A 72,089-nucleotide genomic window follows, 5' to 3' on the forward strand; every position below is an offset into this window, starting at 1 on the left:
GTTTTATTTTTGTGTTTTTTTTTTGTTGGGCAAGTAAGTTTACTGTTTTACTTTTGGATTTATTTTTACGATAGACAACGGGACAAAAAGTGAAAGTTAATTACATGTTTTCATATCAGAGAGCGAAAAAATATATTATATATTTACCATTAGAGAGCCGTAACACGCAGATCCTGTTCAATGAACGGTCCCACATTCGAATTCGTTCTGGTGGAAGGAAAAGGTACGAAAGAAAGCCCTGGCAATCCGCTCCTTGGACATTTTACGTAACTATGGATGGAATCGACGTGATTACTTTGTTGTTCTTGCCTAGTCACTGTTGTTTCCTAGTGTGCTCGGTTAGTAACGATCGTGGTTGGCGCGTGTGTTACCATGACAACGACTGGTAGTGTGTAGAGAGCAATCGGATGATGTCGGTGGAGATTAACGATTTGCATATCCAGCTTTAGTTGTCATTCAGCAACACAGCATTTCGATGGGTGGATAACGGCCTGTCGTCATCTCATGGGCATGATAGTAAATATTATTGTAGAATCTGGAAACTGGTATATAATGTATACCGCGTGCAGTGGCGAATACTGTAAACACGTTGTTGTTGTGCCGTTGTTTACCGTTGTTTAAAATTTGGTTTCAACCTGTAAATTAGGTTAAATTACTTTTCGGCTATTTATAGAACGACGGACTAAAAATAGAACTGGGTAACCTTTGTTCTCTCTAGAAAACTCTTTTGAATAACTGCTGAACGACCATACCATCATGTTCTTTTAATGCTCGAGAATGTTCGTTTTCAAAATAATTAAGACTTCTGATTATTTAGCTCGCCGATGCGCAAACGTTTTCCCTATTCAGCAAAGCCTCGAAGTTTTCTCTCCACGGTCACTGGGCATGTCGAAAGGCAGCGCTGTTTTTCTCCGCACGGGATTGACAGTTTCATAAAATTTCTGCATATCATTTTGTTCCATACTGTTTTGCTTCTAGGTAATGGCATATACTCATACTGTTTCTTCTTTCGAAGAATGCCTTTCTTGGCAGCTCTTGCGTTCTCTTGGTTTTGCCGGCTTTTGGCAACGATATTCTGAAATTTCTCCATACTCCTCCTGTTTTGAGCACGCTACCAAGTACCAGCATACCATCCACGTAAAGAAGAATGAAAGCAGTCTTGCCTCTTCTGGTTCGGACATATAAACAGGGATCTGCATTTGACGACTTGAATCCCATCTTCTTCAGAGTGCTGTCAATCCGTTGATTCCATATCCTTGCCGATTGTTTCAATCTGTAGAAACTTCTTTTCAGCAGATATGCAATTTTCTTCCCAGCAGCTTCGACTCCAGGCGGTAGTCGCATGAATATCTGCTCGTCCAGCGTACCGTACAAATAGGCAGTCTTGATGTCGATGTGATTCATAGGGAGATTCTTTCTTGCAGGCTGCAAGTTGCAGCAATCGTCAAAAGAACGCGGAGCATTACTTGCTTAGCTACAGGCGTAAAAACTTCATCGAAATCCTGTCAATATGCTTGCGTGTAGCCCTGTGCTACAAGACGGGCCTCGGTGGCCCAACCTTTCCTGTTGCGTCCCGTTTCTTCTTGAAAATCCACCGGCATTCAACTGGCTTTACTGTCGGTGACAGGTCAACTAACTCCCAGGTCCCTTTTTTTGTGAGTCTAGTTCTTCTTTGATAGCAGCCTTCCATTGCGCACGTTCCTGACCGCTGACAGCATCTTGGTACGATCCAAGTTCTCCTGATTGCTCGAACGAAGAAGAATCTTTCAGCACTTCATCATGGAACCACTGCGGTGCAACTTCATTGGTGCTCTGTCCTGAACGTTTGACCTCAGGCTCTTCCTGAATGGAAACATTGGAGTCCTCGCTTGCATCGTCATCTTCGAACTCGTAAGCGTCTTCGAATTCAATGTAACATTTCCATCAACCTCTTGATCCTCATTATCGTCAACTGGATTTTCGAACGACTGTTTTATTACATCCTGTACATCGTTGTTTCGGAACTCATACTCAACCTATATTCCTCCGATGAAACAAACATTTCCGGCTCACCTTTCGATAGGAACCTCACATCCCGGCTTATCACAATCTTATTGGTCTTTAAATCAATTATTCGGTATCCTTTGTGTTGAGGAGAGATCCCGATGAACGTCATCTTCTTCGCTTTAGGCTTCAGCTTTGTACGTTGCTCCTTTGGAATGTGCACGTAAGCCACGACACCGAACACATGCATCTCCGACAAGTACGATTTGAGCCCGTATACGGTTTCGTGTGGTGTCTTCTGCATTATCTACAAACACCACAGTGCGGGCCAATACTTACCGTTCGTAGACCACTTGAACGTGTTGTGCCAATCCGGTCAAATCCGTGGTGAAGAACAAGACGGACAGTGGGCTGGGAAGTTACTAAGCCGAGTTCGGAAACCTCACATCCACAGAATTCACGAACTAGTGACGAATTGCACCCCGAACGGTTAAGTGTGTCGATAGGACGAAAACGGGAGAAGTGAAGCCCCAGGTTTCGGACGGGAACCTGGTTTGAGAAGCCACATCAAGGCCACGAGGACGTAGCGAATCGGTTCCGCAGCATCATCGCTAATCCGGCGGACGAGTAGTGCCAAATTGAGACCACTTCGGCCTGCGAAGCTAGGCCGCCCCAAGACCACGAGGACGGAGTGAAGGTGTTTCGGGTCCAGAGAGCTATCCCGGCGGACGAGTCGTGTCAGGCCGGCCACGGCAGAACACCCGTGTGCCCCACGTGAAACTCCTGCTGGTGAAGCCACTCCACGAGAGCCAGCGACGGCCAGGACGTTAGGAAAGCCGCGCAGTTCCAGGCAGCGTCATCAGGGCCCTACACTGACACCACACATACTCGATCGTAAGTACAGTGCTAGACAAGGTGCTAGGGCATAGATAGGGACGTAGGGACAATTCCAAATTAAGCCGTCAAAACACATAAATCCTCTGTTTTCATCTTCTCGCATAGCCTCGGCGGAAAGAGCTGTCCCTGAGTGGGTTGGGAGTCCTTGGGACTGAGCGGGCGTAACGAAGTTTAATTACACACTTGTGAATACACATCGGGTTATGGCTCTTCACTGCCGCAACAGCAGGGCTCTTTTGTAGCTTCAACTCGTACAATCCGCTTTTGTGCACAGTTTCCATCGCTATTACTCCACCGCTTGACATCTGCATATTCTGCATCCGGTCCTTCTGCTTCAAAGCTTGATCGGATTAACATTTGCGTCCACGCTTCAGAACTTCATCGATAACTTTTTGCTTCACAAGTTCATCACATAAGCGTAACTTCATCTTCTCTGCGACAGTCGACTGCGGTGGTCAGCGTGCTGAATAACTTCGGTAGGCACCTCGGACCTCTCGGGCTCTCCCGGGATCCGAGCGGTAAGGCCCCCCCAGCATACCACCAACCACAGCGACCCTCAAGGTCGGCATCAGTAGTGAAGAACCGTGGACCACCGGTGGGCACCTCGGACCTCTCGGGCTCCCGGGATCCGAGTGGTAAGCCCCACCCCACCCCCTCTCAACAAACCGCCAACAAACAACTCCGCCTACCTAGCGGTCCCAACGGATCCTCAATGGCCCCCCATGGGGAGGAGCCATCCAACGCACCAAGAAGCTCTTCGAGGCCAACCCCGGCCGTGAACGGCCCGAGGCGAGCTGTAAGCCGCCTGGAACCTCGTACCCTACCACACCCAACCCGGCTAACCAGTCGGAAACGGACTTCGGTCAACCCTGGCCGGAATGGCCCGTGGCGAGCCGCTGGCTCCCAGGACCCCACAGGATAGGACGGACAACCTGACCGGCATACAACCCCCTTCCCCCGGTGAGCGGCGGGCCTCTCGGGCCCACATCACCGGCACCATAAACCGAAGGAAAACGGACAGCAGCAAACAAAATCTTTGACAAAAATGAAATGTATTTTTTCTCCCCGGGGGCCCCCACATACCCGAATGATATGTAAACTGCCAGACTTTGTAGCTTTTTACCAGGTGAGCCCCTCTGGCTCACCTTTCTCAGGAAAGAGACGAACCAGCCAAGGGCTGAAAGTCTCTCTAATAAAGACAAATCAATCAATCAATCAATAACTTCGGTATTAACTCCGTAGAACAATCATTTCCTCCAAGTCACGGCCGTGATTCGTATCAGCCTTGGGTGCGTTTAATTTCATAAAAATGCTGCTCTATATCTCCGCACGAGCTCTTAGATCTGGTAGAATTTCAACGTACAATAACCATTTAGATATCGAGATTTGAAATAGAAAAAGGTACCCGGGTACCGTGCCGGCTACATAACGGATATCCTTCTTCGTGCATTAGCTTGCGCTCACCTCGCTGATCTAGTGCACGTTTAGGGCTCATAATGACACCAATACAGCACGACTAGTCGTATTGCAGCATTATTTCTGCACTCACCTATTTACTGCTCTATAACAACAGCTCAACTGCTTAACCGTCCTAAAATAGCAACTGAACTGATACTGAAAATGTGGCAGCTGCTGCGTAGCATTTCAAATGCACGATCTTTTGGACCGTCAAGCAAAAAAAAATGTCCACTACATCCAAAACTGCATAAATTATCTTTTTGAAGCGCAGAGTGAAGAAAAGAGAAAAGGGAAAGGAAGCGGGAGAAAAAAAAGTGGAATTCCAAATATATTTTCGTTACCATTGTCGATAGTCTTAGGGATAAGCTTTTAATCAGCCGTATATTGGGCCAAAAACCTGCATTAAAGCAGCACTTAAGTCGCATATACGGTTAATTTACATTTGATGTCCTGCTGTATAGGCGCATTTCAACTGCTTATTGGTTACCTGGGAATTGTCCAAAATAGATGTATTGCGCCACTCCTTAAGGTTCATTAGTTCTCTATTGGGACTAGGGCTGCAAAACGGCGAGTCGAAAAGGAGAGCGTCCAACATAGCTCTGGTCCTCACAAGTTCCCACCTCATGCTTCCACGAGTCAAACGATGACAAATGACTTCGGCTAGATTGAGGAGGTACGTCTCGAGCGTCTGTTCACCAAGGAGGTGTGGCTCAAGCAGCGTCTGTTCTGGCACCCAGCGGCTGAGTATGAAATGCTCCTCCACCGGAAGCTATCTAAGGTGGCAGCCCCACCAGGAATGTATTAACCCTAGCCCAACAGGGTAAATTGGCACAACTAGCCAATGAGGCATGCCGTATGAAGCTTGAGATCTTAGGACTGAGCGAAGTCCGTTGGCCAAACTTTGGAGAACACAGATTGGTGTCGGGTCCAATTCTGCTACCCAGACAACCAGTAATCGTATAAGATGTTGCATAAGATGATAAAGTGGAGGCCATATGCGTGCATGCCTCCATTTAGGCGCATGTAAAATGTACGCATATCGCCTCAACAGTGAAGTTGGTTTCATGCTCAGCGCTTACGCCCACGCAGCGCTCATGAAGTGGCAACCTATTAATGAGAGGATAATTGTAGCCAGATTCAGAACACGGGTTCGAAACCTTACCATGATCCAATGTTACGCGCCAACCGATGCTGCCGAATTGCAAGACAAGGAGAACTTTTACAGTCAACTGAATGCTGTCGTGGACAAGATTCCGAAAGGTGTTATTGTAGGAGTTTTAGTAGGCTATGATTAGCAGAATGGTCCACTGCACGAATTTATTCTGGCCTGCTTACTCTCACACGAAATTTGACGTTTGAGAGGTGCCGACACCGCTCAAACGTCAAATTTCGTGTGAGAGTGAGCAGGCCAGAATAAATTCGTGCAGTGGACCATAGGGTCATTCGATGTATGTCAAAGTATTATTCCTCGAGACGCCAAATAAACGAGACGTACCTATTGTTCAAGCTCTATGTGTTATCAATCCTTCAATATCAAGATCCTCATGGGCGACTTCAACGCGAAGGTTGGTTCCGACAACTCGGACTATGAGCACGTCATGGGACGCCATGGTCTCGAAGAAATGAGCGAAAACGGAGAGCTGTTTGCAGAGTTTTGTGACAACAATTACATGGTGATCAGAGGATCGCTCTTTCCTTAATCGACCAGTGCACAAAGTGACATGGGTTTCTCGTGATGGAGTCACGGAAAATCAAATCGACCACATCTGCGTCAGCCGAAAATGGAGACGGACTTCTTGATGTGCGGAACAAACGTAGCGCCGACATTGCATCCGACCATCAGCTTCTAATCGACGAGATCCGACTGCGCATTGCTAGGATCCATCGACAGGAGGAGATAATCGGGCGTCGGTTTAACACACGCCGACTGGAAGACGTTGCGGAGCAAAAGTCCTTCGTCGAGGAGCTAGAAACCGTGCTGTAGGTATTCCTGAAGGTGGAAACGTAGAAGATCAATGGAACGCCATCAAGAACGCCTTCATCGCCACCGGCGAGAATAATTTGGGTGAGCTACGCACCCGGAGAAAACAGTGGATCACAGATGATACCTGGAGGAAGATAGAGGAGCGAAGGAACGCCAAAGCCGCGAAAGAGCGAGCGAAAACACGAGGAGTCAAAGCCGTAGCCCGTCACCGCTATTCGGCCCTCGAGAAGGAAGTGAAACGCTCATTCAGACGGGACAAAAGAGCGTGAGCGGACTCCCTAGCCGACGAAGGCAAGAAAGCCGCAAACACCGGCGACATCTTTGAAACGCTGGTTCGAGCACTTTGTAAACCTTTTTCAAGTGTCGGTCACGCCATCAACACCTCAGCATGATCCGCCAAGGGTTCGACGCATTACCCGTGTCAATACCGAAGTGCCATCAGTGCAGGAGATAGAAACAGCATGAAATCGAACAGAGCCCCAGGAGTCGATCGCATATCAGCTGAGATGCTCAGAGATGACCCCGTAGTATCCGCATCAATTATTCTGCAACATATGGCAAACCGCGACATTTCCGGTCGACTGGATGCAAGGCGTCTTTGTAAAGGTACCCAAAAAGGGTTACCTGACTGTATGCGATAATTGGCGGGGCATCATGTTACTGTGTATCGTTCTCAAAGTCCTCTGCAAAGTGATCCTTAACCGGATACAGGAGAAGATTGACGCAACTCTCCGACGGCAGCAAGTAGGATTCCGTGCTGGACGATCCTGTGTGGACCATATTATCACGCTCCGTGTCATCCTGGAGCAAATCAATGAATTCCAAGAGTCTCTCTACCTGGTGTTCATGGATTGCGAAAAAGCTTTCGACCGTCTCAATGACGGAAACATGTGGGAAGCCCTCAGGGTGTCCCTGAGAAAATCATCGGCCTCATTGAAGCACAGTACAGAGCATTTTCGTGCAGAGTACTGTACAACGGTGTTTTGTCTGATCCCATCCGGGTCGTTGCTGGAGTGAGGCAAGGATGTATCCTATCACTGCTATTATTCCTCATCGTAATCGACGAGATCCTGGTTGGTGCGATTGGCCGTGAACCAAATCGAGGATTGCTGTGGCAGCCCATTACCATGGATCACCTAAATGACTTCGAACTGGCTGATGACGTTGCTCTTCTAGCTCAACGGCGCTCTGATATGCAGAGCAAGCTCGATGATCTCGCCAATCGCTCCTCAGCGGCAGGTCTTACCATCACCGCCAACAAGACCAAATCGTTGGATGTAAACACGGCCAATCCTTCCAGCTTTACGATAGCTGGGCAATCAGTGGAGAATGTTGAACTCTTCCAATATCTTGAACAAATGTATGGAAAAACAACCAGATCAGTCGACGCACCAAAATCCGAATTTTCAACTCGAACGTGAAATTTGTGCTGTTATACGCCAGTGAAAGTTGGTGTGTATCAGTGGAGAACACTCAACGGCTGCAGGTCTTCATCAATAGATGCCTGCGGTATATAATTCGTGCATGGTGGCCGCACAATTGGATCTTCAACGTGGAGCTCCATCGTCGATGTTATCGAAAGCCGATAGCGACAGAAATTCGGGAGCGAAAGTGGAGGTGGGTCGACCACACTCTACGCAGTGGTGGAAACGAAATCTGCAAGCAAGCGTTAGACTGGAACCCAGCAGGACATTGCAGCAGAGGCAGACCCAGAGGCTCATGGCGACGCAGCCTCAACAACGAAATCAAGCAAGTCGACATAAAATTGACCTGGCCACAGGTCAAGGCGATGGCTAGCAATCGTCCAGGATGAAAATCTTTCAATTCGGCCCTCTGCACCACCGTGGGTGCCCAAGACTGAAAGTTAGTAAATATTATTAGGACTTTTTCACAATTTTCAAACATTGCTCTCTTGAACAACAACAGAACCCTGATCACAGCACGAACACAAGTATTTTAAGCGTCAAAACAAAGCCATATTCCTTTGCTGGTAAGGTTACTTCGTATTTGAAATAGTTTACCTGATTCTGGGGGTAATGACCAATTCGTGCTGACTAATTATTTGTTTTTTTTTTACATACAGCTCACAAGCTGTAACAAATGTAACATGTAAACTAGTAACGACTGGATACACTGAACGAACATGTTGACTATTATGATGCGTCTTTATTGCATATTTTGATAAATTAGAACCGTCCTGAGATAAGACATTGTAATATCAACTACAGTCAATTCCCTTTAACTAGGAATCAGAAAGACCAACGGGTGTGGGAGCATATCAGGTTACACCAATGTAAATAGGAATATCATGCCATGGTAAACATCGAGTTGGATAATAACGAGAAAGGACGGCCCCACTTTATCACTGTTTTGGAAGAAGCTTCTTCTGGATGCTGTTTGTAAACTTTCCATTAGGTCGGTCCCAGTGTTTTTCAAGTTATCTTAAATGCATAACCTACCGAATTAACATTCCCAACCGGACACACCCCTCTGTATGTTTCCAAACTAAGCAAAAAAGTGCAATTTAAATTTTAAAGACGCAGTTCGAACCGGTATCGAACGTCATTCCACCAACCAACCGGAGGAAACCAGGTTTTCATCGGAACACACTAGCATCTCTTTTTGTGCCGAAATTCGACGCCGGATTGCGGCGCAGGCAATGAAAGCTTCCCAAATTGGCCGAGGGAGCTTTTCACCCGACCAAGCGACGACACTCTCCATACCACCCACCGATCGCGTTGTCGCCGTTGGACTCTCCTGACTGTTTCCCCACGGGTCCAGTGCCGTCCAGCAGCAAGCAGGTCCAGTCTTCGCTGCGTCGCTGAATGCGACGTTGTCACCGTCGTCGCCACCGCCGACGACGACGCGCGCGTAATCGCGAACCTTTATAAGCGCAGCTCGGCCGCGGCCGGAGGATTAGTTCAACAGTGGAAACCATTCAAGCGTGTTTGTTGGAAATTCGCACCGTGCGTGAAGAGCTTTTCACACACTCTCTCTCTCGCTCGCACTACTCTCACCCCCGAAGAAGGATATCATCGCATCAGCCGTTTTCCAGTGGCAGAACCACGTGGTGACCGTGAAGGATTACTCAACGTGGTAGCAGCTAGTCGTCGCTCTGAGTCCTTGACCAGAAGTAAAGTAAATCAATCAAAGAAGGATTATAAGATGCTAGAGGTCTTCCTGTGTAGCCGAGAATTGTCGGATTCCGCAGTGGCTGTCGTCGTCTGTCGTTGAAGTGTGAATTTAGCGAAAAACCGTGTTTTACATGAAATACTTTTAAGTGATGAATTTGTAACATAATAAGAGACAAGTGACTCTTGAGTTGGGAACAGTTGAATCGAACATCAGAAGTTTAAGAAACCTGTCCGGGAGGTAGTGTGCAAAGTGCAAACAGAGAGCTAACGCACAGCTGTAGTCAAAGCTAGCAGACCAGCGCCCAGAGGAACCGCTCCAAGCTAAACCTAGAACTTTCTCACGAACAAGAAGGTAGAAGGAAACCGGCCAGTCACAAAAACCAGTGTTGGTGACTATGAAAGATTTGAAAGACCGTTCGGCACTTCAGTTGAATACCCGCACCGCGCTCAAAGGCAGCAGTAGCAGCAGCAGCAGCACTAGCAAACGCACCAAATGGAATGTGCCCATCACTGACTTCGCTCGGCTCACCCACAATCCGATCCGAGCCATTGTCGAAGGTTTGAAGATCGTGCCGAATCCGGACAAACAACTGATTGCACTCTCGATCGGTAAGTAACGCCCTCCTGTGTCGCTTCTTACTTACTTGATGGACAGGTACTAGGTCGGTGCCCTGTCGGCTCCCTAAAATCTAAAAGTTGTTGTTGTGAGGTGTCCATTAGCTACCTACGCGCCAGATCGGGGCGCTAGAGATTCCAGAAGGCCCGAGCCCGATCGAGTCGACACCCTCGCGACATATGTATTTATTGACCGGTCCGGTCTGGTAGGGGAGAACAGTTCATAATGAACCTTACAGTGTAGTGTATCTGATAGAAGAGGGCGTTGGACCATTAATACAACGAATCTAATTTTGCTATACAAATCAGTCATTTGCGGGAATTTTGTTTGATAGTCCCTTTAAACGCACTCCTCGATCCAACCAAATCAAAAACAGTTTTTACTTTAGGATACATCACAATTAACCCCAATGAAATCACCCGGCGGTGAGGTTATCTCTCTGATTTGTTAAAAGTTGCTTTTCAGTAATCAATACATATAGGTAGCTCTTCTATCCCTTTCTTGACACAACAAAAATCTTATTGTTTAGAAAGCTTCTGTTAAATTTGAAAAAATCAGAAAATCATTCGTAGGATCTGAAATGTTATTGAAACTTCATTGATGTAGATTTACACTTTACATGTTATCACAGACAAACAGACATACTACTCAAATCGAAATCATCGCACGATTTAACGGTCATTTTGAAAATGGTTCGGACTGTGCTCGCAAGTGTCATGGTGGCGCTGCTGTGCCACCATCACCTCTCAATTTTGGAGAGAAATGAACACGACGCCGATCAATGTTTACATAAAATGACTCAATCATGAACCTTCATTCATGTTTTATGAATGGATGACGCCTCGGGGGAGTCGTCACCTGCAAAATTGTTACATCGAGCCGAGGGAAACAACACCTGCAAATGAATGCTTCGGATTGAGCATTATATAGGGTGCTAGTGAGATGCCAAACGATGTTTTTGAAGCCATTTTCTTCTAAGTAATATGTCTGTTTGTCTGTGATGTTATATCATGTAGATTTGTTTTACATGTGGGTAATTCTCGCTGCGACCGGCCCACTATTTACACCTTGTCTTCAAAAAAGTTTGAGGTGGCGATTTTCTGAAAGTCCTTGCTAAAAAAGTAAGGACAATGCATTTGGTTACTCAAATCGATGGATCCCCCGTTAGTTAGAGCCACAACAATTTTTGCAGACCCCTCGATTTTGGTCGAATGGTGGCTCATTTAAACCGTTATAACTCGAAAGTTTCTTCAAAAACCACCTCAAAACGAATTGTTGTTGAAAAGAGGAAAGATAGAGCTACTATTTATAATTATAAAAAGTTGGGTCGGCCATATTGATTTTAACCGCCATATTGGATTTTTATACCAAAACATTTTTTTCACCATTGCATCAATTGAAAGCTGATACATTTACACATAACATATCAAAAATTTAGAGATGTCTTTTTCTTCTTTCAAAAGTTATCTGCCGTTTTGTAAACCATGCTACTTTTGCGCACTGGGCCTGGTGCCGGTCGTTTACATAAATGCAGCGTATTATAAGCGTATTTTCAACGTAAGCCTTCAGAAAAGGGTCTGTTTGATCCAATAATCGATATTGAGAAGTATCTACACTGAGACGATTTTCCGTATATCTTTTATGTGTGAAACTACATATTTTTTACAATTAGTCGTTACTTAATTAATAAAGGAGACAAACATACTTTTTATGACCTTCATCAGTAATAAAATTTATGTTTGAAGTCTTATGATACGCAACACTCTGTAAATTCTCATCGCAAATTGATTTAACGGTCTATTAAAACATTCGATAGCTGGCCAACTGCCCACCCGTGGCGCTAACATCGTTTTTGTTCTAGTTTGACGTTTGTCCACTACCGCCACCTAGTCGATGGTGGGCAAAATTCAGTCCTTCTAGCATTGGGCGAATATGTTACCGTGACTATGATTTTAATCGAAAAATGATCGAAGTATAACGTCTGTTTGTCTATGTCGCTACCCTACCAAGCGTATAACTTTTTTCACAAGCGTCGGATCACCTTGCGGTCTTCGACAAAGCCTTTTGACATATCCTAGACTATATAGGCTAATTTGGATGACCCCCAATCATAGTAACGGAAACATGCTCGCCCAATGCTAAAAGGAATGAGTTTGGCCAACCATAAACTGGGTGGCGGTAGTGGGCAAACGTCAAACTCGATAAAAAAACGATTAATTCTGTTCGAATGAGTGTACCCTACTAACAAAAGTAGCTGTATAACAGCTTATGGAGCAAACGCTTTTGAAAGAAAGCTCCTTTAAACTCTTATGCAGCAAAAATGTTAGTTGGATACCCGGATAAAAACTAACCATAGGGTGAAAACCATTCATGCACCATACAGTGTACCAGCTACAATAATGTATATTGTAATGAAAAGGTTCACTAAAAGCTTCGCACATTGTAGCTACTATACATTTACATTCGATTTTTATGTAACAATATATTATACTGTTTTTCTTACGTTTGAACCATTCACTTTTCCGAAACATTATTTTTCCGTGCATTATTAATTATTTATTCAGTTTTAGATTTTTTCCGTGCTTTGTTTTGTTGATGTTTGTGACTTTTTTGATGCGCAAAGGAAAGGAAAGAAAAAAAGTGAATAAGTTGAAAAATCAATTTAAAAGTAAAAAGAAAATCGCGTTAAGTACTGTTCCTTTGAATTCCACTAAGAATCAAAGGAACAGTACCTAACACGATTTTTTTTTTACTTACGGATATTCCCCTAACAAGCCCAGGTTAATCATTATCATTAATTTAAAGTCAATAAAATGTTTAAATAAGTAGTAAACCAGATCTCTTAAGAACTGCAGATCCAAGAGATATGGTGGACTAGGTATGTAGAGTGCGATGAGAGGAATACGATTGACGTACTTTATCGTAGAGCCATCTTTAACATATGGACTGGACTGAATACTGAAAGAAATTCTAATATAGGTTCGTCTGTGGGTTCGCTTTTTAACCTAACTTATACTTGAATCGAACTTGACAGTTTTCTCATGAGTTTTTATGTATTTCCCCGTGTAGTTCAATCTTTGGTCAAACTGGAGCCTCAATATTGCAAAAACGGTTAAGCACGCTGTAATGATACTTATGTACCTCGTCACCCACTTCATGCAACTACATTAGTGGTCTAATAATACTTAGCGCGCTCGGCATAGTTCCATCATGCCGCTCAAAGTGTTGCCACAAATAATGCTTAGTTTGCGAAACCCAGTTATCTGGCTGGTGGGGCATGGGAGCCTAAGCTTCAACTGTTAATGCAATCAGAGACTACTCAGACCTCGACTCAGACTTAGACGTGGGCGATCCAATGTGAAGGGTTATCCAAAACGCTCTGGAGAATTCCCAAAGCGCATTCTCATAATGCTAGTAAGCCTAAGATGCCATTAACAGGAGGAAAATGACAAGATAATATAACATTATATGGTTTATGTAATGTAAACCAATACAACATAACAAAAGAAAACTATTCCAAAACCATTTAATTAAATGTATAACCAGTAGTGAAACTACAATTGAAAACAATATATTTACGGTACATTTTATTGTTTGAAACCATATTGTATACGGTTTATTAAAACCCACGTATCAGTATTTATAACAATTCATTTACAATATAATGTATGGTTTTGCAAAAAAATATATATGGAGAAAAATATTTTTTTATATTGTTACGATACTTAACCACCCGTATAGTATATTGTAAAAATCTTATTTACAATATACTGTATTGGGTTCTACATTATATTTTATTGTTATTGTATTTTTATTTTTACAGTGGTGTCTATTGTAAAAATATGGTTTTAAATAGTACTGTTACAATACAACGTTCGGTTTTTCTACTGTATTTTTTATTCGGGTAATCAGCGGTACGAAACTGATTACACTCATTCGAAGAGGGTATTCTGCTAAGAGGGTTCGAAAAGTCGAACTGGTACCAATAGCACTGACATCCATCTGAATAAGAGGCCGTACACAAATAACGTCACGTCACGGGGAGAGGGGAAGTTCTGAAGAACGTGACGACCCATACAAAACATTATAATTTCCCGAACAAAAAGTGTTATATAGGGGAGATGGGTGTTGAAAAAAATAGGTTTTTGCATGACATAATTTGTGTATCACCCCTAAGGAGCTGGGACACTCCACTTATTCTCAAAGAGCAATTTAAGCAGCTCATACATTTTTTGTGGATCAATAACGGCGCCGGCCAAGTCCTTATGGCCAGCTGGGAAGGGAAAGGAATGTTAGAGTGTATTGATTGTTGCCAGTGTCTTAATTTGTCAAATTACAGTCATCCTCTCCTACGCCTAGTAACTCCTGCTTCGTAGATTTGTTTTTGTTTTGATTATCGTCTCGATAACCCGTGTGCCACTCTCTGAAGTTCAAGCGATGAAAAATTCATTGTCTCGCTGTCTGCTGAATTTCAACCACCCACTGATATTCAAAGTCAGCATATTCATCTTTAATTGATTTTTTTTGGTTTAAGCACGATTTAAAAGCAAAAACTGCTGCTGCTGGATACCATTCACCTAAAGCAAGCATGATAAATATAATTAGGGCAACATATCGACATGTGTGTGCCTTAAATAGCCTAAAACCACAAAAAATCATTTCCAAATTAAAAATTTCCTATTCACATTCACCGAGCTCGGACTGAAGATCAAAACAGAACTTCAGCTACAGTTGATTACACTACGAGGCGTCGCTCTCATTGTCTTGCTTTCTCTTTGTCATGTTCATTCTCGGCGTCATGTTGGTGGGAGACTGCATTCGTTTATTTGTGTTCGTTTTCGCACTGATTGAACATCATTGGGCTGATTTTTTTAGACACTGGTTGTTGCTACTAGAGACCGAGAGCACTCTGCGTCCCCACAACCCGCACGGACTGAAATATTTGTTAGACGGAGAGAGAGAGGATGGGAGATCTGGGAATCACCGTTGCGATCCATGGATAGGGGTTATTCATAGTGTTCGTAAAGTGATAGATTGTTTGGTGAATACTATGAAAGCCAAGCGGCACAGTTCGCTTTGGTTGCATAACTTGTAGGCGTTATATACACTGTGCTGTGGAAGTTGGAAGGAAGTGAAACGACTTTTTCTATTCGTTTATGGTTCTAGCGATGGCTACGAACATATGAACACAGAGAAACAGACGTAACACATAGCACAAATTATATCAAAAATCATCGTCACGAAATCGTAATGTTAATTATGCCGTGTTTGAACAAGCCACCACCAGAGATGGGAACACTCACTTGCAAAGAGTTACACTCACTTGCTGTTTTCTCAGCTCAGAAGCTTGCAATCAAGAAATGATGTATGTACGACTTTTGCCTTGTTGTTTTGTCTAAAAGTTTTCCGAATAGTGTAAGGGTCGCACACGCATACTAAAGTCGTGACAGAGCTGTAAAAGCGACTCTCCACGAGGTGAGTGTAATTTACATTCACCTCGTGGAGAGTTGCCTTCGCAGCTCCCTCACGACTTCGGTATGCATGTGCGACCCCTACTCTATTCGGAAAACTTTTAGACAAAACAACAAGGCAAAAGTCGTCCATACACCGTTTATTGATTGCAAGCTTCTGAGCTGAGAAAACAGCAAGTGAATGTAACTCTTTGCAAGTGAGTGTTCCCATCCTTGGCCACCACTAGATGGCGGTAGTGAGCAAACGTCAAACAGGAGAAAAAACAATGCCAGCGCCGCGACCGGTCACTGGTATGAATCAACCGTTAAAAAGGTTATCGATGGGAAGCGAGTAGAGTGTGACGTCTGTTTCTCTGTGATATGAATATACATGAGTTGTATATGTAGGGAAGAGAGTGCGAGAGAAAGTAGATTGAAAGATACAAAGCAGGAGGAAAGGGACGGACCAGGGATTGAATCCATGACCTTCTGCATACGAATCAGAAGCAGTAGCCACTAGACCACCAAGCCCGCCTGATAGTGGGCAAACGTCAAACTCGAGGAAAAACGATGCGAGCGCCACGGATGCCCAGTTTCCCAACTATCGAATATTTAAATAGACCGTTAAATCGGTGTACGGTGGGAATTATCAGAGTGTTGCATCTGTTTGTCTGTGGAAAAAGCTTTGTTCCAAAAAATAAACCATGTTGGCCCAGTCTTAAACTCCACAGGGAACTGCACGCCGTGGTTGCTAAGCTGAAAATGTCTAAGTCATTTATATTTAGTGGACTTATTGTTAATGATTCAATTTTAGGAAAATTTCGTCAGTTTTCCATGGGTAGCATCATAGATGGAACACGTATTATTTATTTGTTGTATGATTGGATTCCGCAACGCATTCCTTATGAGATTCTATCTGGGGTTTATGTAGGATTACTTTAGAAGTTCCCTTTGGGGTTCTTCCAGAAGTTTCTTCTAAGAGTTAGCTTTCTACGCTAATTCCTAAGAGATTTCAACTGAGATATCTCCGAGAATTCCTTCTGAAAATTCTGCCAAGAATTCCTTTCGTGGCCTTTTCGGAAATTTATTTCATGATTTCTCCAGCAATGGGGCACGTTCGGTGTAGTACTAGATTTGTAGTAATGAGCTGAATTTTTATATGGTGAGAAGGTCAATTCTCCGTTTCTGCAATGAAATGGTGGAAAAAGTGTGGGTATTATGATTCCTTGCCTAAATTGATGCTGTTTGAGCAAAACTTTGGATAACTATGTTGTTTATGTTGCAAGAAATGGAGAAAACAACAACACAGTTACCCAAATTTTTGCTCAAACAGCATCAAATTAGGCAAGGAATCATAATACCCACGCTTTTTGCACCATTTCATTGCAGAAACGGAGAATTGGCTTTCTCACCATACTAAAATCCAGCTCATTACTACAAATCTAGTACTTCACCGATCTGTCCTATTCCTTTTTCAGAAGTTTTTTCTTAGATTATTCCGGGAGATTCCTGAAGCAATGTAACCCTGGATGGGACTTTCGAAGGAAACCCATAAACAAACATGGGGGAACTCCTTACAAAACTTCTTGAGGAATTCCTTAAGAAATTGTTGGAGGTCAGTTGGAATAATTCAATTAGGAGCTCCTTGAGGAATCCCGGAAGGAGCTGTTGAAGGGTCCCAGAAGCAATTCCTGAAACAATTCCGGAAAAAGCTTGCGGCAGAATCCCGGAAGAATTCCTGGAAGAATCGCGGAAAAAATTCTTGAAGAAATCTTGGAAAGAGTTCCTCAAGGAATCTCGAGAGGAATACTTTGAGGAATCTCGGGAGGAGTTCCCAGAGGAATCCCGAAAGGAATTCTCAGAGGAAAGAAGAAATCTCGGAAGAAATTCCTGTAGCATTCCCGGAAAGAACTACCGAAGGAATCGTAGAAGGAACTGTGAAAGAAGCCTGTGAAGGGAACACCTGCAGGAATGCAAGAAGGAACTTCTGGAAGAATCCAAGGAAGAGCTGCTAGAGGACCCTCAGAAGGAATTCCTTGAGGAACCCCAGAGGATACTCCTACATCAATCTCAAAAGGAACTCTTGAAGAATTCCCAGAAAGAACTCCTGGAGGAATGAGACCTTGAAACAATGCACAATTCTTATGGGAAAACTGATTGACAATTCCTTTGCTTTTGTGCATTTTCCATACAAGCCTGAACCATCCTGATGCATCATCCAATCGGCTTAAGTGCACGAGCAATTATCCCCAAGCGTGTTTTGGAGGAGAAATTACCGAAGAAAGCTCGATCGGAACGTTCTGGAACACTTTCCCCTTTTTGTGCCCATCTCGAAAATATTCCACCAGAGTGACCGGTTTTTATCGATAATGTAGGCAAACGAGCGGCACTCAGCTGGTTGACTGTCTGGCTGGTGTCATTTTCGATGGGTCTGGCTCTGGCTTGCTCTGGACGGACGAAAGATATACAGTCGATTCGTCGGAAGTTGGACCCTGTAAGGATGCTTTTCGTACGTTTGATGACACCTCGATTCGAGAGACTAGCTTTCTACCAGTCCGGATGCCAGAAGGAAATTTGGATCTTCAATGTGAAAGACTTCGAGTGTTCAAAGTATAATTATGGCCGATATACATCGATTTCACTGTACACATTTATACATTTCTCGAATGACATAAATTTACGAATAACGAGGAGCTGATCAAGGTTTATCTGTAGTAGACGTTGCGCGGGAAAATTTTCAGTCGGTTATGGAAGATTCCAGAAATAAAAATATATGTACCAAGGATATCCTGACAGCAACATGCCGGTTGAAGATGTAGAGTAAGGTCATCAGGATTGGTTTCAATATGGAAGGATGGAAGTGTGATCAGAGGAGGATATTGACATTTTGCTCTACATTTTTAATGGCAGATTTGGTTTTTGAAGCTGGATTGTACAGCAGACCGTAGAGGTTTCGTGAAGCTCTTGAGGCCTCAATTCAGAATCGCGTAATTTCCAAAGCTGGAAGTACTTTTCTCCACAATAATATAATCCCAAACAGACGCCACACTCTGGTCGCTTCCCATCGATCACCTTTTTGACGGTTGATTCAATAGTTAATCGATTGACCACGTCCGTCGCTGGCATTGTTTTTACCCTATTTGATGTGGTGGCTCGGCTAAACACAGCACGTTTAGCATTGGGCGATTACGTTTTCGTGCCGATGTTTTTTGAATGAAATTTGTTCTAAGTGTTACGTCTGTTTCTCTGTGGTGGAGGTTTCCAAAAACACATCAATCGTGATAGGACATCTCAAGTAGTTAGTTCAAAGATGAGTGTAGCGACGATTGCGTTGTTGACAAGCCCACATGCTCGAGGCATGACACGCGAGTTTGCCATTTCATTTTTACTGAAAGTAGCAAACACGGGGTTTCCAGTTAATCTAGTGGCTAAGGTTATGGATCGCCAATCTGGAGACGGCGGATTCGATTCCCGTTCCAGTCGGGAGAATTTTCCCGACTCCCTGGGCATAGTGCATCATTGATTGTCCTTGCCTCACAATGTACAAATTCATGCAATGGCAGGCAAAGAAAGCCCTTCAATTAATAACTGAGGAATGCTCAAAGACCACTAAGTTGAAGAGAGGCAGGCCAACTTCTAGTGGGAACGTAGAACCATACAGAAAAAGAAGAAGAAGCAAACACGGGGTTCACAAATGTAGGGACCCTGTACGTATCTCACTATGTACACAAAATTCTAGTCAATTTGTAAAAAAAAACGATTTAATCCACCAATGGTGAACAGAACCCTTCTTACACTTATTAAAATTATTGTTGTATTATTTGTATTTAACATATTTATTTTGCGTAATTGACCAAAAGTTCTAGAAAATATTGTGGATTTGGCATCTAGTGGATTGGTTTCCAAAATAGCATCATGGACCATGGACTAAACTACCAGAAATGCCAGACACTTCCTAGAATCTTGTATGGAATGTTTAAAAATATAGCTTACATATTCTGGAATATTGTACATATCTTTTATTAACTGTCAAAAGATCTTGAATCGATTAACAAATGGGTAAGAAAATCAGCGAGATACACTTTGTCTAATATCTCTTAATCAGTCGAATAAATTAGCTCCGAAGTACTTGGGATTCATGGTTATGGTGTAAAAACGACAAAAATGATATATCTGTTGGAGTAAAGTAGTGACAGCCCCCAGGTCATGATCAATATATAACAGATGTATCACCCCCTTGGTTGTTAGTGACGGATGTTGTAAATGTATATGTGTAGGATAAGTGTAATGAAGACGAAGCGTAATTGCCGATTATTTCGGCCGGAAATCGCAGTTTGATGCTAATTTTATTGTTCAGCAAAGTTAGATAACTAAATGGTGATTCCTAAGAAAATATACACTGTGAAAAAAAATCTTTTTTTAACATTAAAAAATATAATTTTTGTCACAAAAACTTAAATATCTCAAAACCCTATTTTTTACCAACGTATTTTTTTCAGGGAAGACGGTCCATTGTATTAGCAATCTACCATAAAAATTTGGTGATGATAAACTAATAAACAAAAAAGTTATGACAATTCAAACATTTCACAATTTTCACATTTAGTAATAATTTTTTTTAGTGTAAATTATTTCGGCCGGAAATCGCAGTTTGATGCTGATTTTATTGTTAATGGCCTTACGTGAGTAAACCAAGCTGTTTTTATTATGTATTATGTATATTATATGTACAGTAATGTTCCGATTTTATCACGCCCTCCGCGCATTAGTCGTTTATTCATTAGTTTGCTGTTACATTTGAAGACAAGTGTTTTCCCTCTCCTTCAACATGAATGTTGAAAGCGTGTTTTGCAACGTTAAACATATTGAAATGGGTATAGATGTTGAAGTATATTTCAAAGCATTTTTGAAAAGGGGCGTGATTAAATTGTTTAAACAGATGTCGCTGATGGTACGGTAGCTCATTTGTCGAAGTCTAGACGGCAGGACGTGCAAATGCGTAAATTTGTATTCAATTTGGGCTTAACCAGTCTCTTTCAGTTTATCTATGGTGCTTTCGGTGAGATTTCGTAACTCTTTTGGACAATTTTTTTTCATCAAACGGTCTATAAGAGAGCGTTGAGTTAAAGACCTTTGAGAAAGCGACTGTTCATGTTGTTCGTTAGATTATAATAAACAAAATCACTTATTACTTTTAACTGACTAGTTTGGTGTTGTTTGCTTGGCTGAAGAAAAAATTTACTATAATTTTTTTAATATCCATAGCGGTAGCATTTTTTTGCTTTTTCGTGAGCATTGTCATGGTATGTATACAGACAAACAAACGTAACACTGACGAAATTTTCATTCACCACGCCTTTAACGATCATTTTGAATCTTGGTTGTGGCTTTCATAACCAGAAGAGCGCCCATCGTTTTTCTTTGCGTTTGACGTTTCACACTAGCGCTTTCTGATGACGATATTGCAAAACGCAGTGTTTCGTGAAACATTTCCACCAGGTGGTGGTAGTGTGAACTGGGCGATGGATTATCACGAAAATTGTTCTAGGCGTTTCGTCTGTTTGTCTGTGGTATGTACCTCTCATGCATTTGTTGTTGTTGAAGTTACTCGCATTCTTCCGATCATAAAGTCTGTTCTCTAAGAGATATTTTTTTTTTGCAGATCAACTAGACGTATACGTATACGTCCTAAAAATAAGTTTAATTTCATTTTTCTTATGATCAACAGCTTTTCAACACTATCAAGGGATTTTTTCACCAGTCAGGTACAATAAAAAGTATGACTCTCTCAATATTTTTGATCACAACACTGGATCGCGTCTTAGTTTCAAATAGATACTATAGTAATTATGAAATATCAAACAAAAATATCATGAAAACAACTTGTTTAATTCAGGCGATAGCCTTTACAATAAAATCAGCATCAAAATATAATTCTCGAAATAATTTACACAGAAAAAAAATTTTTTTTGTTACTAAATGTAAAAATTGTGAAATGTTTGAAATGTCATAACTTTTTTGTTTATCAGTTTACCATCACCAAAATTTTATGGTAGATAGCTGATATAATGGGCCATTTTCCCTAAAAAATTGACGTTGGTAAAAAGATAGGGTTTTGAGATATTTGAGTTTTTGTGACAAAGATCATATTTTTATAAAGTAAAAAAAGAAATTTTTTACAGTGTATATTTTCTAAGGAATCATCATTTAGTTATCTAACTTTTCTGAAAAATTCATAACAATCGAACAATGCGTTTTTGCTGTACAGCTTTTTGAATATTTTTGAACTATTTTCGCATACACCCTTTTGAAAAGTTAGTCGTGAGTGAATATGAAGGTTTGATATCGAAAAATGGCGATTTAGATGAAATTGAAAAACTGTGCAAAGTTTCAGATATTTTTGAAATGGTCGCTCAGGATCGACTGACATGACTCCGTGGAATTCCTCAGATGTATCACCCCCTTGGTTGTTAGTGACGGATGTTGTAAATGTATATGTGTAGGATAAGTGTAATGAAGACGAAGCGTAATTGCCGATGTATATGACCATGTATGTTGTTTGTTTATTTTAGTCCGTACTAGATCGTTAATGATTAAAGTTGAAAGAAACACGATCCGCGAAGTTATTACTTTCTTTCGTATCACGAATCCCGGTGACGGTAATTGTCCGGTTGGTCATTCCGGTCGGTTGCTCTGGTCCACTGTGCTACGATTGCCAACAATATCTACTATGTTAATCAGTTTTGGCATTAGCTAGTTATTTTGTCTGTCTGGTTCTTGCATTTTTCCCACAATATATAAATTCAAAGCTTTCATTTAACATATTGTTAGTTTTCATAAAACTCCTGTGTACAATTTGTAATTTGTTATTTATAGTTTTGTTGAAAACAATAACCTGCTAGTATACACTTTGTATGAGGTCAGCATTATTTATTGAAAAATAATTTCCCATAGACTGGTCAAAAACAAATGCAAGATAACAAGTGAATATAATAATAAAAAAAAGAATTTATTGAAATACTCTTCGTAAGATATCTCAGTAATCAAATGTCGAATCGAAGTAAAATTTCAGGGCCTTATACAAGGATATTGTAGCTTTCATTTGGTGCTTATAGAACCCAAATCGGTTGAAAGACGGCAGAGATATTTATTATGGTACCCTTGGTCAAAAATCTCTGAAAAAGTTAGCCTGTATTACTCCCAAGTACTCTTTGAAAGATATCTCGGTAACCAAATGTCCAATCCTAATAAAATTGTATAGGGTTCTACTAGAATGTTGTAGCTTTCATTTGGTGCCAGGATAACCAAAATTGGTTGACAGACGGCTAAGATATTTATTATGATACTTTTGGTCAAAAATCTCAAAAGGTTTAGTTGTATAAATCCTAAGTACTCTTCGAAAGATATCTCTGTAACCAAATGTCCAATCGAAATAAAATTTCTGGGTGATCTACTAGGATGCTGTAGCTTTCATTTGGTGCCAAAAGAACCCAAATCGATTGACAAACGGTCGAAATACTTATTATGATACACTTGGTCAAAAATCTTAAAAAGTTTAGAAGTATGACTCATAAGTACTCTTCGAGAGATATCTCGATAACCAAACGTCCATTCGAAAAAAAAAATCAATAGCGTTCTACTACAGGGTGTCGACTACCTGGAAAAACCTGGAAAGTCAGGGAATGTCTGGGAATTTATTTTTGGATCTGGAAAGTCAGGGAAAGTCAGGGAATTTCGTTGATGGTCAGGGAAAATTTTTCACGATGATCATAAAACGAGGCATTTGAATTATACAAGTTCCTACAGTTAGGGAATTTGAAAAACTAGCTAAATTAATTCTTTAAGTTGTTAAATCCATGATTATAACTTAAGATCAAATCAAGATATAATCTTAGTCATGAGTTTTGTAGTTTCAGTTAACGTAATGCTGTTCTAAATTTTATCATGAAACCTTATTTCATGTCAAACTTACAAGTTCATTTCCCAGTACTCAACACATATCATTTTTGGTGAATCTTAGGCCCATTCTTTAGTTATATCGTTTTGAGATACTTCATCTGTATGGATTTCTAATAAATTTATTATCGTATTCAGTCTTGAGATGCCCAGAAATTCATTGTACTGATTGTATTGTACTGATCGTTGTATTGAAGTTTTTTTTTAATTTGTTGAATCCCCTGCCTGTTTCTTTTTCTGATTCATTCTAGATCTACGATCCCAGTAGAGCTTGGTTTGTTTATCTCCAACTTCTTTAAGTACTTCTAAAGGCAATCAAAGCCTTATGCAATTAGAGAACTGGATACCCAAGATAGAGTCTAAAATATTTTAGTCAAATCCTTTCAATATTATTCTTCTATTACAAAAAAAAAGTTCCTTGTCCCTTGGTGTATTGATGGCCTTGTAGAAAATTATTAATTAATTTATTGAGGGTTTATATGAAGTTTATAAGGAATATTTTATAAGATATCTGCAAAGATTTCTAACGGGATTCTTAATGAATTTCCTAAAATTACTTAGCAAATTTTGCTTGCCAAATCCTGATAGCAGACTTTTCGCATGTCATTCACGAATTTTCGATTAGTTTTCTTTTGTGTATTCAAACGCCATCTCTAGTGATCTCCTGGCATAGTCCTTACAAGGATTCAAATGGAAATTTTTCATGATTTGGCGGTATTTGACACCTATCCTGAAATCGCGTTCATAGATTTTTTCTCTAAGATTCATTATAGTTTTCTGTCGTATTCTCAAACTATAGAAAATTTATGAAAATTTAAAATTTGGGTGAACTTGTTAAATGTTTCTTGGCCAAATATCAAAAATTCCGATGAGAATATGGAAAGCATCTAGTGACGAGTTTACCGATGATCCCAAAACACTTGCAAATTGTTTGAGACTTAAGAAGATAAATACACAATAAAACAGAAAAGACATTTTCTTTATACTGGTTGATGAGAAGATTCTAGAAAAACTTCTGAAAATGTTGAAAATCCATTCCTGAAATGCATTTGAAAAGTTTCAGCTATTTCAAGATGATAGTATGTAACGGAGACTGGATTATCAATCTCCTAAAAGTCCTTCATGTGGAATTCATGCTGCAATTACCAGTTTTTGATTTTTTTGGGCAGAATTTCGAAACATAATCTGTTAAGCATCCTGTAATCGTATTGTAGGATTAAACAGATTTCCAATCAATGCTAGTGTTATCAGGTAGAGTTTAGCAAGAAAATCCATACGACTATGCAAAAGTGTTTGATGGAGCTAAACTATTGTTAAAACATAATATCTAGAAAAATAAGCTGGTGAAATTTCGAAACATCTGAAGAAGTTCAAAGTGAGTTTGACGGCATTGTGGCAGACCTCTTAGATAATTTTCCATAGAAAGTTACAGGATTCATAAAGGTTTTTTTTTACACATGACGAAAGTTTAAAAGCTACATTCAGATGTTTCAAATATATTTAGTGTACTTATTTACATCAGTAGCAGTAATTATATATCAAAACTTTTGGATGAACTTCCTGTTCAAGAATTGTTGGCGAGTGCTTGGCGGAAATCCAGTGTTTATATTTGAGTTTTTTTTTCATTATGGGAACTTAATATACAAAACAAACATGTTAAATTTGCGACAAAATTGCAGCCACGGGATCTGAACATATGGAATAGCTTTAACTAATAAAACAAAATCAAGATGCCATTCTAATGATGTTCTAGGGTTAACGTCCATCGAATATGCTAATTGTCATTTTTTGCGTTTTATTTTAAAAAAATATTAATTAACTTTCTTAATGGATTTTCAACTAAATTAAGGAGTTTTTGATGTACATAAAAGTTATTTCCAGCATACCGTATAAGGTAGAAAAATTCGGAAGAAAAGACTACCAATATGCCTTAAATTTCTAGGAAAAAATCTGGCCTTGTGTTTTTCTTCTATTTTCCACTCCTAGAAAAACCGGGTAAATTAAAAGAGTTTTATTTTATCACATGAGTAGACACCCTTAAGCTTAGATTTCTATGACCTGGAATTTTCAGTGAAATGGACTGGAAAGTCAGGGAAAGTCAGGGAATCTGATTTCCAAAATTGAGTCGACACCCTGTAGGATGTAGTAGCTTTCATTTGCTTCCAAGAGAACTCAAATCGGTTGACAGACGGCTGAGAAACGTGCGTGACTTTTTTTTTTGTAACGCACATACACACACACATACAGACATTTGCTCAGTTCGTCGAGCTGAGTTCATTGGTATATGAGACTCGGCCCTCCGGGCCTCGGATCGAAAGTCGGTTTTTCGAGCGATATTTATACCCTTCTTATGGGTGTAAGAAGGGTAAAAAGACTGCTCTTCATGGCATTACAGATTATTATACAAATGTGTGCTTCTTTTGTGAAAAATATTGATGATCGTCCGAGTGCCGAACCTCGTCTTAAAATTGCTAATCTGATGTCCTTGCTTAGCATAAAATAACCAGATATAACCAAGTAATACCGATTATTTTTGGTCACGATTGAATTGAAAATGAGATCCGCCATTTAAAACAACTGAGCTGAGAGTTTACCATGTTTGTGTGATCTGCCCACTATCCAAATCTGTAATCCATGGTATGTTCAGATAATCTCATCAATCTTGTTCGCACCATGTCTCCAAACTGCCTGATATCAGTTTCGATCGATTCAAGCTAGACTGCTAGTGCAGGTTCCTTTCTTATTCTTTAGGAGACTACTTTCTCACCTTAATCTATCAGAAGTCCGTCCATAGCTACAGCTACAGTCGAAGAATTTACATCCATCTACCCATCGAGTGCATAAATTATCAAACGCAAATGATTTTTTTATCACTCCTCATGAATAAATTTCATCTAGCCGAAAGTGTGTCCACCGTTGTCCAGCCGGCGGAACAGGTTATTCGGGTTTACCAAATGTTACCGTCAGTCAGCGCCCAAGGAGCATTTTGAGAGCCGAGAAAAAAAGCTCCACGTGCCATCGGTTTTGTTGCCCGGTTGACCGGTTGACGACGACGTCCCCGCAGCCTAATAACCTGCCGGCCGCCATCGCATCAACATAATCAAATAAATCGAAACCTGCCGGTTAGTTTTTTTTCTCTCCGTTCGACGAGCTGTTGTTGTGTCTCTGCATTATCATCCGCGATCAGTTGTTGGTGAGTTCAGCGCAGATTTTTGCACCCGCCAAACGAATACTGACCCCCAAAAGTGGCGTGATTCGAAGCAAGCAACCTCACCACACTAACCAACCGGCCAACAATCCCAGTGACACCCTATCGGGTGGTGCGGTGGCCTCGCTGATTACCGTGCGCCGGTGCGGTGGCTGCTGAATGTATTTATACGATCAGATGCGCAAATCGAACCGGTATCCCCTGATATGGCTGACGATGGGCTTGTGCGCTCTGGAAAACAAGTTCCATCTTCACCGGGAGAAGCGTTTTTATGACTTGCCGGATTTGGCGTTTTTTTTCCCCTGTTTTCGGGAGTAGGTTCCCTGGGGCTAGAGGGGTGGATTTACTTGCATTGTCATCGACTTTTTGTGCACTTTGGGGGAATGCAAATATTTTGGCGAAAGAGCAAAAACTTCCAGTTCAGTAGAATTGCGTACGTAAGCATGGTGTTTGTGAAATCGAATTGAACGCTAAAGAACATCTTGAACTCTCTGCAATCGAAAACATACATTTGTCATGTGATTTTTACTTTCAGTAATGGACTTGCTTTTCATTTAATGACTGGTGGTTCATAAATAATGGTGGTAGGTCTAATTCTTTGAAATTGTTCCAAAATCTTGATATGAGCACAAGGGGAATGACACTTCCTTTGCTAACCGGAAAACTTCGCATTTATCCGTTGCTAACCGTCGTTAACCGCGTGTAACTGCTGCTTTAGCAGCGGTTAGCGACGGTTAGAAACGGATAAATGCGCATTTTCCGGTTAAAAAAGGATATGTCATTCCCCTTTGTATGAGCAGGAAAACACAGTGGTTGAAATTGAAGAAATGTTTAACTTTTCTTATGAGGAGAGTTGTAATTCTCAGCTTTTCAGATTACCCCAGCTTTTTTTTTATGAGATTCCTATTTATTCTAGAAATCTTCAAGGATTTCCTTGTGTGATTCTTCAGGGAGCCCCATGTGAGATTGTTTTCGAGGTCCCTTCAAAAGTTCCCTCTGGGGTCCTTTCTGAGTTTCCTTCCGAAACTTCAAAGGGATTTCTTCTGGGATTTCTATAGGAGCTCCGGGAATCCTGCAGGCTAGTTCTTAATAGTTTCTTTTGGAATGGCTTCTTCTTCTTCTTCTTCTTTATGGCTCTACGTCCCCACTGGGACTTGGCCTGCCTCGTCTGCCTTCAACTTAGTGTTCTTTGAGCACTTCCACAGTTATTAATTGAAGGGCTTCCTTTGCCTGCCATTGCATGAATTTGTATATTGTGAGGCAAGGACAATGATACACTATGCCCAGGGAGTCGAACCCGCCGTCTCCGGATTGGCGACCCATAGCCTTAACCACTAGGCTAACTGGAGACCCCATGGCTTCAGAAGATTTTTTTTTGACTTCCAAAAGGTATTTCTGGAAAATATACCTGGAAATTCCAGCAATTTCACTTGGGATTTCTTTCGGGATTCCTCCAGGAGTTCTCTCGTGGATTGCTTCAGGAATTCCTTCCAAGATTCCTACAGAAGCTCCAGCATCTAGCATTCCGTCGGGGATTCCTTCCTCCCGGAGTTCCTTTTAGGATTTCTTCAGGAATTCTTTCTGAGATCCTTCCAGGAATCGTCAACATCTTTCAGTATTCCTCCAACTTCTGCGGGATTCTTTCAATAACTACTTCTGGAACAGCTTCACGAGTTCCGGGAATTTCTTTTGGGATTCTGTACGGAATTCTTCAGGAACTCCTTCGTAGATTACTTCGGGAACTTTTTCCAGGAATCCTTTGGGAACTCTTGTCGGGATTCTCACGGGAAGTTTTTCTGGATTCTTCTCAGAAACTGCTTCCGGGATTTCTTCAGGAACCTTTTTCCAGAATACATCCAGGAACTCTTTTTTGGTTTCCTCCGAAAGTTCCGATTGGAATTAATACAGATCCTGATGAAGATCAGCATTCCTCTGGATTACACTAGTTTTATCTGGTTTGTGTTGCCTGATACCAGAGCAAAATCGAGCAGTCATGTCAGATTTTCCGCATTTTAAGGATGTTTCTGAATGAATTCGATCGAAAATAGTTCCTCAACATTGCTTAAAGTTACCCCGGATTGCACAGTGTCTTGCCCCTTGGTTTAGTAGGGGGTATTTTGAGCAATTCCTCCTGCAGTTTTTATTTACGGCATTCCTCATGAAGAACCTACAGGATTTCTTTGAGTAAAACTTCGGCTAGTTCCTTTTGATTTTCCTCCAACAGGAGTTCCTGGAAAATGGAATCTTTTGGGAATCTCAGAAAAAAAAACTGGATTCTCAGAAGAAGATTCTGAATGAAGTATAAATAAACCCCCGATAGAAACTCATCAAGAACTGGGAATCTCAAAAGGACCTTCTAGAGGGGTGCCATCGTTCCGTCATCATAGAGTCATAAATTAGCACACTTTCCCACGTTCGCGCATGCCAAATTTTGAGTCAAATTAAACCACCCATGGCTGGCAAATGAAATGTGTCTGAGTCCGAATCATAAACAATAAACCCACGAAAACCTAGATAAAAGCCAAAAACTTAGATATTGCGCATTGCGCAGTTATAAGTGCGACGATGAAGTGCGGAATCTCAAATAAAAGTGCGATTTTGCGTCAGCTCGTTTCGGTGTCTTCACCGCACTTATTCATTAGCTCGTGATGAATAAGTGCGGTGAAGACACCGGAACGTTTTGATGCAATATCGCACTTTTATTTGAGATTCCGCACTTTGTCGCAGTCCAGTTAGCAATGCAATAAACTATAAATATATCTTAACAACCGCGACTTGCAATGCGCTCACAGCTAATCCAAGAAGTTTACGAAGCTCTTGAAAATGAGTAGTATTTAGTGTAGATGTCCAATATTTAGTGCTTTGTGAATACCTACATCTTCTGGGATTGGTTCAATATTCACCGTACCTTTGATCACACGGTCCCGGAAGAAATGGTGCTTGAAGTCGATGTGTTTTGTGTTTTACTCGCTTACATTCAGCATTTATAACCATCTAGATACATCTGTGATTATCTTCATAGATAATGAATGGTTCGTATGGTGACATCACTTCCAGGTCCATAAGGATTCCTTTCAACCAGATACGTCCGAGAAAGCTAGGCTCAACGCGCCGTATTCCGCTTCACTGGATGACAACACTACAGTTTGTTGCTTCCTGTTGGTCCATGGAACCGTGTTGACTTGACCGTGAAGACTGGAAATATGAAGCCACTGACCGATTTCCTTTCAAGTGCATCCGGGCCCAATCTACATCAGAATCTCAGGGCGTGAGAGTAGTTTGTTCTGGTACATTCTAGTTTCAAGTTCTTTGACCCTTTCAGGTAGCTATTCTCTTCATGGCTTGCCAATGACAGTTTATAGGGTTCTGTTGATACCTAGCAAGATATCCACGGAATAACTGATGTCGAGACGTACGCAAACCGAAGTTGACAAAAATACTATTGATCATCGCTGCGTGTCACGGTACAACCATTCTGTTTTACTTCTTCAACTCTTCAGCCAGCGTACAACTTCTAGGGTAAGGTCTTTTTCTCCAAGATTTTTCAATACTCCCACGCCGTCAGTTGCCAGTTGAGAGATCATGTCGGCTTCTTCTAGCTTTGCGCCGGTTTCCTTCAATTGCCTCACCAACTCGTCGAACACCTTCAAATGAGCCTTGACAGATGCACCTTTCGCCATTTTCAGTCTTGCGAGCTGCTTCCGGATAAACGTTTGCGAGGATACCGACTACTTGGCGTACACTTTCTCCAAAACGGTCCAGATTTGCTTCGCAGTGGTCTTTTCGCGCATCAGATCCAGAAGATCATCGTAGATGAAGTAACTGATCATATTCGCCGTTTTTGTTGTCCAGTTCCTGAAACAAGGCTTGGCTTTCCGCAGTAGCTGATGGGTCCTTGGTATCCGCATCCAACAGCTCGATGGACTTGATTCCACACGGAACTTCCAATTTCCGTACCCGGTTCCGGAAAACGGAATTATTCCGTGTACCACTTCCTTCTATGAGTCGTCCGAAGGAAGAAACGTTTAAGGAACTGTTCTTGAAGAGGGTTGTAATTAGAATGAACAAAAAGTTTCTTAGTTTGTAACAAACAATAAGTTGTTAAGTATACACCTAGGTAAGTAATGGTGTCTTCGATGCCGATTATACCAATGAGAAATGATACTGAAAAATTCCCATGTTAAAATCTATGTTCATATTAAGATGTGAATGTCATTTATCTGTTGACTTTTCCTCCGGTTCATGGGTGCTGTGAAGATTCTTGTTTCTTTTTAAGCTCCAGCTCAGCTAGAGGCCTAAGGTAACTTTTTGGGACGGTGGTATCGCATTTCCCGGAATGCCACTTCCCGGAATGCCATTTCCCGGAGTGACATTTCCCGGAATGACATTTCTCGGAATGACACATTTCCCGGAATGATAATTTCCCGGAATGCCACTTCCCGGAATGATCATTTTCCCGGAAAGCCATTTCCCGGAATGCCATTTGCCGGAGTGACATTTCCCAGAATTACTAATTTAGAGAAATGAAGTATCAAGTCATTAGGGAGCTAGCGTGCTAGGTTTATGAATTGAATGGCTTAATGGCTTCTAAGGACGGACATTGGGCAGCCTAGTCGAATAGTTTGATTTTGATATGTGCTCGAGGTATGTGCACCTTGAAAAAACAGCCTATTTTCAAAAGAAGGAAAAATATCTGATGGGAGAGTTTGTGATGTGGTCAATATTACAGTATCATTGCATCCTAATTAAATGAATTGCTAATGTTGTATACATTTACTTCGAAAGAACAGCCTATTTTTAAAAGAAGGAAAAATCTCTGATGAGAGAGTTAGTAGTATGTATATGCATTTATGACAATCAAGCCATTCAACTCGGCTGCTATACTGTACTATTGACGCCACTCTACTAACTTTCCCATCAGAGATTTTTCCTTCTTTTAAAAATAGGCTGTTCTTTCGAGGTGTATGCTGCCTATAATCGCATAACTGTCATACGAATAGGAAACCCAGCAAATATGGAACTGATATGCGATCATAGGCAGTATGTGTTTCATAATAATACCATTCCATTAGACTGCCCAGTGGCCGTCCTTTTGAAGCTGTGGTAGTTAACTTCAAAATGAAGTACAGGCTGATAGGTTGGTTGCATTTGTTGTTTTTTTGGTATGTACTTTGCTATGTTGGATGAGAAGGGCTTTCGACTAAAACATCATCGATTTATCACAGACAACCGGCTGGTTGGTCCGATGAGAATATGCCAATCAAGTTCCCTCACGGACAACCATGAGGGCACGATAAAATCAAATTCAATCATTTTATATATTAAAGGCTTGATAAAAAGCTCTTCCAATTATAAAGAAAAGGAGATGTGGTATTTTTGTGCTAATTAAAGCTGAGGATTATGATTGAATTCACTACCAGTTCAACTGCCAAGAAGATTACACGCAATCCACCAAAAAGTCATCCGACCTGTAATATCCTATTCGGCCTATTGACACTTTCGTTCTGAAGTAACATAGTTCAGCCTCAATGATCCAGCATCATTCCGGGAAATGTCACTCCGGGAAATGGCATTCCGCGAAATGTGTCATTCCGGGAAATGACATTCCGGATAATGTGTCATTCCGGGAAATGTCACTCCGGGAAATGGAATTCCGGGAAATGGCATTCCGGGAGATGGCATTCCGGGAAATGTGATACCACCTTTGGGACATTTTGTCGCAAGGTTCTTCGAAATTGGACTTTTTTCGGCTTAATGTGCTACTTTTTACGTGAATATGGAATGAATGGTCTTGCCACACCCTCTACGTCACAAGTTACAAATGAAGAAACTGCACCAATTTTCATGAAATTCTGCAGTAAGGATACAAACGTACAAATCATGTATTGCTTAATTTCAAAGACTTAACTAAATACTGGCGTGAATGTGAAATGGACAAACTGAAGTGATCACAATGATACATATTGCCCATTTTACTGGCATTTTACCAGATTTGCTGGTATGTCTTGGTAATATTTTCTAATTGGTAATTAGAAGGCACGAAATGTTGCTAATTGACAAATTGAGAGATGAAATTTGTGAAAAAATCGCGTTCTGGTGGGATCCCACTGAAGTGATATTTGCGAAATCAACGTGCGCAAAAGTAGGAGTAGCAGCACAACGTGTGGTCGAGAGTACCAAAACTACCAAGGGTAGAGGCAGCAAAAAAGCTGATAGCAAGGCTGACGAATACGTCGATAAAGAAACAACGTGCACAAGGGCTTAAACGCGTTGGTGATTAAGATATAAGCAACATAGAGAACTCGGCACCACGTGCGGCCCACGGACCGCACTTTGGTAACCACTGATCTAAGGGACTCTTGGATCGGCAGTGAAGTAGTGGAATGATATGGCACAGAGAGCCGAAACAGCTGAGAAGGAGCTATTAAACTTGCTATCAGCTGCCAAAGACTGTCAGCATCTGTCAGTGTTGCAAGCCAAACATCAGAAGCGCGAAGAATAGAAACCATTACAACTGTAGAAAAAGTGATCGTTGTGGGAAGTATCCCCCAGGGGATGGCAAATACATCCTGTTTTACGCCGAAAAGGCCGAGAGCTTCGAGAAACACAAGGATGCCCCCGGTACTGGTGAACACCAACCAGGGGAGAATATCGTTGCAGCAGGCAGCCATATCTTATGGCAAACTAAATGGGAAATCATTGACATCGCCAAGGAAGGTAGCAGCAACACGTATCGCAGGGAATATCGATAGTCTATCGTCGACGTCACTTTTTGCAGTCCTGTGCTGATGAGAGGAATCACTCACAGTGACCATCAAGCGCTCCGGTACCATCTTGGAGGCAGGCAGGGCTTGAATGAAGTCAAGTAGAATACAACTGAACGAACGGAGGTGGAAAACAGCGATCTTTAATAAGGACGTGTTTGTGAATGCGCTAAGGCAGGAGGACAATTTTCTGAACCCCCACGCAGATGAGCTGGTAGCGGTACTATTCCGAGCATGCAATTCATAACAATGCCAAGGATGGGATATCCAAAAAGATATTATAGTACAAGATAAAGATTGTCGCTAGTGTAACCATTGTTCAGGTGCCGCAACATCCCAGGTACATATCTGTCAAAGCTGAATGTGGATGTCTCAAAATCACCACACCGATTATGCTGATCATCGACGACAATCAGCGAGATTTGCATTGGGATCCCTAGTGTCTCTCATTTGCCTCTCGATGTTTCTATCCCAACATTTGATTGCAACCCAACATACTTTTTCGCACAAGCGGATTTCAAGTTTCATAAAACTAAATGAACTATTTTTTCATTAAATAGTTGTTAAACAATCAAATAAAAAATCCATAACTAATACTCGATTCAGATTACTTGCAGCATCAATTTTAGTATTGAAAATACAAAAGATTTGGTCACTTTGTATGGAGATTGAAATATTCTATTTCAGACGCTTTCACATGTTAGCCTTCCATCGTCAGCAGCTGATCGTGTAAACAAATCATTTGACAGACGTGGCCCCGGGATGTTGCGGACAGCGACGAGAGCGACAATCTGTATCTTGTACTATAATATCTTTTGATATCCATGAAACAGTCGCTTTGCGAACAGCACGCTGGTCTGCCTGTATAGTGCTTTCGAGCTAGAAGGATGATGCAGAAGATAATGCACAAGAAGGATGCAGTAATGACGATGAAAGGAGACAACGAAAGGTTACCTTGTAAAGCAGCAATAGCTGCATTGAACAAAGCAAAGAAAGCCTGTCTGGATGGTCTCTGCCACAAGGCCAATGAGATTCCATAGAGTAATGCATACAAAGTAGCTCTGTCGAAGATAAAAGGTCCTACTGTACCAGCCGGCAGGAGCCCGGAAAAGATTTAGGTCCATCGGAGATCTATCAGCTTATCGGCCGTAAATTGCTGGGAAAAGTGGTCCTAGTACACGGTATACGGAGTGCGAGAACGGCCCGTTAGGGATACAGTTCAGATTCCGGCAGATCTACAGTAGAGTCCTTATCAGATCAGTTGTGGATGCTATGGAGACGTCACATACTTAAGCAACTGAGAAGAGGAAATCGTTACTGCGTGGTGGTCGACCAGGATGTCAAAAATGCCTTCAGCAGTGCCAGCTGGGTAGCAATTGCCGATTCGTTACACAGGTTGAGGGTGTCGGAATATCTGTGCCAGATCCTGAAAAGCTGTATTCAAGATTGCACACTTAGGGCCGATTTCTTCACCTCGGCTTAAACGGTAAGCCAGGCTTACCCATATAGTTAAACCTGGATTAACGCTTAAGCCAGGGTGAAGAAATCGACCCTTAGTTATGAAACAGACTCCGGGAGGTAGAGTTTTGTTATTACTGCGAGCGTTCGAAACGTTCGATACGGATTAATTTTGGGCCCGGCACTGTGGAATTCCATGTACGGCGATTTTATAAAGCTGAGCCTTCCCAGAGGATTCAGGATTGTTGGCTTTGCGGACCATGTGGTGCTGTTAGTGATATGTGAGTTCAAGGAGAAGTCGAAGAACTGGCCACGGAGGCAAGAGACGCTGTGAAAGACTGGAAGCGTAAGGAGTTATCGCTAGCTCACCACAAGACCGAGCTGGTAATTATCAGTACCCGGGGGGCAATATAGCGTGCAAGAATCATGGTCGGCGAGTTGGGAGTGATGTTGGACTATCGACTGACCTTCAACAGTCGACTACATCTGCAAGAAGACCAAGGCAGTGATCTCAGCACTACTCCGAATCATGCCCAACAACTCTGCGATCAACAGTGCAACAAGAGGCGGTTACTAGCGAGTGTATCGTCGTCAATCATCCGGTACGCAGACCCAGTTTGGTTGGTGGCATTGAAGACTGGAGTCCAACTGAATCGTACAATCAGACTGATTGTAATACGCGTGTCGAGCTCATATCGAACCATTTCCTCAGATACAGTGTGCGTGATAGCCGGGATGATTCCTATCTGCCTTGTACTGGAAGAAGATAGCGAGCGCTACAGGGATTGAGGCACAAGATGAGTTCGGAAGAGAGAGCGAACCAGCACACTACTTAAGTGGCAGCAGTAGTGGGACAACGCTCAACGCTGTCAATGTTAGATGAACCCATCGTCTAATTCCAACCTTTTGATGTGGGTCACCACAACACACGGGGAGGTTAACTTCCACATGGCTCAATTCCTGTCTGGGCATGAGTGCTTGAGGTAATTCTTGTGCAGCTCCGGTCATACAAGGTCACTGATGTTTTCTGAGTGCCGGAGCATTGAAGAAACACCGTAGCATGTATTGTTCAGTTGCCCAAGGTTTGCGTAGCCACAAGGTGAAATGGCTGCAATGTTACAACTGGCGTAAGAACAACGCACACAATATCGTCGAATGAATGTGCAGTGACGAAGGAATATGGAACGCGGTGATTAACACTGTAGTTCAAGTCACGTCAGCACTACAGCTACGGCGATGTTGACTGGAGGAACAACGAGGCTAGACACATGTCGTCGGGGGCTAGTCGACTGAAACGCGTCGTGACATTGGTCTGTGTCGTTGAAGCGCTAATGAACTGGACGCCAGGGTTCACTGGAATCACTGGAGTGAGTGACTTGGGCTTCCTACCGATAGGTCTTTAAAGTGAGAAGAAAATGTCTGCCGCTTCCGGGTGGTAACCGTGGAAAGCGTGTCTTACATGGTTAGTTAAACATGGCATATCAACAGGAGTCGAAGCGCTCAAAGTGGCGCTAGTTGATCGCAAAATGGCGAAAAGTGTATGTAGGATACTAACAGGAGCATACAGGATATAAACTGACCATTTTGTATGGGAAACATTCGGTGGTCTCAAAGTAGAAGCTTAGAAAAGTACTCATAAGCTGAGATGCAGGTTCAGTTTCAGTAAGGATGATAGCTAAATCTTATTGATTAACGCAAAATCAGCTTTATTCGACAACAAACATCGCCATTACAAACACCCATATTCCCCGAAACTGCAGTGGCGTCGTAAACAAACCTCGAACGACATTCCTTTTTATTTTTGCGACTCGACCTTTCCCTCCCTCCTTCGAGATGAAGTGAGTTGTTTTTCTCGATCCACGCGCCAACGACGCCATTTCGCACAGCCAGCAGCAGCGCTGCGAAAACAAAATCCGTAATATCCTTTTGGTCGTTCGATGCGCGCGCGAGTATCACGTCATCAGAAGCGCGCCATCACCTCCTTGGCAACAGCCTGCCGACGGTGGTGGAAAACGAAAACTGCTCTTCTTCCTTCGCCCGGGCGTCGTACGGCATCGCCCCGCTCGCAATCAACGAATAATGATGACAATCGACGCTGATTGGTCGATCCGGAGACGAGCCACCAACCGGGCACCAATGACGAACGACCAAATTGGACAAACTCGCGCGCGGGTCAGCGGGACATATAAACGAGAAAAAAAAGCAAACAGGAATCAGGAATTGCAAAAAACTCGATGAAATCTGCCAGCCAAGCAAACATTATAGGCAGGGAGACCAACACGAAAAACAGGTTCGTCGTTGCCCGAAAAAAGCAGCACTCAAGTCACCCCCGGTCGTCGAGATGCGACGCCAGATGATTGGTTGATTTTGATTGACGACAAGCGTCGTCGTCGTCGTCGCCGCGCGTCTGACGCTGACGTTGTGGGGAAAGCCCACCCTACTGCGTCGCGACGCGACGGTTGCGCACGCGGGAGCTTATTTTTCATGCGCCAAAAGCTCCGGTGGTAAACAAAATACCAACCGCCTCCTTCGCTTAGGACGCTCGCTGCACACGCGTTACGCCGCCAAGTACTTTTCCAGGAATGTTGTTGATTCATCGTGAATTTGTTGCACCCCGATCGAAAAACAAAATGCACGCTCAAGGTGCATCTGCAATGCATAAAAACAGCAGCGGAGTTGTTTTCGAATGGCGTTCGTTCACAGCACCCCAGTAGAGTCGGTGAAGGATGTAAACAAGAAGCGTGACGTTTGCGCTTGCTTTACACGCATATTTGAATATTGTCCAGATGTGAACTGAGCGCGCCGGTGAATTCAAATACTGCTAGCCAATCGACTGGTTATGGTAATTGAAGTAATTCGTTTCCATATTTATTGATTTCCGTAGCAACTACCTAGATGTATTCTCTTGAACTTCGATCAATGGAAAATTTCCCTTCGAACTGATTTGTGTCCTACAATGTTTCGGCGTTGTTTACGCCTCGTGGAAATGAATTTTCAGGTTTCATCTAGATAAATTTTAGCTAACTTGTCACGAACTGTAACTGCAACTATAAGTACAGCATTTCAAAATACTATAGATTCCTAGAAAATAATATCCCTGAAGAATCTTGAAAGCATCCCAGAGGTGCTTTGGAAATCCTAAATTTTGAACAATGTGGAACAAGTTCAGAAATATCTCTCTCGAAGAACATAACCGAGAAAAACTAATGTCGTTTTTCTATTTTAACCTGGGTTGGAACTGGATTGGCGAAAAATATGTAAATAAACAAAAGTCATACAAATTGCAGCACACTTGAGTTCGGCTCCGTTATGCCTATAGGGCACTACATGAAATTCTCGCCTTCTCTTTCACTCGTACAGAAATTTTGTAAACAACAAGGCCAAGAAACGTCAAAATCCCATACAAAATCAAAACAATGCAGTGCCCTATTGGCGCATGAGCCTATAATAAACGTTTAAGGCCAGTTTCCACTTGGTAAGTACTGTTTAAAAGGATAGGAGAAGAGTAACGGTCACGTAAAACTTTTAAAATCAAAGTTACTTAGGCGTTCGCAGTTGATGAGTAAGTCGCAGCCGAAAAGTTTTTCCAACAGATGGCACTATCTTGCGATGCTGTCAGTCATGTCATACGTCGGGTGAAGTGCGCTGGATAGAGGGCCAGATCCGCTGCCTAGCGCACTGCGTTCGATGTTAGGTTTTACCTATGGATTTGGAGAAAATTTGATTGTAGCGTGTGGGGAAACTTCGAGTTTCAATCGCGGCGACAATACTAAAACAATTCCCCGAAGCTGCCGCTGCGGCAAAACGCAATGAGCGCGGTTTTCTTGCTGTAAATTTCAAGCAACTTCAGTTCACTGAGAATGTTTTGTGAGTAGGTTTTTGATTCCGAGAATCTGTACAGTTGACGTTCGCTCAGTGCAAACGGTTTAACTGCAACGCTTTTTAACTGCAAGTACTGCAAGCAATTTTGCAGTTATCGCACCGCTATCTGTCAAAAACAAAACGTCAACCGAGTTGCGATGTTTTTCGGATGCACTACAGCTGCATTTCGATGTTTTTGAGTGCATTTTGGCTGCGTCCAACAACAATTGACAGCCGTTTGACGTCTTTCAGTCGTTGCAGTTAGCGAATTTCATTCGGTAACTGAAACGTAAACATGTTGCACTTATCGAACATCTACTGTAATACCAATACGGGACAGAAAATGGTAATTCTGGAAAGCTTCAGAGGAAGCTAGTGGTGGCAGAAACATATAAGGATGCTGGAACCTAAGCTGAAACATAACCAAAAGGTCCAGGAGTTGCCCGGGAATTTTTGCAGAAGCTCCTTGGGAATTTATCCAAGTTTTCTATAAAATTCTTCCAGGTGTTTCTTCAGAAGTTCCTCCAGGAGTTCCTCGGAAATTCCTGCAGGAGCTCCATTTAAATTCCTCAAGATATTTCTTCAGATTTGTTTTCCAGGAGTTCTTTGGCAATTTATTTTTCAGAAGTTTCTAGGGAATTCCTCCGGAACTTCCTCGAGAATTTCTCCACGAGTTCGCAGGAAATTTCTCCAGGAGTACCCCGCAAATTTCTGCAGAAGTACCTGGAGCATTTCTTCAGAAGTTCTTCGTGAATTTTTCCACGAAATTCCTCCATAACTTCGCGAATTCCTGCAGGAGTTGCTCGGCAATTTTCCTAGGAGATCCCGGTAGTTTTTCTTAGGAATTCACAGGAAATTCATTCAGGATTTCCATGAGTAACTCTGGAGAAGTTTCCCGGGAAGCTATCAAGAAGTTTCTCAGGAGTTTCTCCAAGAGTTCCATGTGAATTCTGCAAGATGTTCCTCAGAAACATCTCGAGGAGTTTCTCGGGAATACCTATACCACAAGAAGTTCCCCGAGAATTCCTTCAGGAGTTCCTCGGAAATTTCCCCAAGAAGTTCCCCGAGAATTCCTCCTGGAGTTTCACGGGAATACCTTTAGGAATTCTTCTGAAACTCCTCGGAAAGATCTCCAGGACCTCTTCAAGATTTCTCTAGGAAGTTCTCTAGGAACTTCTCGAGGAGGGGAATATCTCCAAGAGTTCTTAAAAAAATCTTCTAGGAGAAATCTTGGAATAATTTTAAGGAATTTCCGAGGAACTCCTGAAGGAATTTCCGAGGAGTTCCTGGAAGAATTCCCGAGGAATTCCTAGAGGAAATCCCGATGACTTCCTGGAGGAATTCTAGGAGAATTCCTGCAGGAGTTCCCCAGGAATTCCTCTTGGAGTTCCCAGGAAATTCTTCCACGAGCTCCCCGCGAATTCCTCCAAGAGTTTCCCGGGATTTCATGTAGTAGTTCCCCGGGAATTTCTTCAGGAGTTCCCCGGTAATTCCTCAAGGAGTTCCCAGGGAATATGAAGCAATCGGTGAAGTACTAGATTGAAAGTAGTGAGCTGAATTTTTGTATGGTGGTATTCTGGAGGTATTCTCGGAGAATTTTTGGAGGAATTTCCAGGAAACTCCTGGAGAAATTACCGGGGAACTAAATACTACATGAATTCCCGGGGAACTCTTGAAGGCATTCCTGGAGGAATTCGTGGGGAATTCCTGGAAGAATTTCCTGGGAACTCCAAGAGGAATTCCTGGGGAACTCCTGCAGGAATTCCTTGGGAATTTCAGGAGGAATTTCCGGTAAATTTCTGGGGAACTCCTGGACGTATTCTCGGAGAATTTATGGAGGAATTCCTGGGGAACTCATGTTGTAATCTTCGGAGAACTCCTGGAGAAATGCGCGGGAAGCTCCTGGAAAAAAAACACAGGGAACTACTGGAGGTATTCCCGGAGAGTTCTTGGAGGAATTACCGGGGAGCTCCTGGAGAAAATACCGGGGAACTCCTGAGAGAATTCTCAGGGCATTCCTGGCAGAGTTCTAAGGAAACTCCTGGAGGAATTTCTGGGAAACTATGGATGATTTTTTTGTGAGAAACTTGTGCAAATATTTTTGGGAAACTGCTGGGTGAGTTTCCGGGCATTATTACTGGAGGACTTTTTGGGGAAATCTTGAACTCCTGAAACAAACTTCGTGGAAATCTTGGAAAGAATTTGGCTGAAAATGCTAAAGGAATTCTTGAGGAATTTCTATAAATATCCCGTTTAATTTTTAGATGTATTCCTGTGAAAGTCATGGAGGTATTCCCGGGGACTCCTGTAGAAATGTCCTAGAAACTCCTAGAGGAATTCTCGTGGAACTCCTTAAGAACTTCCCGGGGTACTTCTGGAAGAAGTTCTGTGTAGATTCTAAAAAAACTATTACTACGGAGTTATTACGAAGGAATTTCCGGAAAACTGTTCTGAATTCTTGGGGAACTGCTTGGGACAATTTTAGAATCAATTCTCAGAAGTATCACAGAAGGAAGAACCCTAGGAGAAAACCCAGAAAGTGCTTCTGGAAGAATCTCAAAAGGAACTGTTGTAGAAATCCCTCAAGAAACGACTTGAGGAGCTCTTCAAGGAACTACTGGAAGAATTTCAGAAGCATAACAAAACTAAAACTGGGGCATTCCCAGAAGATACTGTTTAAGGAAATCCACAAGGATGAATCCCGCAAAGAACTCACGGAAGAATTGTCAATTTTTTTCACATCCTTCTTACAGCATCGTTGCGTTAAAATGATACAGTATAGACGTTCGCTCGGTGCAAACGGTTTAACTGCAATGCTTTTTAACTGCAAGTCCGCTAAGTGCAACAATTTTGCACTTATCGCACCGCTATCTGTCAAAATCAAAACGTCAACAGAGTTTCGATGTTTTTCGGATGTACTACAGCTGCATTGCGATGTTTTTGAGTGCATTCTGGATGCGTCCAACAGCAATTGGGTTGTTTAGTGAAAAAAATATTGCTATTTTCTGTATCCTAGAAACAGCTCATTTTTCTGAGTTTAAAGTGATTTTATTGCGTTCCAATACCTTTGTTTTGATGGTTAAATAAACAAAACAGTTTTTATTTTTGTGGCTAGAATGACAGTTCAATCGATAAAATGACAGTTCATCTCGAACAAAAAAAAATCCCCATACAAACTTTAAATGCATTTTAAAAATAGTTCCAGGGCACCAAAAATGATGAAACTTTGGATTTCGACTACATTTTGGACGGAGATTCCGATTATGGAATAATTTGGATACCCCTAAAGAACCCAATTGAAAACTGTTTGACGGCTGTCAGTCATTGCAGTTAGCGAATTCCATTCGGTAACTGAAACGTAAATATGTTGCACTTATCGAACGTCTACTGTTACAGTATACAGTATTAGGTATACAGTATAGGGCACTGCATGAAAGTCTCTCCTTCTTTTTCACTCTTACAGAAATTTTGTAAACAACAAGGCCACGAAACGTCAAAATCCCAAACAAAATCAAAACAATGCAGTGCCCTATACAGTATTATTAATACAGTATAGTCTATTTTACGAAACGACAACAGTGTTGATATTGATATTAACACTCACGGGCTTGGGCGCAACCTCCTGTCAAATTTTCATTCATGAAATGAGCGATCAGCTGATCCGAAACGTCTCGTAAAATGGCTCATTAGGTAAACAAATGTCAAAATTAAATACTTACGGAAAAAGGAGGAATTTTGCTTGAGCGCTCTACTTGAGAACAGGAAACTTACCATTAAGTAGAAAAAAAAATGCAGTACAGGCGAACCCAAGCCGGGTTGGGGTTGAAACTGTGATCTGATCCAGTTCCAACCAAAGTTTGGAACTCGATAATACAGAGAAAGTGACATCTGTCCCTGACTGACATCGGATGACCCAATAGGGAGCTTACATAAATGACGTAGCATTTTTTATCTGATTTTTAGACGCCTTATCCAAATAATATAGAAACATAAAATTCTACAATTCCACCCTTCTTCTTCTCCCCCCGTTCACAGGTGATCCCACCACATTCGGTAACCTCAAGCCAGCGCCGGAGATCGTCGACGCCCTACGCAGTGTGGTACAGGACGGATCCCACAACGGTTACGGTCCCAGCACGGGATTCCCGGAGGCTCGCAAAGCCGTCGCCGAGTACGTATCCCACCAGGGCGATGTCACGGCCAACGATGTCATTCTGTGCAGTGGCGCCAGCTGCGCGCTGGACCTGTGCCTCTCGGTGCTAGCCGGGCCGGGCCAGAACATACTGATCCCCAGGCCGGGTTTCTCCATCTATCGTACCCTGGCCGAGGGCTTCGGAGTCGAGTGCCGTTACTATGACTTGATGCCGGACAGGAACTGGGAAGTAGACTTGGTACAGCTGGAATCGTTGATTGATGCCAACACGGCCGCCCTGATCGTGACCAACCCGAGCAACCCGTGCGGAAGCGTGTTTAGCAAGAGCCACCTGGAAGCCATCTTGGACATTGCCGAGAAACATTATTTGCCCATCATTGCCGACGAAATCTACGAACATTTCGTATTTCCGGGTCAGGAGTTCTACGCTGTCAGTTCGCTATCCAAGAAGGTACCGGTACTGTCATGCGGTGGACTGACTAAGCGTTTTCTGGTTCCCGGATGGCGCATGGGTTGGATTGTGATTCACGATCGGGACAACCTGTTCCAGGACGTTCGCAAGGGACTGGCCAATCTGTCCGCGCGGATCCTCGGAGCTAACACCCTGGTCCAGGGTGCTCTTCCCGACATCCTGAAGAACACTCCCCCAGCGTTCTACGATGATTTGGTTTCAACACTTTATGTAAGTTTTTCCCCCATTCCATCAAACCTCGACACACCCCTAACCAGACATTTCCCCACCCCTACAGCGACATGCCGAACTGGCATACAAGTCGATCAAGCAGATCCGTGGTCTGCGCCCGATCATGCCCGGCGGGGCCATGTACATGATGATCGGCATCGACATCGGGCGGTTCCCCGAGTTCGAGACGGATCTGGAGTTCGTCCAGGCGCTGGTGGCCGAGCAGAGTGTGTTCTGCCTTCCGGGCCAGTGCTTCGAGTATCCGAACTACGTGCGCATCGTGCTGACCGTTCCGGAGGGCATGATCGTCGAAGCGTGCAAGCGTTTGGAAGAGTTTTGCCAGAAGCACTACAAGCTGGACGATAATGTCATCTTGGAACAGCAGCAGCATGGCTTCCTGGCCAAGCTGGATGACTACTGATGTGCCGGATATTATTTTTAAGTGCCATTTTTTTATATTCATATATTTTATGTTCAATGTTTGTAAGCGGAAACAGAACAGTTTACCGTATTGTCTATTTGTAATGCCTTTCGAGATCAATTTATAATTTTGACAACTATATTTACAATATACATTCTTAACCAACTGCATTTTATACTTGACATTATGTGATTTTATATTTCTTATACTCAATAAAGATATCCGTTTTACGTGGTTTTGTTGATTTATCACTTCGTCAGTGTTATCACTTCTCCTAGGGGGTTATATATTTATGTTGAGGTCGAGATTTTTTTTTTATTCTTTTATCATAAAGTATGGGTTTTTAAGACTGTTGTGTCAAAGCAGCAGAAGCAAAGATATAGCGTTTAGCACCTCGCTTCCTTTTGAGCATATTTAATGACGAGCTTGGTGGTCTAGTGGCTACCGCTTCTGATTCATATGCAGAAGGTCCTGGGTTCAATCCCTGGCCCGTCCCTTTCCTTCAACTTTTGTATCTTTCTATATACTTTCTCCCTCCTCTCTATATATACCACTCACGTATATTCACATGTTCATAGCCATCGCTAGAACAGAAACGGTTGAAAAGGCCGTTTCCCTTCCTTCCAAACTTTCACAGCACAGTGTCTCAATCCTATTAGATAACACCTACATGTTATGCAATCAAGCGAACTGTGCGGCAGATCTTCGGAATAATAAAAAACAAACAATTCTATCACCTTACCCTGATGTCCACGTACCAATGTGTGAACCTTCTGCCAACCAAGTCCCACCAACACTCCGACATCCACATGAATTTGTGCTGACGCAGAGGTATATTCGGTCCGATGTGGATACAAACAATTGCAATCATCACTTCCTTACCAATCCCCACACACATTCACCTGCAACCTGACGTGACAGGCGCCATTGTCGCCTAAAAATAGAAGATCACCAACGCTCACACACTGAAGATGCCTGCTAGTCCCCGGCAGATATCTCATTGGTTCCTTGTGTGAGTGTAGCTGGTCTGGCGATACTGGAGTAGCATCTACGGGCGGTCAATCAAGCTCAAGCTCAAGCTCAAGCTCGCTTCCTTTTGAGCATATTTGAAATCTTGAACGCGATTATCTCGAGGTCATGTTTTTCCAAAAACGTCGATGCGGTGACTACGATTGCGAAATCAGTTTACAACAGATTTCAATCATTTTTTTAAGTGTTTGTTATTTATGTGTCATGTCCTTGAACGATCAATATTTTTCGTCAAAATGTTTATATCAGTGTTATATTTTTTTATATATTTTTTTTTTGGTTTAAAAAAAGTATTTTTTTTTAGAAAAATAGTTCCTCTTTGCAAATTTTTGTTATTCCGACCGTTCAAGTACACCACAAGGCAATGTGATGACATTGAGTTACGGCAAGCCTCTTTAAAGAAAACACGTTTTACAGAAATTGTTATAACTTCGGTAATTAGTACTATTTTTTCATGTTTTCAACCTGATTTTACACATTAAATATTATAAAATGTGTAGTGTAATATTTTTATCATTCTAATTTAACAAAAAAAAAATAACACTGTTGAAAATGCTTTGACATCCATGTACACAACAGAAACATGTGCTCGATGAACAAATTGAGATTTGAATTATGAAAAGAAATCCACGTACTTCGATGAGACTCGAACTCACGACTCCCAATTCGCGTTTCTATTCCTTCATAGCCCAAATTATAGATCATAGTAATTCTGTTTTGCTGAATAAATCAGTATATTCTAAACCGTCACCAGAGGCAGTCGTCTTTCCTTTACTCTGCCATTCACGACATAGTGTTCGATCGCTTTGACGTTTGCCAGTGTTTGTACCAGTGCATTATATCATAACTCTAAATTAGAGTCTCTAATTCAACTGTATTTAGTACAGGCATACCTCGATAGTACGTACACCACCGCTTCGTTTAGTGTACGTACTATCGAAACGTACGTACTATCGAATCACAATTTTTTATTCCAAATTTCATTTTCAAATCAAAGAATGTTATTTCTAGAACGTCAGGATTGCCAAAAAATTACATGTGGCCTTACACAGATCGAAAAAAGAGTGTAAGATTATGTGACATATGATGCACATGATTGGAGCGTGGGATATCACACAAGTTTACATGACATATCATGTAAAAGTCATAAAATATCATGTAAACTTCCATTATATGTCATGTAAATCAGCATGACTCTGAGTATTTACATGACATATAACACAAATTTACATGATATATCATGTAAACCGTTTACATGACTAAAATGTTACTAAGTTTACATGACGTGTAAATCTCATTATTTTTATCTGTGTAGGGTCCGTTTATTAATTACGTAATTTTGCTTGTTTAGGATCCTATCTTTATTGAAAAAATCTCCTTGTGCTCTGGGAATGCTTCGTAGAGGCATCTCGTCTCTGGGAACTTATATTGATTTTATTTGAATTATCTTTTAGAATCATCCAAACTGATCTAGATATAATTAAATCGATCTAGATCAGTTACATCTTGTTATAGAAACATTCTAGAATTATTTTCTCCTGCAATATTTATTGCCGTCATATTTTCAAAATCTTCTGAACATTGTTCCTTCTAGGACACCTCCAAGAGTTTAATTTTTTCACGAGAAGGGATTCCTAGAGGTATCCCGCAGCTCTTGGAGGAATCCCGGAATTCTTGGAGGAATTCAAGAAAAAAATATTTGATGAATCTTAAAAAGAATTCCTGTAGGAATCTCGGAATGAATTTTTTGAGGAATCTTGGAATGAATTCAAGGAGCAATCCCGGAACGAAATTCCTGGAGGTATTCAGGATGAAATTCCTGAAGAAATCCTGGAAGTCACGAAAGTATTACAGAAGAAAAGTTTCGGAAAAAGTTGGTAAAGTTTCGGAAGGAATCTCTGGAGAAATCTCTGAAAGAGACTCTGGAATATCATTAGGAATCGCAGAAGAAACTCCTGGAAGAATCCCTAAAGAATCCCAGAAAGAATTCCTGGAGATATCTCGGAACCAACATTTAGATTTTTTTTTAGTTTTTTTTTGTATTTGTGAATTTTAACTTAATGCTAATTCTTCACACACCAACATTTAGAGGAATTTCGAAACTGAAAGAAACTTGAAGAAATCCCTAAAGCAAGCGAGAAAACGAAACGTCTTTCCTAGAATCCCACAATTCGGGTTCACCCAGAAACAATTGAATAGGTACAGCCTATAGGACAATGCAAGCCGCGGTTGCTAAAGATTTTTTTTCTAAGTTTATGATGTTTTGTGACCTTTTTGTTTACGTTCGGACTTCAAGAGATTTGTTCCAGAATTTCTCAAGAAGTCCCCGGAACCTCCAGGAATTTCATCCGAGATTCTCCGAATAGTTTCTTTTGAGATGTCTCTGGATTTATTTTTTTGGGCTTCCAAATGGTATTCCTGTAAATACTAGCAACTTCACCCACAATTTCTCTAGGAGTTCTTTCGGAAATTGTATCAGAAATTCTTACCGAGCGAGATTCCTTCAAAAAATCCTTGCAATAATCCGTAAGGATTTATTCCTGGAATTTCATACGAGATTCTTCCCGGAGTATCTTCTGGGAGTTCTTCAGGAATTCCTTCTAAATCCCTTCCAGGAATCCTACAAGATCCCTGACAAGAACTTCATTCAGTATTCCTCTAAAAACTTCTCCGAGATCCCTCCAGAAACTTCATCCGATTTTTTTTCGGGAGCTACTTCTGATTTATCGTCGTTCTGATTATCGTCGCACCACCAAATCGAAGTCGTCGCTAGAAGCACATGCGAAGTTGCAGCTGCGAAGTAAATTTGAATCTATTTTTTCTGTTGCGCATCATTAAGCTAATTAAGAGCAACAATATGCACTAATCCAAATTGAGTTGCGACATTTCTAAGTAGGTTAAAAATCAATTTTCGCACGTTCGGTCACTTCGTATTTCGACCAAAAGCATAATATTTCTTCTGGGATTCCTACAATAATTTCACCAAGTAAACTTTCTGGGATTTTTCCAGTATAGCTAATGCAAGATAACTTTTTTTCAACGTTTTTCAAGTATTGATGCATTTAACGTACATTATGAATGCATCGAAGCTTTAAGGGTTTTTGACAGTTCAATATAGTTCTACACGGAAAAATATTAAAACCCAAAGAATAAGTTTTAAAAACTCAAATTTGGCTAAACTGCTTTTAGTTTTAACTCAAAGTTGGGTTGTTTTCTCCCTCGCCCCACCGCAATGTTGTCGAAAACAAAGAGAGAAGCACCGACGCATCCGCTGCTCTTCCGTGGAAGAAGCCAAATTTGGGTTTTCTTGAGTTAACCCAAATTTGCGTCATTTGAGGCCTCCGTTGGGTGAAAATAACTTACCAGTGGGTTAATTTTTTTGCCGCTCTCAAACGAGAACTACTCACTCACCACTTTCGCTGTTTGACGCAAATTTGAGTTATTCCACGGAAGACCGGGATTGCGTCAAAACAACTTAAATTTGGGTTGATTTGTAGTTCCGTGTATAGAGTCGTTGTTTAAAGCTTTATTGCAAACAATAATGCAACCAATTATTGCTCTATATACCCCTACTTAAATTTGCGCCGTTTTGTCAAAAAAAAATCCAATGTACAGTCATATCACAATCACGGGTCACCCACAATTATGGGTCAATTCCATTTGAATTGCATGGTTAACCGTCTGACCAATAATTGTGATAGAGTGACCCATAATTGTGCAATGACTGTAAACACCAGGAAGAGTAAAAAAATGAATTGAGCAAATGAAAGGAGAAAAATATGAACATAAATCTTCAGGTTTATCGGAGTTTGACGGCTGTTACATTACCAATCTTTACCCCATAGATGGGTTTTCTCTTTAAATTCTGAAATAAAACTATGAACGTTGCTTGTTTGACAAATAGATATAGCCATCAAATAATACGCCGGATGTCTAATCACCACCGTATTCGTGCATTTGATTCCTGCGCTGCCATCAAATCACGGAGAAAAAATATTAGTAAACACAAACGAATTTCAGTTTGATTCAACCGGAATTTCAGGTTGAATTTGGCACAAATTAAATATTGGTTTGAATTTACTTATCGCGGTAGTTGAAACTAACCAAAGTTGGCAGTTGTAGATTTTGTCAATTTGCCGTTATTATCAACAAACTTTTTTCTCGAACTAAATTTTTGGTGAACTATTCATGTTATAATCACTGAATCATAAATTTTATGATACAGTGAATAATAAAAATAAAACAGAAATCGACACAGATTTTTCATAAGGGCCTAACTGACATTGTCGATTTCTCTTCACCGATCCTTTCTTTGTGTTATTAAATAACGTGTATTGAGTTTTCCAAAGATTTTTTGGTTGAAATACGAAGCAGACGACTGCATCTTGCTATAGAAACAAGAAGAATAATGGTTTTGTTTGTTTTGAGCAAGTTATTAGAGAAAGAGAGAGTCGATGAAGAGAAATCGATCAAGTCAGTTAGGCCCTAATGAAAAATCATTGTCGAAATATTTCATCAACTCTGGAACTCGATTTGAATAGGTCGTATGTGCTTTTGTCGATATAAATTTCGATCAGTTTAGTTTAGTTATTGTAGCAATATGGGAGATATTTTGAAGACTTTTGATGTTGGAACGGAATGTTTGTTTTGTGAGGATTCTGCTGTATGTATCAACTTGGATCAATTTTAATGATTTGCGCTGTTATAAGCGAATCCGACTGATCGATTTTTTTATCGACAAAAGCACATACGACCTATTCAAATCGAGCTCCAGAACTTATCGTCAAGAAAAAAGTTACACCCCTGCAGATTTGATCGATTCCATGAACCATTACGTGAATCGTTGTATCGAATTGATTTGTTTTTTATTTGTTTTGTTAGAACTCGGGAATTGAACTGATGCGGATACCGGGATCGTTTTTTAGTAGTCGCGCGTTGTTTGAGGCTAAAGTGAACAAGTGCTCGCGGGTGATTTAAAGCCAATAAAGTTCAAAAAGCGAAACTGGAGTTTCAAATTCATGAAAACAAGTGACAAATAAAGAAGTGCCTAAAGTGATCAATGATGAAACTGATACGTAAAAAGCCGTTTGCCATTATTTGTCTGGCTGTCGAGGAAAACTGTGAAATTGGAAAGACTTAGCAAATCTTTCGATGGAAGGTGATTTGCACAGATGGAAATATTCTTCCCGGCGAATCAACGCAACTTCAACCCTAGGGAGAGCCGATGCCCATGAACGGTGCGGCGATGCTGGAGCGAGCGCTGCAGAATATGTATACACGGGAATATGCCGCATGCGTTGGTGTTTGGAAATCGATTTCTAGACATATTTTTGCTAAAATGTGCCGAATTGATCATGGATTGCAAGGTAGGTGTCCGAATGCTACCATAACAACGTTTTCATTACGACCATACACCACACGCTAATTTCAGTAAAAAAGTGTGCATTAAGTGCGGCCAGGAAAATAATCCAGGATGAATTATTAAAAATTATTAAGGTATCATCGAGTGAATCGTTATCATTGATACTATGGTTTCTGAAAAGTGTTGTATGATCTAATTTTAATAACTTCCATCATTCAAGCATTAAATTATTATTGTATCTATCGTTATTATTCTACGAATAACTAACGTATGATATGAACGATACCATAAACCATAATTATCTATGCGGGGGTACCAGTTGCACTGAGATCCAACTGAATAAGGGGCTGGGAAATTCCACTTATTCTCAAAGTGCAATTTTAGCAGCTCACGCATATTTGATCAATAACGGCGCCGGCCAAGTCCTTATAGTCAGCTGGGAAGGGAAAGGATTGTTAGAGTGTACTGGTTGTGGCTACTAGAGACCGAGAGCACTCTGCGTCCCCACAACCAGCACGGACTGGGGTATTTGTTAGACGGAAAGGATGGGAGATCTGGGAGTCACCGTTGGGTCGGTGATGCGATCCATGGATAGCGTTATTTATAGTGTTCGTGATAGATTGTGTGGCGAATAAGGTGAATAAGGTCAAGCGGCACAGCACGCTTTGGTTGCATAACTTATAGGCGTTATATATACACTGTGCTGTGAGTGGAAGTTGGAAGGGAGGGAAACGACTTTTTTAATTCGTTTCTGGTTCTAGCGATGGCTATGAACATATGAATATACATGAGTTGTATATGTAGAGAAGAGAGAGCGAGAGAAAGTGGATAGAAAGATACAAAGTAGGATGAAAAGGACGGGCCAGGGATTAAACCCATGACCGATCGCATGTTATATAATACACTATAAAGTGAAATTATTGCTCTATGGATTACTGCACGAATTTATTCTGGCCTGCTTACTCTCACACGAAATTTGACGTTTGAGCGGTGTCGGCACCTCTCAAACGTCAAATTATCTGTGAGAGTAAGCAGGTACGTGCAGTGGACCATATACAGCGCCATGGTTACTTGGGTGATCATAGCAGGTTATCACAGAACAGATAGACATCATCATTAGAAAAATAGGCGCTGGTCATTAAAAATCGACAGCAGCGAACCTAGCGGTGGCGGGCAAGCTTTTTACACTGTGAATTTCTCCACCCAGCAGGCAATTCGACGGCTATTCTCGTCTAATAGTTCATACACTCAAACAAATTTACACATTTTTACACAAATTTTACGTCTAGGATTGCTTGATATTGGGATATTGATGTTTTGCATGGATTTGCGCAAATTGTAAAACCCTCAAATGTCACGTGCTGAACATATCTCGCGCTTAGTATCGTACGGGAGTATCTACAATGATCGGTTTCTATTTGGTCAATAACGTGGCCGGCAAATAATTTCGGCTGTTTTTGTTATTTCAGATGCCAATTCTAGTCGTCCTTCACCGAAACGCACCGAGAGATCTTCCGAATATAAGTGGTATCCAGCTTTTTACGCTGGCTATAAAACTGTGAGGGGTGTTTCGATTTTGACAATTCTTGCCGACCGATTTTATAGGTTGAACTCAGTAGGCGAGGAATAAAATTTGTTTTATTGTAATGTCAAAAATTTTCACAACGTTTGTTTGGAAGTTACGATTTTTTCGCAGCTGAAGTTTTATTCATTTAGGCATTTGAACAACATTAAATTCTCCTTTTTATTGTTTAAGGATGTTCGAGGAGTGCAACTGCATCACAGCACAAATTGTTTTTGCCTTGAATAACAACATTACAACAGCCCATACGGTCCATACATACTCCGAGTGAATGGGATGTACTTCATACACGCATAGCCTTTACGTGAAAAAATCTATATGATCTATATGCAAAAAGCTACAAGAAAGAATGTGCCGCAAGTCATTTACACCATAGTCCTTCACAAAAGCACATATTTGTTCTAAAAGACTTTCTTTTTTGGAGGCGGGAAGATTGAGTAATGAGAGGTAATTCTCATAGGTATAATGCCTATATTTTCAACACGCTGGGCAATGCATTATGCAAGAACTGGGCGGATTCTGATCACATGATGTTTTACAATATTTAATTGCATGCAATTCCGACTATGTATACCGGCGCTGAGACGGATTCCGACCGGACATAGCAAACTCCATGCTCTAATTTGTCAGAGAATGCTCAGTAAGGTATCGATAGCTGGCACCCGGACTGACTTCACCTAGTTCATATTCAAATTCATATTGCAGTGTAAAACACCCAAAAGGCCAACGTCATTTTTGGCATCAAATTTTTACATTGAAAAATTCATAACTCTGTTGAATTTCAACCAATCGTAATGAAATTTTGTGACAAGATCCAGTTTTTATTCTAGTTTTGATAAAATGGGACAAACAATTCAAAATCCGGATTGTTCCGGAATTATTTCGGATTCTCTTGGGGTACCAACGTTATGCCATTTGGGGTATTTGTATCAAAACTATTTTTTTCTCTATGAAACTACTTAGAAACATTGAGAAAAATTAAAACCTTATCAAAGTTGATTCGATCAGTAATTTTTTTGAATATTTGGAGTTCCTCTGGATGTTCCTAGACTCTCTGGAAGGTCCCCGGGGGAACCTGTAGTAGAGGCCTCTTGCAATTTCACTCCACACCATATCATGCGACAGCTCTTTCTTCATGATTTTACATGAATAGACTACTCACGGCTATAAAAAGGGTCATCGACCACTTTGGCCACTTCCGGAACCTCCGGGATGCCCTGGCGGAACCTGTAGTAGAGGACACATACATTTTTACTCCGAAATATACCGTGCGACAGCTCTTTCTTCATGATTTTCCGTGAATAGGACATCCATGGCTATAAAAAGGGTCATCGACCACTTTGGCCACTTCCGGAACCTCCGAGGTGCCCTGGCGGAACCTGTAGTGGAGGGCACATGCATTTTTACTCAGAAATATACCGTGCGACAGCTCTTTCTTCATGATTTTCCGTGAATAGGCTACTCATGGCTATAAAAAGGGTCATCGACCACTTTGGCGACTTCCGGAACCTCCGAGGTGCCCTGGCGGAACCTGTAGTAGAGGACACATGCATTTTTACTCCGAAATATACCGTGCGACAGCTCTTTCTTCATGATTTTCCGTGAATAGAATACCCATGGCTATAAAAAGGGTCATCGACCACTTAGGCCACTTCCGGAACCTCCGGGATGCCCTGGCGGAACCTGTAGTAGAGGGCTCATACATTTTTACTCCAAAATATACCGTGTGACAGCTCTTTCTTCATGATTTTCCGTGAGTAGGACATCCATGGCTATAAAAAGGGTCTTCGACCACTTTGCCAACTTCCGGAACCTCGGAGGTGCCCTGGCGGAACCTGTAGTAGAGGACACATGCATTTTTACTCAGAAATATACCGCGCGACAGCTCTTTCTTCATGATTTTCCGTGAATAGGACATCCATGGCTGTAAAAAGGGTCATTGGCCACTTTGGACACTTCCGGAACCTCCGGGGCGCCCTGGCGGAACCTGCAGTAGAGAACACATGCATTTTTCTGCAAAGTATACCGTGTGACAGCTCTTTCTTCATGATTTTCGGTGATTGAGATTCTCATATCTATGAAAAGGGTCATCGACCACGTTGGCCACTTCCGGAACCTCCAGAGTGCCCTGGCGGAACCTGTAGTAGAGGACCCATGCGTTTATACACCTAAACATACCGTGCGGCAGCTCTTTCTTCATGAATTTCCATGAATAGGATTCTCATGACTATAACAAGGACCATTTGTCACATTGGCCACTTTCGGAACGTCTGAGGTGTCCAGGCGTAGGCTGCGGTAGAGGACACTTGCATTTTTACTTCAAAATATACCGTTCGACAGCTCTTTCATCCTCATTTTCGGTGATTGGGATTCTCATAGCTATAGAGTAGTCTACTGCTCTGGCGAAATCTGTAGTAGAGGACACATGTATGTTATCTTCAAGATATACCGTACAACAGCTCTTTCATCTTGGTTCTCTGTGAATATGATTTCCATAGCTATGGGAAAAGTCAAATGGTACCACTTCCGTCATTTCCTAGATGTTCTGGTGGAACATATTGTAGAGGACATTTGTTTTTGTTTTTGCTTCAATATATACCGTGCAACAACTCTTCCAGGTTTTTTTGTGCATAGGATTCACATGACTATAAAAATCATCATTGATCACATAGACCACATTCAGAACCTCCAGGGTGCTCTGGCGGAACCTGTAGTAGAGAACACTATAGTGTCTTCTGAAGTCTATAATAGGCACGACTTCCACTGATGATGATACCGTAAATATTTAGTGATCACATGTCAACCAAAGAACATGGAGAGTCTGACTCTCCACATCTTTATTGTGAATAAACCTACGAGATAGGGAGATATTGAAATGGAGAACGACTTCGTTATGTACACTAGAATGGAAACGCCTCCAACACCAGGAAAATCCGTTAGCAAATATATGTAAATACATTCCACATATCGATAGAGAAAAAACTTAACATGTAACCAAGGCGGAAACTGTTCGAATAGCATGTGAAAATATTTCTTGCCTCTTCACGACAAAGCTACATTTCAATTTATATATACTGTTATTATTTTAAACGATTTCACATAGTGTTTAATCAGACACGAATGCCACTTAAGTGGTAAAGTGTCTTAAATATATAGTAATAATAGTAATAATAATAACATAGTGTTTAACTTTTTACCACGACCTTCGAAAATTTTCAGCATGTCAAAGATGGCTATGTTGTATGGAGAACGATCACTACTATTTTTATGATCAACGTTGTATGTACTGTATGTATTATATGTACATGTTATCATAATTATTTATAGGAAAAGTCGAAAGTACTTGTGAGAAGAAACAAGGAAGAAGAGTAGTACTACAAATGGTGGAAAAGTACTCAAATAAAGGATATCGAGTGTTCTTCGATAACTTTTTACGTCTGTTGAGCTTTGTGAAGATTTATTAGCACAAGGCTTCACAAGTGTTGGCACACTGAGGGCTTATAAGCGTGAGATTCCTATAATAGGAGTGTAAGGGGCATCATGCAGATCTACAAAAAGCAACGGTCACCTTCTTGTTCAATTATGATCAACTTTATGGTAAGTGTCACGTGTATCAGTCTAGTGCATCTCTGTCAGTCTCACTTTAAAAAAAAACAGCGATGCAGTTTGTGTGTTCGAAGCAAAGACCGTAAAACAACGGTTCATTGTTATCAGTTTAACCGATTCATCTGTTCAAACCATGTGCGTTGTGAAGAAAATGTCGAATTTTGCTCAAATTGTATGAATAGATGATCGGATAACATTTGGTTACATCTTTTGAATTCAAGATTCCAAAGTTATCAAAACAAACAGCAGAATTGCTCCCAAAATCATTTTATCCAGTTTATATTTCACTATTTATGTACAATTTAATTTAATCATCTAAATCAGTTCAAATCGTATGGTAGGGATACCATTTTATTCATTCCGGATATTCTTAAAAACTTGCGGAATCAGCTTTCGTTACCAAAGTAAAAACAAAGACCCTGCAAACATCTTCATACGTTGTACTTGTAAGGAGGAAACTAAAACGTAAAACTTGTCCTGCATAAATACAACGAAAATTCCTTAGTTCTCAATTGAATTCGGTTTCAGCCATAGTCACCGCATGCGAATCATCCGATGGAACCAAACTGTTGCTATTCAGGAAAATTTTAGAGAAAGAGCTGTAGATATAAGAATTCCACAGGCCGAAAATAATGAAACAAGAGCTGCCACATGCTATGTTTAGGTGTATAAACGCATGTGTCCTCTACTTCAGGTTCCGCCAGGGCACTCTGAAGGTTCCGGAAGTGGCCAACGTGGTCGATGACCCTTTTCATAGATATGAGAATCTCAATCACCGAAAATCATGAAGAAAGAGCTGTCGCACGGTATACTTTGCAGAAAAAAAATGCATGTGTCCTCTACTGCAGGTTCCGCCAGGACGCCCCGGAGGTTCCGGAAGTGGCCAAAGTGGTCGATGACCCTTTTTATAGCCATGGATGTCCTGTTCACGGAAAATCATGAAGAAAGAGCTGTCGCACGGTATATTTCGGAGTAAAAATGTATGTGTCTTCTACTACAGGTTCTGCCAGGGCACCCCGGAGGTTATGGAAGTGGCCAAAGTGGTCGAAGACACTTTCTATAGCCATGGGTATTCTATTCACGGAAAATCATGAAGAAAAGCTGTTGCATGGTATATTTCGGAGTAAAAATGCATGTGCCCTCCACTACAGGTTCCGCCAGGGCACCGCGGAGGTTCCGGAAGTGGCAAAAGTGGTCGATGACCCTTTTTATAGCCATGGATGTCCTGTTCACGGAAAATCATGAAGAAAGAGCTGTCGCATGGTATATTTCGGAGTAAAAATGTATGTGTCTTCTACTACAGGTTCCGCCAGGGCACTCTGGAGGTTACGGAAGTGGCCAAAGTGGTCGATGACCCTTTCTATAGCCATGGGTATTCTATTCACAAAAAAATCATGAAGAAAGAGCTGTCGCACGGTATATTTCTGAGTAAAAATGCATGTGCCCTCCACTACAGGTTCCGCCAGGGCACCGCGGAGGTTCCGGAAGTGGCCAAAGTGATCGATGACCCTTTTTATAGCCATGGATGTCCTGTTCACGGAAAATCATGAAGAAAGAGCTGTCGCACGGTATATTTCGGAGTAAAAATGTATGTGTCCTCTACTACAGGTTCCGCCAGGGCATCCCGGAGGTTCCGGAAGTGGCCAAAGTGGTCGATGACCCTTTTTATAGCCGTGAGTAGTCTATTCATGTAAAATCATGAAGAAAGAGCTGTCGCATGATATGGTGTGGAGTGAAATTGCAAGAGGCCTCTACTACAGGTTCCCTCGGGGACCTTCCAGAGAGTCTAGGAACATCCAGAGGAACTCCAAATATTCAAAAAAATTACTGATCGAATCAGCTTTGATAAGGTTTTAATTTTTCTCAATGTTTCTAAGTAGTTTCATAGAGAAAAAAATAGTTTTGATACAAATACCCCAAATGGCATAACGTTGGTACCCCAAGGGAATCCGGAATAATTCCGGAACAATCCGGATTTTGAATTGTTTGTCCCATTTTATCAAAACTAGAATAAAAACTGGATCTTGTCACAAAATTTCATTACGATTGGTTGAAATTCAACAGAGTTATGAATTTTTCAATGTAAAAATTTGATGCCAAAAATGACGTTGGCCTTTTGGGTGTTAAGTTAGTATAAATCTCTCTCACATCTGGTCATATGGAAGAGCACCATAAGCTTAAAAAGGTGAATAGAACCCGTCGAAACCGTGATTCAGGTTCGCACTGTAATGTTTTGAGACGGTGCAATCTATATATATAAAAATGAGTTTCAAGTCCCTTTGAGGCAACAAAACTCACGAACGGCTAAATCGATCGGGATGACTCTTGCAGGGTTTGATTCGTATTCATGGTGGCTGTGTTTATATGTAAAAGAAAGTTACGAAAATCAACTAAAAAGAAGAACAATTGTAAAATTACTGAAATTGTTACGAGCGGGGAAGAAATTCAAAGCGATCACAATAAAACCAATCTAGACTGCGGTGCCAAAATGACTCCCCAGCAGTTGTCAAACAATCACAATCAAAATGGCAGTACAAAGTCTGCCGGGACAGCTAGTTTATGATAGAAATTCATTCATTTGGCGTTTAATCCCTCAGTTTCGTACTTCCAGCTATCTGTATTTACTCTATATCGACTTAAAAAGGCAAGAAAACTATGATAAGCTTAGATATTTGGGAAAGAAAATTAATTCTTATTCTGAAACAAAAGTGAAAAATTGTGACGTTCGATACCGTAAATATTGGGAATATTCAGCATCACTACGCTTGCTTTGACCATAATGGTTTTTATAGTGGCGGCAAGACACGTCAGAAAGGGGTGATTCAAATTTTATAGTAAGCTAGCGTAAAAAGCTGGATATCCCGGAAAAATCTAAAAAGAAAATCGATGAACTACAATCGATCATTGTTGATTCGCCCGTATGATATTAAACGCGACATACAAATTCGTTAACATTATTATTGCCCCGATTTTTCAACAAATCACACGTTCATTATGTGTATTTCACGCGGAATTAAATTTAAATGCCTGTGCATTCTGATTGAAGTGGGGTAGGGTGCGTGCACCAGTTATCGCACCACCTATGGAAAACTATTTCTACAAAAATAAGAAGAAAACCGACGAATCAGTATTGGTAAAAACTGAAATCTCATGATTGAGTTGTTTCACGCGCGATTCTTGACTCGCTAAACTGACCACCGAAAAAATCTGTTGACTCGTGATTTTACTCATTGCTTTATTTCTTGGTGTTATTATTACTTACAACGAAGTTATTAGGATTGTATAGAAGAACTAGCTATCCCCGGCAAACTTTGTCTTGCCTACTGCGTTTTTTGACATTTCAAGTCCCTAGCCAAGTGCCCAAGTCCCCGTTCAAGATGTAAGAAACCCCGATTTTCAAAAACTCTCAATTTTCCCATGTTTTAGGCCTCATAAACCTTCCTTGGGTGAAAACTAACAGAACAAAACTTAGACGACCAAAATCGGACCATCCGTTCGCAAGTTATGCGCGGTCCCACGTATGCCACTGCATTTTTATATATATAGATAAGACTAAATCTGTCGTTTAAATTGATATGGATTCGTTTTACAAGCGAACAAGATTTCGGCGCTAAACTCGTGAGAGCGAGATTTTGCATGAAAATCTCGTGCGTGAGAAAATGATTCAGAATCGCGCGCGAGTTTGCTCACGCAGGAGCCGTTCATGAGCCAGTTTTGAGTGCGAGTTTACCAACACTGCGAAGAATATCGTTGATATTATTTTCATACTTCACAGGGAACGTTAATAAATTACGTCCAACATTTGGGAGAGGGGTCTAGAAAAGAGTGACAGTCCGCGTATAAGGTATAGGAAAATAGCGAGTCAGCGGGCGCAAATTAAACCCGGAAAGCGTCAATCGACTTCCCAGGTGTTGACAAAATGAGACATTCGTTGAAAAATATCCTGGAAGAATTCCCTCGGAGAACGAATAATTTCCGACAAGTGGAAATCCAAAGGTGGTTGAAAAAGATGATAGCTTTAGAATGAAGCAGAACAGAGTGACGGAATCGAGGATAGGATAATCAAAAAGTTGTACCGCTCAAATTCTGGGTACTGGCCTTGGTACTGGCCTATCGATGTATTCTCCTGGAAATATTTCCAAAAAATAACCCTAAATTGAGTGGAGTTAACAAAAATAAAATAGCGGCTCACGTCTGAACTCACGTTCTTCATGGTGGCCATGATGAAACACATTTGACGGTTTTTTTTCGTGAGTTATGTGTCACCAGTTATGATACATACAAATGCATTCATTAAAAAAAACAATAAGGCAAATTCGTTTGGAAAATTACTTCAATTTCAATCGCATCACATATGAGATTGTGATGATTTGGCTATCGGGTTCAGTTAAAGATAAAGCTTACTGAACGCCAGGTGTAACAAATATCAAGCTGATGTGACTTACATTTAATTCGGTGATGTAAGCTCTGTTGTGAAGTTCATGTTGTGAATCAGATTAATCTGCGGTGTATAAACCATTGAATTCAATGGAAAAACACATCTGACTAACATTAACGTTTATGGACCAGTTCATAAATCAAACACATGAATCGGCCGTGTCAACTCTTTTCAGTGTGTTCATAAATAGGCGAGTTCCACCAAAACGTCAAACGGTTTTAGACTAGCTGTGCTTGTCATTTTAGACGAGAGCATGCACTGTGAATTTCAAGCAAGAAAAAACCATTTTATTCCGCAATGAATGTCAAAATTTACCACATAAGTGGATGGAATTTTCAATTTGCTCTAATACTTATGACACACATGTGATACAAGAATCACTGTACAATAGGCTCCTAAAGGCCTATCTCAATTTCTGCATAATTCGATCAAGCATTGATTAAAACGACATATTTACTCATTTTTCAAGTATTCCTATTAAATAAAGCCCATAAAATATATTTTCAAAAATTTAAAAAATTTTTGCAACACTCCTTGTTTAGCACTAAATTTTGGGTAAATTTTGTTTACCGTGTATGTCAAACAGGAACATTTATTGTCAAAAGTGAGCCAATGTGGTGTCTTTTGCAACCCGCCGTTTCACTTTCGTTACGTCAAGGTTGACCTCGAATGTCAAACAAGACCTGCTCATCATTATTTTATTTTCAAGTTTATTAACTATTCTGTTATTGTTTAAGTTCGGAAAAGTTACTATTGAGATCAGAAAAGCATGCTCTTTCGTGTTATGCAGCAAAACCGGGGAAATATTTTTCATTTTAGGACCCTATTGCGCTTGAAATGAGTGCCATACTGAAAATTCTCTCAGTTCAAGTCAGTCTTGTCAAAATTTTCTTGACACTGCGTACCGTTGTACATAGGAATCACACTCGTATCACATGTCTGTCCGGGGTATAGTCCATTTTACGAGCCGATTTTATGAATGAATTTTGACAGGAGGTAGTGTCCAATAACCCGTGAAAACCAACATCATCATCAACATTGTTGTCACTTCGTAAAATGGCTCATAAGATGCCTATCTGTTCTGTGGTACACGTTTTGGTGTAACATTTTAAGCGTGCGTTTAGTTGATTTTGTCAACATACAGGTGCAACCTAGCGTCAAAACTCGGCACTATTTATTCGGAAGTTTTTCTCTCAGGAACGCCCAATACTACCACTCACCCCCCGACACTGAAAGAAAACAGCTGACAGACGCTGAGGTGTGCGAGCTGCCTGCAGACAAGGAGAATACATTTTACTAAGGTGGCGCAGATAAACATTGCAAACCACTGGTTGTCTCTTCCATTCTTCTGGTGTTCTTATGGAACTGAAATAGTGACGTCACTATTTTAGTTGCATAAGAACACCAGAAGAGTGGAAGAGACAACCAGTGGTTTGCAATGTTTATCTGCGCCACCTTAGTAAAATGTATTCTCCTTGGCCTGCAGATAGTAAACAAACCGCAGCTTCGTAGTGTTCACGTGTAATCGAACGCCGTCGACGCCGCTAGCATCGCTCCTTGAAACAATTCCAGCCATCTAGGGCGAAATCGCTACAAAAATGGACAAAAATGTTGAAGAGGAGCCAAGTCCAGCCATCGACGAGACGTCATCAAAGGAGGAACAGCTCGTTTCGCCGAGTGATCCGGATTCGGTGAGTTTGGCTGAAGGGGAGCCGATGTCCAAACGGAAGCGCAAGAAGCTACTGAAGATGCAACAGTGGGAAGTCAAGAAAAAGGAAAAACGACTCAAGGAGAAGGAAAAGATGAAACAACGTAAGCTGGAGGCCATCCAGGCTGGGCTCCCCACTCGGAACGGACCAAGTCGGAAGGAACTGAAGCGAAACAAGATCGACTACAGTAAATCGGAAATCACTATTGCGGTGGATCTCAGCTTCGATGAGATGATGATCGACAAAGACGTGGCCAAATGCGTGAAGCAGCTGTTGCGAATCTACACGATGAACCGGCGTTCGGAAAAGCCCATTCCGTTGCACTTTACGGGTATACGGCCCGGGGGTGCCGTGGAGAAGCACCTGAAGCGGAACGACGGTTACCAGCACTGGGATGTGAAATTCAGCGGGGAATCGTTTGTGGATTTGTTCGACAGGGATAAGCTGGTTTATTTGAGCAGCGAGTCGGACAATGTGCTGACCACGTTGGAGAAGGACCACGTGTACGTGATTGGCGGGCTGGTGGATCACAATCAGTACAAGGGCCATTGCCATGGGTTGGCCAGCGAGATGGGAATCCGGCATGCAAGGTTGCCGTTGAGTGAGCACATTGTGATCAAATCTAGGACCATTTTGACGATCAATCAAGGTGAGTTGATGTAGATATGTTGATTAATGAATGGCAAATTAAAAATCTGCTTTATTTTAGTGTTTGAAATCTTGATGAAAGTTCAATTGGGTAAACCATGGCAAGAGACGTTGTTGGAAGTGCTGCCAATGAGGAAAGGAGCCAAACCCAAGGAAGATGCGGTTGTGGACGAGACGAAAACATCGAATGAGAGTGAAGTAGCTGAACTCACGGAGATGAAGGAAGCTACTGAAGAGGAAACTAACGGCAATGAAGCTACCAGTTGAAATTCGTACCTCTGGTTGGTACCAGATGAATAAAAGCTAATTCAAATGTTCACAAATTCCAGGGATATTCTTTCCGAACGAACGCCACAGTTATCAACTTCTAACAAATTAATTATTCTAAACATACCTCATTAGAACTTTCCTCGGAAGTGATTCCAGTAGATAACTAGCGGAAGCATTGCGTCCTTTTGCAGCAACCGCGAATCAGTCAGGTGGAAATTCGCCCTCCTCAGTCGCTCCAGATACCGACCGGTTGCCACTCCAGGCAGCAGAACGGGCTTTGCTTGCTTCGGCACGGATCCAGCCAATTTCCGTGCCTTCTCCAGATGCTGATGTGCCAAACCGGCTAGCTGAAAGATCACCTCCTCTACGCCTTTGTCTTCTTTGCGATTCCGCAGCACCCGCTCCTGGCTAACTCCGTGCTGCATGAGCACTTCCTGCGGCACTGGTACCACGTTCCGCCGCTCCTGATAGGGAATCGATCGCAACAAGTTGACAATGCCCTGAGCTTTCCCCAAGTGGGATGCCGCGTGATCGGCATGAACGTTCCGCACTCCATGCGCTTCCAGCAGCAAGTACAGCACGCTGCAAACCGAGTTCTCCACATACTCTTCCATCTGCTTGGTGGTCACGAACCGCAGATTGGCGTTCAACCGAGCGGAAATCAATCGCTGAAAGTACCGCTTGGTCAGCTTCTGGCTATCGATGACTTCCTTCAGCTCCTGGATAACCGGTTGCTCCGGAACGTGCTTTAAATCATTTTTGAACAACTTATCAATGGTGTCCTCCCAGAATTTCAGCCTCATTTGACCGATTTTGTCGTCCGACACGGTGCCGGTAATCCGCGCGATCTCCACGTTGAACGCCCGGATGGCCAAAGCGCTTCGTCGTTCCGGATTTTTGAGCAGTAATGTGCAGAGGAAGTTCTCCTTGTCGTATTGCCTACCGGTTGGGAAAGTAGGAATTATTCTGTACTGTGACGATTACGGGAAGATCTTACCTGACCAAATTCATGCAGTAGTTCTGAGCTAGGGTGGAATCTTTAGCCGCGTTCGAAGCATGTCGTATCAAAGGTATTCCACGCGCGATTCGTTGATGGAGTGCACTGTACATTTTAAAATAGTTAACTAACTCTGATTCTCTTATAACGCACAAGACTAGTTTTTTTTCTTTTATTATATCACCGGTTTAATTTTCTTCTGCACATCCGCGCGCATCTGCACTTGCACAGTGTTTTTGTTATTGTTTGGACATCGCGACTGTCCGGTTGCGCGCGTGCCGTCTGCGTGCACTCACTCACGGTCGGCGAGCAGGTTTAGCATTGGGCACTCCAAACTTTTGAGTAAAAACCAGATTAATCGTTAATCTGCCAGATGGCAGTGCCATATCTGAAGAAGGTTTTCACGGAATCGACCGTTGGGAGACCCCCGGTGTGCCATAAATTCCAACCTGTCACTCTGTCAGACATGACAGCTGCTATAAAATTTAATCTGTTGTTTTTTCTTCTGCTGCGGTGATCGACGGTCAGACAAGAAGCGCATCGCAGAAAGTCGACTCGGGGAGTTTTCTATTTCGCCCACTGTGTCGCAGGAAAAAAAGTATTTCCGTATCGCTCCCGTCGGAAGAGCAGAAAGTGGAACCGGTGCCCCGTAGCCCTGGGTTCAAATTGTGCCAGTAGAGAAGAGGAAATTGACGACGCGTGTGTTTATATAACCGAGCGCAAGATAACGCGAAACCAAAACAGTGACCCCACATAGCCTAATCGAAGATCTTTGTGTTGTCGCTGCTGGCTGGTGCTACTTACGACGACGAGTCCGGATCAGTGGCAGTGAAGTTGGTATCAGTGTTCGTACTCGAGGAAGCTGATAAGCGGATCATCCGTCGCTGTGGTGCACAAGTGTGAGAACATTTCGGGTGCTAGTCTCGAATTTCAGGGAATTTTTTTTTCGGAATTTCGGTGCTTATCTTTATACCTAGTGGGCAGCATCCAGCAGTGGGTGAATAATATGGTGGAACCACTCTTCGACTACCAATTCCGACATATTCTGATCGGAGACAGTACGGTGGGCAAATCGTCGCTGCTGAAGTACTTTACCGATGGCAAATTTGCGGAGGTAAGTTATTTATTTTTTCATTCTTGGGTCGGATTTGATGAGTCACAGGGATTCTCTAGATTCGATGGTATCGCGTATTGCGTTCGAAAGGAAGTCAATCGAATTTGGTTGGCGACCTTGACACTCGTTGATTTGATGTGCGCAGAGTTTGTTTACACCGTTTGTTTATTTAGATGTTGACTAATGTGACGCAGAAAATGAATGATAATAATATAATGTAGTTACTGGAACAGCTCAAGTGCTTACGGATAAACATGCGTAAAAAACATTTGATGATAAATCATCTAGGGACTGATAAGGCGTTACCAGCATATCCAGTTACCTGAATTATCTGACATACATACAAATCCCCCACTAACATTAGTAAAAACCTGTGGATGTTGGTTCTTTATAAGCGAGCGATTGGCAGCAATCAGCCGAACAAAGTCAAGAAGTACTGATGGACCTTAGACGGCTGGACGGACTTGCATCGCGTATTTATCGACGTAGGAATAATTTACATATTCAATTAGATTAGCAGTGTATTTGGACTCAATCAGAGCAAAATACAAAAGGCACCTTTTGTTACGTTTCTTTTCTCTCCGGCATGGTACAGTAGACGTTTGGTCGGTGCAAACGGTTTAACTGCAATGCTTTTTTACTGCAAGTCCGCTAAGTGCAACAATTTTGCAATTATCGCACCGCTATCTGTCAAAATCAAAACGTCAACAGAGTTGCGATGTTTTTCGGATGTACTACAGCTGCAATGCGATGTTTTTGAGTGCATTCTGGCTGCGTCCAACAGCAATTGACAACTGTTTGACGGCTGTCAGGCATTGCAGTTAGCGAATTCCATTCGGTAACTGAAACGTAAATATGTTGCACTTATCGAACGTCTACTGTATTCCGATTAAGATAGAAGTTGCTCTTTAACTTCGCTGTGTGGGGGTAAAGAAATTTTCTAATAAATTTCTAATTGAGTATTGAGATTTGAATAGTTCTAAGAAAACATCGATAATATTCGTGGATGATCTTCACGACCTGCAATGCAAATCTTTGTTACAAAAATAAAAGAAAATAAATTATTACAAAGGATTAACACATCACGATACACAGAACCTTACAAATGCACAAACAAGAAACATCACAATTTTACAAACCACAGCACAGAACATAAATGTGCACTGTTATCCAGATGTATAACATCTTCCGATAACAGGATGACGAGGTTGCATGGTTGCATGTATTGGTTTGGGTTCAGCATCCATCCTAGAACTGTATTTTAGTTGGTAGTTTGCCTTTTAGTTCACAGCATTTGTTGCTGTGTTCATAGCTTGGTTTTGTCTAGGAAAACTAATCCTAATCGGGCATCCCGTTTCGGGTTTCATCACTAGAGTTCCATGACTTGAAGTCTGTGCCAGGGAAAGGTTTACGTCTCTGGTAATTAATCGCGGCCCGAAATGGCCTGAATATTGGCAATCGAAATAGGATTGCATTTCATGGGCCTCTATTTTTCCAGAACCCTATAAATGTGCAATAAAATTATGTGAATATATACACTACCCGTCATAAGTACGGACTCACAAAAAGTATTTTTTTTTTTTGCTAGGTTTCTAGCTGCAATCTGAATAGAGTTGAAACCTCTACACTAGACCCGAAGATAGAAAAGAGTACGTAATCTTTCAGAAGCAGTTTGCCAGCCGTACGCGGAAAATGATATCCATTAAGACACTGTTGCAACTGACTCAGAAAGTTACGGTAGAAGAATGGAAAGTTTTCAATTGGTCAGTCAGTCAGGATTTGCCTATGTAGTGTTATGGTCACACGGTTTGTGTTTGTCTTCTTGTTTGATTTTGTGGTATGGTTAAATATGTTTTTGTCCTCGTTAAGTCAGATCGTCAGATGTCGTATGTTGTTTTTTTTTCATCGAATCAATCGAACCCTGTATGTTAAAATATAGTCGATCCTGTGTCAAATTGTTTTCTTGATTTCGCTAATCGTTTTCTACTTGTGTTCATCTCTTGTGTCCTTAAATTGTCATCGGTCCAAAATCCACAGAAACATGTAACTGAACTTCTGAACATCTAAGAGATAATCAAAAATACGCCAAGTTGGTCAGTTGATTGCAATAAAATTTTAAAATAATAAAGAATTCACCTGAATCGGCGGGGGTGGAAGGAATACAAGAAAGTCGCCGCATCTTGATTTTCGACCGTACCAGCAACACACGATTCCTTATCGACACGGGATCCGATGTCTCGATACTCCCAGCGGCTTCCAGAGAACGGTTTAGAGGAACGACATCTTTCGACTTGCATGCTGCCAACGGTTCCAACATCAAGGTTTACGGTAAACGTATTCTTACGATCGATCTCGGTCTACGACGAAGATTCAACTGGTGTTTCTTGTACGGTGGTGTCAGTGTGGCAATAATCGGAGCAGACTTCCTCGGTGCAAATGGACTTCGCGTGGACCTCAAGAATCGACGATTGATTGACGGATTAACGAAATTGACTTCGATTGGCGGTTTATCGGAAAAACCGTTCCATATCATAACAGTGGTTGCTATGGACCACCCTTTCCGGAGTATTCTACAAGAGTTTCGCGAAGTCACTTTGCCTACTACAATAAAATCAACCATCCAACATGATGTCACACATCATATCCGAACGAAAGGGCCACCTTTGGCCAGTAGATGTCGACGGCTTGCTCCAAACAAACTTGAAGCTGCTAAAAAGGAATTTCGAGTCATGACCGAACTAGGCATATGTCGTCCGTCTAGCAGTAGTTGGACTAGCCCACTTCACTGCGTTATGAAGAAAAACGGTCAGTGGCGGTTCGTTGGGGATTATCGCGCTCTGAACCAGGTAACCGTCCCCGACTGATATCCCGTACCACACATCCATGACCTGTTGAATGCATTCCAGGGAAAAAAACATTTTTACGACTCTGGATCTCGAAAGGGCTTACCATCAAATTCCGGTGGAAGACTCCGACATCGCAAAAACGGCGGTCATAACACCGTTTGGGCTCTTTGAATTCACCCGAATGCAATTTGGGTTGTGCAATGCTAGTCAGACCTTTCAGAGGTTCATGCACAGTGTATTTGCCGAATTTGTCGTAGTTTTCGTCGATGATATCTGCATTGCGTCAACATCCAAGGAGGAGCATTACCAACATGTGCGTGCGGTTTTTGAACGACTCAAGTCATACGGGCTCGTTATAAACGTGGCAATAAGTCATTTCGCAAAGCCAAGCGTGGAATTTTTGGGTTACGTTGTGAGCAAGGATGGAGTGCTTCCACTTCCAAGCCGAGTGGATGCCGTCGTTGAATTTCCTCTTCCGTCAAACGTTAAGGAACTTCGTCGTTTTGTAGCACTTGTCAACAGCTACAAACGGTTTATTCCCTAAGCTACGGATATTCAGTTCAATTTGCGAAAAATGATTCCTGATAACCGCAAGAACGATAGAAGAAATCTAACATGAACGAAGGAAGCTGAGAAATCGTTTTTAGAGTGCAAACAATCACTAGCATCAGCGACCTTGTTGCACTACCCGGACACCAGTAAACCGTTGAGTTTGTTGATCGATGCGTCCAATACCGCAGCAGGAGCAGTTCTTCAGCAGTACGACGAGGGTAGTTTGAAACCTATAGGATTTTATTCTGAAAAGTTTTCATTCCCGCAGCTCAAATATTCCACGTTCGGAAGGGAGCTGACTGCAATGAAAATGGCTGTTCAATATTTTCGACACTTACTGGAAGGTCGAAATTTCATCATTTTCACCGACCACAAGCCACTTACGACAGCGTTGACTTCGAGCCCCAGTTCTAGACTACCGCATGAAGAACGATATCTTCAGTACATTTCCCAGTTCATCAGCGATATTCGTCACATCAGTGGGCAGTTGAACATCGTCGCATTATCGAAAGTAGGAGTCATCAACGTTCCTGTAGCATTGGATTACGAAGCGATTGCCAAAGATCAACAGCAAGATTCCGAGTTGAAACTACTTCTACGAGCGCCAACATCTCTGAAATTGGAACTACGGAAAACGTGCCTATCATCGGTTCCATTATATTGTGATTTGTCACAGCAGAAATTTTGACCGTACATTCCATTGCGACATCGACAGGCAGTGCTGAAACAAATCCATGACCTAGCACATCCGGGCATACGCTGCACTCGCCGGTTGATTACTGATCGATTTGTATGGAAAAATGTCAACAAGGACGTCAAGCAGTTCATCCAAGGTTGTCTATCGTGCCAGCGCTCCAAGGTGCATAGACACAATAAAGCACCAGTTAAAAAGCTTCCGTTTCCTGGTAGTCGATTCTGGCATGTGCATATGGATCTAGTAGGACCGTTGCCACCGTCAAACGGCAATCGGTACCTACTTACGGTAGTGGATAGATTTTCTCGTTGGCCAGAAGCAATTCCGTTACATGACATGACTGCTGAGATAGTAGCTCGGGCGTTCGTCGACACGTGGATCTCGCGATTCGGTGTTCCGGTACTATAACCACAGATCAAGGAAGACAGTTCGAGTCGGATCTTTTTTGGGAGTTGTCGAAATCAATGCAGAGTTAAAAATTTTCATTTTCAATGAGTGAAATTCAACGTGAATTTAGATAATTCTCAACTGAGGGATCAAAATAAAATTCATTTTGGTGAATGAATTTTTTCACTTATTCATTCATTTTTCTGTCACTGACAATTTTCACTGAGAAATATAACTGGACCGTAACTCCCGATTATACTTCCAATCACATCAAAACTTGTGTATAGTAGTTAATTAGAATAATAATTATGTTCTCTATTTGTCCATTAAATCGGTTTGTGCGTCTGTTAACAGAAATTGGACATTTTACGACGTGCGTAAAAATATTCGTGACAGAGAATTGAATGAAAAAAGAGAGGCATTCAGCTGACAATGAATGGGGCCAAACACGAATGAAAAAATGAGAATGTCAATCTTCACTTTCAATCTTCGAAATTTTTACTCTCTGGGGGCTAGACACATTCGAACCACCGCTTATCACCCTCAATCTAACGAACTTGTTGAGCGGTTTCATCGTACTCTAAAGGCTTCCATAATGGCAGTAGATAAGAAGAATTGGAGTACTCAGCTTCCAGTCATCTTGCTAGGATCAAGAACCGCTTATCGTACCGATTTCAACTGTTCGGTCGCAGAATTGGTGTACGGCCAAACGCTTCGTATACCAGGAGAATACTTCGAAGTTTCTGAAGACGATTGTGACCGATCGCAGTTTGCAAAGGATTTGAAAACAGTTATTCGCAAATGCAGGCCTGGTAGCGAGTCACTATTTAGTGACTTAGTCACTATTTTCGTGTAAGTCACTATAAAGTCACTATTTTCAAGACTTTTCAACTAAAGTCACTTTTTCTGTTAAAATGTCACTATTTTCAACTATTTTCATCTTCCTGAAATCTTGCCAGTGAATTGAACAAGAGTTGATATCTAAATAGTGTCTAAAGCTATGTGTTATTGGTAACAATAAAATGTCTAGTACATAAAGGTATGTACGCAAATTCATTAATCGCCTTTATAGAGTAACTTATTAGTGTTATTTTTTTTTTTACATATGATTCATGTGCCAACACTTCAAACAGGAGTTTGTTTTTTCTATAAATTACTGGCGCAAAGTACTTGGGCATTTTTAGAACTCTCGATGAAACTCTTGGTGGAGTTTACGTTAAAATGTTCAGTGAGCATGCTGAAAGCCTTGTGTTTCTTTATGTATATGTAAGAAATTCTGCATGAATTCCTTGCAAGATCTTCCATATGGGGTCTCCAGTTAGCCTAGTGGTTAAGGCTATGGATCACCAATCCGGAGACGGCGGGTTCGATTCTCGTTCCGGTCGGGAAAATTTTTTTGACTCCCTGGGCATAGTGTATCATTGTACTTGCCTCACAATATACAAACTCATGCAATGGCAGGCAAAGGAAGCCCTTCAAATAATAACTGTGGAAATGCTCAAAGAAGACTAAGTTGAAGCGAGGCAGGCCAAGTCCCAGTGGGGACGTAGAGCCAAAAAGAAGAAGATCTTCCATATGATATGGATGTTCCCCTGATATCTGTCTACAAGTGCGAAAAAAACACCCGGCAAATCTATGCAGAAAATCCTCGAATAACTTGAACAAAAATTATTGCAAATTGTCTGAATTGTTCTAAATCAATAAAAAATGTTTTGTTATAAATCAATAGGTTTAGTTAGTTATTGAAATAAGTAGTTAGTAGTTGGGTTAACCTTATAAAAACACAATCTTAGGCGCCGTCCACAAATTACGTAGCGCTTTAGGGGGAGGGGGGGGGGGCGAGTATGGCCAAGCGTTATGGCCCATACAATAATTTTCGGGTTTTCATACAAAAAGCGTTACGATGGGGGGAGGGGGGGTCGAAAATTGTCGATTTTAGCGTTACGTAATAAATGGATGCTGCCATATTCTAAAAATCATTGCATCATATTCATATAATTCCGTTTGTCCCGAGTTCGTCTAAAACCGATTGTGCTCTAGAGCAACCATTGGAAGTATAGGTTTTATGCTGATCAAAATATCTATTGACGTTCATCAGCCTCATGCTCATTTGTGTCCATCTAGTAGTGCACACTTTGTGCTGGAAAATTAAATATACATGCAATTTTGTACAATTTTTGAAATGAGTGAAAGTTTTTTTTCTTGAAAATGTTCATTATGCGATACTCTAGGGTTTTCTGAATCAAGTTAGTCCAACAATTTTAAATCTCTAATCATTTATTTTTGTGCCAAAAGTCACTATTTAGTCATTTTTTTGCTATCTGTAAGTCACTATTTGGTCACTATTTTCGAGAAATTGGTCACAAAATTAACTATCTGACCATCAGATGTTGCTACCAGCCCTGCAAATGGAAACCCATCGATCCAGATCATCACGCCAAGCCACATGTGTTTGTCATTGTCAATCACAAACTTCAGAGTTGCAGTCACGTTTTTGTTAGAGTAGATGCAGTCAAAAAACCACTCGTTCCACCTTATGATGGTCCGTTTGAAGTCGTTGCCCGTTTCGAGAAATTCATGGATCTTCAAATAAATGGTAAAATCCAGTGGATATCAATCGACCGTATTAAGCCAGCGTTGTGATGATCAACTAGAAGACCAGCGCACTAAAGTCACACCTTCAGGACACCGGGTCAGATTCCTGGTGTGACTGGGGGGGGGGGGGGGGGGGGTTGGTTGTGGATTCTGTAGTGCCACCATTTGTGCACCCCTAGTTTGTTCAATGTAATTGTCATTTATTGTTGCGTCAAGTGAATAAAGTCAGTAGTTG

General features: G+C 41.6%; 4 protein-coding genes across 4 annotated transcripts in view; 3 read left to right on the forward strand and 1 right to left on the reverse strand.

Moving 5' to 3' along the window:
- The window catches only part of LOC109427407 (uncharacterized protein CG5902), a 21,318-nt gene extending 21,166 nt beyond the window's left edge, over positions 1 to 152 (forward strand). Inside the window, exon 5 of the mRNA XM_029853873.2 lies at positions 1 to 152. This exon is cut by the window's left edge and continues 4,247 nt beyond it. The gene's annotated coding sequence lies outside the window, so the exon portion shown is untranslated.
- A 9,071-nt stretch (positions 153 to 9,223) lies between these two features.
- LOC109427406 (tyrosine aminotransferase) lies at positions 9,224 to 44,255 on the forward strand. Its single transcript, XM_019702948.3, has 3 exons — positions 9,224 to 10,065; positions 42,805 to 43,604; positions 43,672 to 44,255. Exons 1-3 carry the CDS (start codon positions 9,852 to 9,854, stop codon positions 44,023 to 44,025), a joined length of 1,368 nt encoding a protein of 455 aa, XP_019558493.2. The 5' UTR covers positions 9,224 to 9,851; the 3' UTR covers positions 44,026 to 44,255.
- A 17,249-nt stretch (positions 44,256 to 61,504) lies between these two features.
- On the forward strand, positions 61,505 to 62,722 carry LOC109410123 (tRNA methyltransferase 10 homolog A-like). The gene is made up of 2 exons (XM_019683652.3): positions 61,505 to 62,400; positions 62,461 to 62,722. Exons 1-2 carry the CDS (start codon positions 61,641 to 61,643, stop codon positions 62,664 to 62,666), a joined length of 966 nt encoding a protein of 321 aa, XP_019539197.2. The 5' UTR covers positions 61,505 to 61,640; the 3' UTR covers positions 62,667 to 62,722.
- Positions 62,723 to 62,744: 22 nt separating this feature from the next.
- LOC109410124 (NADH dehydrogenase (ubiquinone) complex I, assembly factor 6 homolog) lies at positions 62,745 to 63,960 on the reverse strand. Its single transcript, XM_019683653.3, has 2 exons — positions 63,667 to 63,960; positions 62,745 to 63,608 (listed from the first exon to the last, which is right to left on the reverse strand). The coding sequence occupies exons 1-2, from the start codon at positions 63,777 to 63,779 to the stop codon at positions 62,798 to 62,800; spliced, it is 924 nt and encodes a 307-aa protein (XP_019539198.2). The 5' UTR covers positions 63,780 to 63,960; the 3' UTR covers positions 62,745 to 62,797.
- Between the last annotated feature and the right edge of the window lie 8,129 nt (positions 63,961 to 72,089).

The sequence above is a fragment of the Aedes albopictus genome, chromosome 1 (genome assembly GCF_035046485.1).
Source record: "Aedes albopictus strain Foshan chromosome 1, AalbF5, whole genome shotgun sequence".
In the NCBI taxonomy this organism is placed as follows: Eukaryota; Metazoa; Arthropoda; class Insecta; order Diptera; family Culicidae; genus Aedes; species Aedes albopictus.

Bases quoted from the DNA above. Each gene is read 5' to 3' on its own strand.
- LOC109427406 (XM_019702948.3), top strand. From the start codon at position 9,852: ATGAAAGATTTGAAAGACCGTTCGGCACTTCAGTTGAATACCCGCACC. The intron at 10,066-42,804 runs GTAAGTAACGCC...CCCCGTTCACAG, and splicing joins ACTGATTGCACTCTCGATCG to GTGATCCCACCACATTCGGT. The intron at 43,605-43,671 runs GTAAGTTTTTCC...CCACCCCTACAG, and splicing joins ATTTGGTTTCAACACTTTAT to CGACATGCCGAACTGGCATA.
- LOC109410123 (XM_019683652.3), top strand. From the start codon at position 61,641: ATGGACAAAAATGTTGAAGAGGAGCCAAGTCCAGCCATCGACGAGACG. The intron at 62,401-62,460 runs GTGAGTTGATGT...GCTTTATTTTAG, and splicing joins CATTTTGACGATCAATCAAG to TGTTTGAAATCTTGATGAAA.
- LOC109410124 (XM_019683653.3), bottom strand. From the start codon at position 63,779: ATGTACAGTGCACTCCATCAACGAATCGCGCGTGGAATACCTTTGATA. The intron at 63,609-63,666 runs GTAAGATCTTCC...CCCAACCGGTAG, and splicing joins TACTGCATGAATTTGGTCAG to GCAATACGACAAGGAGAACT.